The following is a 72,089-nucleotide window of genomic DNA, read 5'->3' on the forward strand; positions in this document are numbered from 1 at the left end:
GAAAATGAAATAGTTACCCATTGTTCATGTGTGAATAGCTTTATCCATTGCCTTGGTTACGAGAGAATTAGCCACTCATCATGTTGGAAACACGCTCAAAAGTTGATTTCATTTATGCTCAAAGGGTTACAAATGATGAATAAGGGAGAATTATAATAAAAATCGGGTTTGCAATGCTTATAACTATTGCAAAAGCCGTTACAAAGAGCCGTTACTGTACTGTTGCATTTTTTAAGTCTGTCTCTGATCTGCGACCCACAGTATGAGTCGCTGACACTGTTTAAAAACGACGGTTGTGGCGAGTCTGTTCTTCGTGTTCTTCAGTGTTCTTCAATGGCAGCAGCAGCAGCAGCAGGTGGTCTCTCTGCAAATTCGATTTTTTTGACTTTGTGGTGCTCTAAACTTCTCCCAGTCTCTCCTTCCCTTCTATGATGTCCCAGCAGCCTATTTATACTCAACAGCCCCCTCGAATCTCGAGTTAAATACCACAAATTCTCTATTATTCGGCAGTAAATAAAAAATATTCTCCGGATATTTTTTTCTTCATCCGAGCATCTGCAGCTGTCCAACCTTCCTTATTTTCCTTCTACACGCCTCTGCAGAGTCCAAACTCCATGCAAACACGAGCAGTACACGTTTCAATTTGTTGTAATCCCATGATGGAGTTTTCCGGCCACGTACTCCCTGTTTTCTTCACCACGGAAATTCCAACCAAATTGGGTTGAAACAAACACCCATACCAGCTTTGTTAGGACATATCACAACTACCCATTAAGTTTCAGCCCTTTAGTATACCCATAACTGCTTCAAATTTCGATCGAAACTTCATCCAGTTTCAGGGCTTCTTTTTCCCGCCAAATTTAATTTTCAAACGAAGAAGATGGTGTCCCCCTAACCAGCTCTGGGGTGAAAATAGCAGCTGTCTGGTTTGGGGGTGACCTGGGGTACCCCTTAGTAATTGAGGTGCCCCTTAACCAAATCTGGGCTCCGTATAGCAAGTGTCCACCGGGGGTGTTCCGAGTGATTTTTCGAGCCGATTTTTCCAACAATATTTATTTTCCAAAAATACCTAAAAATACACAAAACACCATAATAAGGACGAAAACGAGTACCAACAATACGAAACATTGAGGACAAATTAGACACATAAATGCATCTATCAAATATCATGATCAGTTGTATAGCGGGTCTAAGAAAGCAAAAAAAATAAAATAAAAAAATAAAATAAAAATTATAAGTTGATTGTTTGGGTTATGACCAGATGTGTAGCGGGTCCTGGTATGGTATTTCAAATTTTCATTTTATGACCAGCTGTGTAGCGGATCTAACTCTCTCTTATGATATGACCAGCTGTGTAGCGGATCAATTCTCTGTTTTGCTCGAGGACTAGCAAAATATAAATGTGGGGGTGTTGATAAGCACGTAAGTTCTACATTTTATACCCATATTTATATTAGCTAGGACTCGATTTATTGGTTAATAACAATATTTTAGTACTTTTGTAGAAAGTTCAAGTGAATTCCGATAACCTAGAAAATAACTAGCTAAACTAGAAGTTATAATAACATTTGAGACAAAAGGCGTCGACGATACGAGACAAGGGGCTTAATGGACTGTGGGCTGCCTAGTTAACCTTTTAAGCTAGTGCACCGCATTTCACGTCCAGGAGATAGTCCAGGTGGTTATGCATGTGAAGGCACTGAAGGGTTAAAGAACTAAGAGGGCGATGTGGCAAACTCTCCAGCCACATATATTTTTCATACTCTACAAAGCATCAAAACAACATTTCCTCTTCTTTTCAATGAAAATGGGTCTGAGCATTTCGAGTTCCCTAAGTGAACTGACTTGAAGCCGAGATGGAGAATGGATTGGCAGGAACGCAAGATCGGGACTCGGATCAACCTATGAAGAAGCAGATGGCATCACCGGCAACAACAATTCTTACGTGATTAGTTCGATTGATTGGAACTCCTCAACTGAGAAGCAGGAACGACAATGGATTTAGGAGATGGATTCAATGCAGTGGGTTCAAGATGATGTTGCTGCCGCCGATCGGGGAGAACTGGGTGTTGCGGCTACAGAGCTAAAACCACAGAAGGGAAGAAGATTGTTGCGGCCGAAAAACAGAAGGAGGAAGGAGATCGGTTCGATTGTGGTGACGCGTAATTTAATATTGGTTTAATTTCTCCTCCCTTATAATATGTTTATGGTTTTTGAGAAAGTCATGTTTTGCTAAGTTTTGTAACTAGGGTTTTATGGATTGAAGTCACTTGGGGTATTAGGTTGTTTTGATTTGAATAATTGAGCATAGACCGTTATGATTTGAATAGATCTATTCCTGATATTTTTTATTGATTAATTGAAAATGAGTTGTTGCTTCACCGGTTTTGTAAACCTTCGTGCGTAATTGTTAGGATAACAAATATATTTGTCTACTTATTTGATATTTCATGCTTGGGGTTAAATCCTTTGATGGGGTATTCTTAGAATAGCCGGGTATTATTTGTGAACCTATTTTTAGTTTCGTATAATTTTCTCACTAATGCAATTTGATGGTGCATGCTTGGGTTTAGTCTTTTGATGTTCCATGCTTAGGGTGTCCCAGTGATATTTGCGATTCTAATACTGATAATAGGTGATGTCGATAGAACGGACAATAGACAAATATTCAGGAGTTATGTTTCATTTCAGTAATTGAATAGAAATATTGGTGGATACTATAAATCCTGGTTACCAACTCTCCCATTTGATTCGTTTTGTTACTTGAGTTTATTCTTCTCATTGTCTTTATTCTTTTAAAAATCCAAAAACATCTTTATTTGTTAGTCCATTAGAGATATTGATTACGTATTTCCACCGCTCCTTGTGGGAACGACCCGTACTTGCATCTGACTACTAGTTGGACACCGTGCGATTACGGTTTATATAAATAGGTATCTCCTGAAAGCCTATCAATATAAACTATTCCAAATTTACATAAATTTGTGTTTATTTATTTTCCTAAAGTTTAATAATATGTAATTCTTGATCCATTTCGTTTCTTATCTGCTTATCTTCTCTCTTTACCTATTAGCATGAACTATTTTTCAAGCATGCATAATCACATGAAGCCGATGAGAAATGGAAGAAACAGAAATCATGACAAAAAGTGGGATGGGGAGAGATATGAGAAACTAACAATGCATGTTTGTTTTTTCCTCTATCTAGAGGCAAAACACTATCTTCTTCTATCTGGTGACGGGCCCCACTCTTATTGGTGTTTGTTTTTTCCACTACCTCTATTAACATAGAGCCAAATCACTACCAAAATAGAGGAATTTAAATAGCACCAGATTGGTGCTATCTTTGATACCTAACCTCTATCTTGTATTGAAATTTCAAGTTTATCCTCAAACTAATATAAGTTTTCTAAATTTTTTCCACGATCAGAAATGTTTCCCTCCGGCTCTTTAGTTTTCTACTGCAGCGTCTTCCCTAGAAATTTCTTTTGTTGTCCGTTAAGAGTAGCAGAAAGATTTCACTGATCTCTCTTATATATGTAAGTAGACATTTGTTTATTTTCTGTTCCTCACTTCGTTCCGGTAATTTATCTTCATAATTTTAATTTTATGAATTTGTTAAGAATTTGAGTTTAATAATTTGTGTTTGTTTATGTCTTTCAACTTTGGATTTAGGTATGGTTTTGATGTTTTCCGTTTGGTATCTAGTCGTGAATAACGGTACAATACTATGATGTTTAAATTTCAGTATCCAAAATTTCGGAATGGAAAATGTTTGACAAAATGCCCAAGAAATTATTCGTGGAATTTGGGAATGGATGGAATTTGTGTAGTTTGTAAAGGTGAAATGGGAAATAAAAATTATTGATTACACTTAAAATATAAATATAGAGTTATTGGATGGAGGTAAAACAAACATAAATTTAAGAAACACCATATTGTTGCAGTGGATGGGAAAGATAAAGAGGCACAAAGAGAAGGAGATTCTATTCATTAGAGATTATATGTGTTACATGGATACAGTCCTTTATATACAATAGGAATATAGCCATGGATACTATATTGGGCCGCACATCCATGGGCGAAAGCCCTACAACACTCCCCCTTGTGCGGTTCATTAGAACTTCATATTCAGTACTTCACATACATTGCTCCGGATGTAGGTCTTCAAATGTAGTTCTCTTCTTGATGACTATTGTGTCGAAGACAATTGCTCTATCAAAACTTTAACAAGGAAAAACCAAGTGGGACAATACCTTGGTACAACTTTTCACATGTAGTACTTCACATGTTGTCTTGTATTTTTACATGACATGCAATACGATCTTCAAATATCGACGAGTCTAAGTTAATTGGCTCGTTAAAACTTCGTCAGGAAATCCCCTGAGGGACAAAACCTGAACTAAATAAAAAGAGTACAATATTAATTAAACTTAGAACATATTTGGATGCATATACGTTGCCTCACTAAAACCTTAACAAGGAAAACCCAGTGGGATAAAACCTTGACGAAGGGAAAAGAGTACAACGTGGCAGCGGCGCCAAAAACTTGGTGGGTTTTATAAACAACCTACAAATTGACCTGCAAGTGCACAGGGTCAGTTGTAGCTAGTAATGGGAAGAAAGGGTTTGTCCACAGGGACTTGTAGGGAGCTATTGTTGTTTTCTAAGTAAAATCTAACCTAAACAGGGAATTGGGGAAAACTAGGATATTGAATCCACCTAAATCCTCAGCTATATCATGTCCAGTGCAAGTCTTGTTTTTGGCCTTAGTAAACAAGGTGAAGGTTCAGGCCTGCCTTGTGTTCTGGGCTTTCATCTAGGATAAGCTATTCACCTAGTTCACTAATGCATCCCTAGCATTGATGGTCTTCTTACAGCACCATCAATCACAGATGGACTTGATCACTAATTGACTAACTATCCTATATCTAAAGAAAATTGCTCACCTAGTTAATCCTGTTCACCCCTAGCATTGGTGGTCTTCTTACAGCACCACCAATCACAGGTTACTATCATCACTGAGTAATCAATTCTCCATGGTTCTAATTCAAGCTCATCAAGAACAACACTAAATCATTTACTTCACTGTGGCATAGAGGCTTCATCTGCTTCCTAGTGATGAACTAAAACATGGTAAACAGAAAGAGTAATTGAAATTGAAATAGAAATTGAAACTGAAATTAAAATTAAACCTACTCAGACCCAAATTTGGGGTTAACTTGGCTATCCCAAGAAAAAATCATAAGAAAAAAACATAACATAAACATGAACATGAGCTTGATGTAAATTGTAACAATCACACAATCAAATTCAATACATGTTGGAGTTCTGAACAGCTAAAATTAACAATGCATTTGAATTGAGAATCATGGAATTGAAAAGATTGATAACCCTCAAAGCTAACAGTTCATGGAAATAACAAAACTAAACTATTCTACTGATGCTCTGGCTAATCCAGGCATGCCTTCTAACACACACCCATCATCCCTATTTATACAACAATCAAAAACCCCAAAAATTCCCAATTCAATGAAATTAGGGTTTGCATAAAAAAATGAAATTAGATTTTACCTAATCACTGATAGCACTCAATAGCTTCGACCCAATCTTCCTTGTCATCTTCTCTTGCTTCCCATACCTCCAATTTGTGTCTAGCTCGACCCCCAAAAATCCTCAATTCATAAAACTAGGGTTTCGAATAAAGTGAAATTAGGTTTACCTAATCTCTGAAAACGAATGATAACTCTCACCCATGCTTCCAATTCTTCTCCTGATGCTTCCCACGCCTCCAATTGCTCTCCTAACTCACCTAATTTACCAATTTTTCACACGTTAGGGTTTTGAGAAAAACGTGTATAAAAATGGGAAATTAGGTGGCTAGATAGGTTGTAATGATGGTAGTGGAGATGGGTTATGGTGTTTGGTTGATTTGAGAGGAGATGGTGGTGGTTGAGGTGGTGGTTGAGCGGGGCAGTGGAGTTGATGGCGCTGGACATGGAGTTGCAGAAGAGAAGAAGGGGGAAGAAGAAAAAAACACGATGGAGAGAAGGGTTTGTTTGGTTTTGGGTTATAAACCGAGATGCTAGGGTGTTGAGTGTTTCATCAAGTTTTGAATGATTCGCAAAGAGAGATCGTTGGATGATATGAGATGAGTTGGATCTAACGGCGAGATGGATGCAGATCTTGGGCGACCGTTGGATGCGTAATACATCAAAACTAACGGCTCAAGATGGAGTTAGGTGCTATGATGTTTGACAGGAACTTCAGAATTTGATGCACTGTGATGAAGCGACCGTTGGATGCATCTGTGGATCCAATCTTACGGCTACGAGCTTAGGCAGGCTTTGGGCTTGGGCTTGGACTTAGGTTAGAGTTTGGGCTTAGACAATTCTGAGCCCGCTTCTTCTTTAGGAACAAATTCTTCCTTCCAAGCCCACTTCTAGTTGGTACGGCTCTTGCAAACATCATTCTTCGCTGCCTTTCTGCGGGAGTCTTTATCGTTTCTTTGCTCTTTTCACTCCGTGAGTTAACCAGGCTTTATTTAGTACCTAAAAATGCAAAATTAATTAAGAAAAGTATTTATTCTTGAAAACAATAAAATTACAGAATATGGGTTAAAATGGAGAATTAGAACACAAAAGATGAGTTAATTGCCAAGAAAAATATATAGAAATATGCACTTTTTAGCACTCATCAGTGATCTGTTGCAGATGATCATTTTGCTCCATTGAAGTTGACTAGTTGCTTCACAACTCCTAAGGCATAAAATCCTCGTGAGAGAGACAATAGCCTTAGCTGGGATATTGTATTCCCGGTATTTGTTGTTGTCTCATTAAAAACCTTGCCGAGAAACAAAACCTTCGAGAAAAAGTAACCTCGGTGAAGGAAAAGAGTTCAACACACCATTAGATTCTCCCCCTGATGTCAGACAATTTTCATTAGTCTACTGCAGTCAAAAGGAGTTTATCACACATTACTTGGGTGACTCGAATGTTTATAAGACCATGTTGTTGATTCTGGAAGTTACTTTGCTTAACAAACTATCGCCATTCATTTCTTTGATTCAGATATTTTCAATAATATCAACGCGATCTTTATGTCTTCAACGTTCAACATACTTGATGTTTTTTAGTGTTGTCTCACTAAAAACCTTGTCGAGTAACAAAACCCTTCGGGGGAAAACTATTCTCGATCGAAGGGAAAAAGAGTACAACACAACTTCAATTTCGAAGTAAAAACATGTCGACATCATATCCTTGGATCCTCCCCCTGATGTCGACATCTCCCCCTGATTACTTTCAGAGTTGTTCCACACAATTCCTTTAGTCATGTACTTTTCGAAACTGAATATCGGTAATAACTTAGAAAATAGTCTACCATATCTTCCCCTGATTACTTTCTTTGGAGAAGATATTATTGTTCTTTCATAACCAACAACCTTTGGATTGCACTTTCATTAGCATTCCTTTTTATGTCTTTGCAGGGATAAAACAAATTTATGTCAATGGTTACTTTTAAGTACATGATTACATTCACTATACCATTCCAATGACGTTGCGTTGGCACTGAGTTATATCTATCTAACAAGTTCCCTGAGGGTACATTATTATACTAAGTACAACAATGCGTCTATTGTACTTAGAAATGAGAATTTCATCTCCCAACACATATTCGTCATTTTCCTTTAGACGAAATGGTCACACATTTACATTGAACCTCGACTAATCATGGGAGTGCTATCAGGATGCATGTCTTTGTTAAATTGCCTGACAATGAACATATGCAAACTGGTGGAATAATATACCACAAGCTCAGTATTCGATCGAGTTTTTACTAGATTTTTCATCTCAAATTCGGAATTTAAATTGCTTTTAAGGTCTCTTATTACATCAAGAGTACCCATCATGTCTGTATCATCGACATAGATAGATACAATTCCAAATAAAGAACTTTCTTGTGAATACACAAGGAAAAATAACTTACTTGTCTATCCCCTCCAAATCAAATATCCACTTAGACGGGTATATCACTTCCGCCTGATTGCTTCAATCTATAAGTGAGCGTTCTATCTAACTGTAAACGCACTATGTGGTTTAGAGTCATTTGATTTGGGAAACAAAAGTCTATCAAGTACTTTTGTAAATATCTTCTATCTCTTGATTCTTTCAGAGATACGTAACAACCACATGCATATGCTGCATTTCAAGTCCTTTTGAAATTACCAAGCTAACTAAGTAGCGGAACTCTATAACGTTCATTACAAGAGAACAATTCCTGGGCTTTGTGAGAAACCTCGCGCCACAAGGCGAGTCTTTGTAATTTAAGACTACTTTCTTCTCATTATGCTTTATGAAAAATTAATTATGTATGTCCAATAGGCTTTACACTTGGTTGGTTAGCACTACCACACCAAATACCCGTATATTTGCCAAAGAAATAAGTTCTACCTGGATTGTGTAGGCCAAATATGCTATTTATTAAATTAAACAACAAGAAGCATGGTTCGATCTCATCGTGCTCTATTTCCTTGAGCAACAATATATAAAAATAATCATTAACATGCTCGCACGATCTTTCCATTGACTCGTGTGTGTTCTCATAATCCTTTAGGATTTCATTTTTCTCTGGAATCATTAAACTTCGGAGTGTCCTCCAGTATTGATTCATGGACATAGTCAGAGACAATTAAATGAGATGATTTCATTAATGATACAAATTAGGTTGTGCCTTACTCATCTACTTCCTTTATAGGTGAGCATTGATCGAACATGGTGGTATCTCCATCTTCCTTTGTGAAGCCACGGCCTCAACCACACTTCCACTAAGTGTAGTTGTAACACCTCAGCCTATGGTGTATATCCCTTATTGAGGATTTGTAACTTTGCAGGTAGGTTTGCAGCTGGTACGTGTGATCTCATCACCTTAGCGACATCAGTGTACATTCTGAAAATTGATTATTCTTTGTCACTTCACATTTACATTTGTGGAGTACAAGAATCAATATGAGATACAGTGGGAACACACCACGACAATTCCTGTCGTTCCCTTAGAAAATACTTTTTCTTATCTCCTCCTAACGACGGGAAGACTGTCTCATTTAAGTGATAACCCGCAAATATAGCGGTAAGAGATCTCTTGCCAAAAGTTTTAAAATGCGGATAATTGTTGGGAACTCATTTCCAACATAACTACTTAACAGTTTTGAAGATCCATCATAGTACGATGTGGAATCGTAATGGCACATATATAGTGCAACCAAAAATGCGTAAGAACACAAATGTCAGGCTTAAATTCAGTTACCAACTGGTACGCAGAAAAGATTGACTAATATTGGGTTCTAAAACGAATTAAGTAAAGATGCGCGTAATATTGCATATTCCCAAAGGAATAAAAGGTAGGTTGGTATGCATAACCTATTCTTTAGACACCATCTGTAACCTTTTATGGTAGACTCTGCGAGACCATTGGGTATAAGATGTTCTATATTGATCTTATTAAACATGCAATATTCATCAAGTCCTTTTGATGTAAATTCTCTAGCATTAACAAGGGTGGCGAGCCTTTGCACTTTTCTTTGTTTAATATGTGCTAGGAATTTTACAAAAATTAAACGCATCGTTTGTTATGAACGATAACTGATTCAATGCGTCGAATCATCCACCAGAGCCACAAATCACTTTGAATGCTCCGCATTCTGCGTGGTATATGTTCACTAACAACACTTTATTTCTTTGGATAATGAGTTATTTAGCATTTGCATCTAAGTAAAACAGGATGCTCTCAATCATGTTTCACTAAAAAGAGACTTTGTAAGATGAGTGACGTGCTTTCTTATTCTAAAGCATAATGGGGAGAGGCAATGCAAATCTAGTAACTTTAGAAATCACTGATTATGATAGATGCCGTAACTTCGCATTTTATTAATTCATTTTCTTATACACTCAAATGAAGTGATGCTCGTGTTAGTACTTTCATAACGGAACATCGTGTCACAACCAATGTACCTTATGGTTATGTCAAAGTCTTTATGAATTAATCCCAATCATTTCATTGTTGGGGTTAATAAGGATTCAGTAATTCAAGTTTTAGTGATCTACAATTCACTAGATTGATACATTAATTTTCTAAGAATATGCTTCCTTCCACATTCATTAGAAATAATTTATAGGTGCGATCAAATTCATTCTCACTGTAAGGGCAGATATATGATCTAGTTCAATTAAATAGTCAATTGGCCAGGCAAATTTCTTGTTGCCATTAAAGTTGATGTGAAAATCGGTTGCTACTATGATACACATTACATTGTATATATTAACACCTATGACCAGGTGCATTTCCAACTATTTCATTTATGATGGGAGATAGAATTACATCTTAGCTTCATCTCATATTCAACTGATACTGGTACTTTGGTGTCATTACGACTGGGAAAAAATACATTTCCGTCTCATGATATATATGTCCCTTTTCACATGCTTTTATATGAGTCATTACGTCTAACCCTTATTACTTTGAGGTTCTTTCCATTTTCAATTTTGCTACATTTAGCTTAATTTGAGAAATTTCTTTATCTCAATGGGCCAAGAGAATCTCACTACACATGTCAACCACTTACTTTAGGTTGAATATATTATTAAAAATAATTAATTCTCTTGTTGTCATACTTTCACATATACTGGTTCGTTAGTATTATGGATGAAGTAGAGAAATGGAAATTTTCTGCTCACATCATCTTTTGTGAGTTCTTCCACAAAAATTGGAATACGTGTGATTTTATTTGAACGTATGTTTTGAAACAACTGACATATTAATAGTCGAGCAAGTGGATACATTTCAAGGAACATTCAAATTTTGGGAGAAGAATATCAAGTACACAATAATGGTGCTTAAGTCGTTTTAAACCCCAAATGAATACATTAAAATAGAGTTGGTACAACCAATTGAACAAAAGACATCATTTAAGTATAGCCAATATCATTTTCAATAGAACAAAATAACACTAAAAAAAAAACTCTTAATGAACGTGATCAACAATCATAATTTAAGTTGACCGTTTATATTATATGAACTTATTTTAAGGGAAAGAAAAATAGAACTAGGCATGTTCTATAAAACAAATAAATAAGCCCAATAATAATTACATACCTTTTGGTTCCCATTGTCCATGGACAGAACTAAAACACTCTTGGTCGCGCACAGCCCAGGCCCATGTCGGAACAGGGACAGAACTGAACAGGAAACCGGGCTGGAACAGGGACAGAACAGTACGAGAAGTAAAGCCGGAACGGGACCGGACAAGACAGGAACTGGAGCGAAACGGGACCGGACAGGAGAGGACAGGAACTGAAACCGTAACGGGACCGGACATGACAATAACCGAGCTGGAACAGGACAGTGACCGAGCTGGAACAGGACAGTGACCGAGCTGGAACAGGACAAGACAAAGGATTTTCCTTCTCCTCTTTTCCCATAGGATTCCAAGCGACGGGTTTTCTTCCCCAGATTTACATCTAGATCCGCAAGCACCAAGCACAAATCCAAAATTACAAACGATTAAACTAATCAAAGTAATCCATGATTTGACGTTGTAGAATAAGGAGAGAAGAGTCAAGGTGCAGATGTTGACAAAAACGTAGAAGATTAAAAAGTCTCCCATCGAAATCTCCAAAAAAAAAATCCATGATTAGTATCTACGTATGCAGTACTAAAACAATCATAATCAAAGTAACTAATCCTTTATTAGTACCTACGTACGAAAATGAAAATCAACATAATAACCAAAATAATTCCTAATTCCTTAAATCTATTTTCACCGTAGATTTAATAATACTCAAAATTGAAATCCCAATATAGGACAGATTCTAAAAATGAAATCAAAAATAGGAAAAAGAAGAAAAAAAAATATGGGATAAAACCGATCCAACTTATCTGATTTGATTCCAGTGATTTCAACGTTAGCTTGATGTTAATTGCATAACAGCGTTGATCTAAATCATCTATTGCCGCAGGGTAGAACTCGTGCCTGATAACGTGTTGCAATGGATGGGAAAGATAAAGAGGCACAAAGAGAAGGATATTTTATTCATTAGAGATTATATGTGTTACATGGATACAGTCCTTTATATACAATAGGAATAAAGCCGTGGATACTATATTGGGCCGCACATCCATGGGTGAAAGCCCTACAACACATATAATGATTTTTATATAGAGATAGAGATAAACCTCTATGTAGAACCCTCTACCTATATAGAGGAAAATGTTGTAAATCAAATACAGTTGATTCGCGTGTATGGTCAATTTTTTGTATAGGTTCTTCTTTCCTGCTCGGACCCGACAAATCTTAAAACCACAACTATTGATTTGTTTTCTTCCTAGAAACATCTGGCCTTTAATATTTATTTTAATTTAAAAAAAATAAAAAGGAAAAGAAAAATAAATTTAAAAACTAATATAAAAAAATACAAAAAAACAAAAACAAAAAACACCAAAGATAACTAAATAATTTATTTACCTTTGGACACCCTTCTCATCCTACTACCACTACTTCTTCCACCACCATTAACGTCATCACTCCACCATTCTCACCAACACCCACCACAATTATCCCCACTGATCCACCACCCCCACACACCATCACAACCACCATTAATGCCTAATGATTTAATATAAAATAAATTTATTATGTATTGTACTAGAAATAACCCGTGTCGTAACGGCACTGCATGCGAAGGTACAATTTTTTATGATAATAATTTTAATAATTACCAAACATCATCATAAGACTTAAGTCGACTCCTAAGAACTCGTCGCTACCAAAACTTTAAACATTTTTCATCAGAATAATTAAGAAATAAAAACTTCCAACTTTTTTTTTCTTTAAATTTATAGTTTTTAAAAATCACGTAAACTATCTTATTTTGTCATTAGATAAAAAAAAATTTGATCCCCAATGGTTGCATATCTTTGATGAAATCATTATGTTGAATCCTAATCTGATGAGCAATAAAATGTAATTACATCCTCCCAAAAATTCTTCCTCGATCGCAGGGACTATTGTCCTGTGTTCATCTTCCATATGCTCTGGTGATTCCACTATGGTATTATCCTATGCCCTTTCCATTGCATAGTTTCGATGCAACCTCAAATAATCCTCTCATTCTCTTCCCGGATCGACAAGTCGATGCTCCATTTGATCGGCAATTTCCCCCAGCAGTGTTACCTTCAGCTTGTCATCCCTGGTGGGAAAAAAAACACAAATGGATGAATAAGGAGTGGATACATGGAGAAAAAAATGTATCATACTATGTTTTTCAAGAGGGATTGATGTGTGACCGCACCTTAGGTTTTGGAGAGTCAGTTCAAGCATGCGGGATTCTAGGCCATTTGGTTTCTTCAAAGTCTGGATACTAGCTGGTCAAACTTGTTAGTACTCCAACAACATCTGTGAAAAAATAACGAGCCAAAATTAGGTTAAAAGTAAAGAACGAACACAAATTCAACAAACAACAATACGTTTGGTAAGAGTAAGGCTAAAAGGAAAAAACAATGAGTACCCGTAAGGTAGATATTGTTTATTCTAGACTCCAAGTCATCAAATTCAACAAAGGAAAAGGCATGCATGGGAATGCGTTCGGTATCTCCCAACAAACAGTCAACCTCGGTATCCCATTTGAAGAATAACCAATGATCATTCTTCGATGGACGAAACCTGGATTTCTCCGTCGTGGTGTTGAACTTGGCGAGTGTATAGAGCCCTCCCTCGTGGAGCAATGGCCCGAACTTTCATATCAATTTCTTAGGGACGATGTCGTGCATGGTATCCCCCTGTGTAGGATGTAAAGATGGATTAGAATACATGACTAATATTTTATTGTATTAAAAAAAAAAACATTAGTTTCATTCAGATCGCAATAACAATATACTCACGTTTTCATCAATCACGAGCAAATCCAAAGTAGTGACTTCGCTGGTGGACATGAAATCAATCTCTTCCCATTTTCTTGCAACGCGAAACTCGAGCACCGAAGGTTTGTTCTCATCGAAATCATGCATTCTCGAAAAGGAAGCAAATACGTTTTGGGTAACGCTTTTCTTTGGGCTGCATCTAATCATGTTTGACATGTTGATACTCTTAAGCTAAAAATTTCACCAAAAAAATAAGTTGGAAATGTGTGAATGAGTTGATGGGTGTGGTTGAAGAAATACATTCATCTATTTATATACACGTTTTTAATTGTAATGTGGTTTGGACTTTTTTTTTCCGCCTATTATGGGCGAATATAGGAGCAGCCGTTTCGTTGCATGGTATGGAAATTTTTTGCACTATTAATTGGTATTCATGATGGTGGGAGGAAAGTAATTATAGGAATGAAAGAATTACATGCGAAAATTTTTGGTAAGTATTCCTATTCAAAACGGTAAGCTTTAAACCTTAATTTGCCCTGCATGTCCTAAATATTAGCCCATTTATGATGTAAAGTTTTCCGACTTCATAATTAACGTTTGCATTTGGGTTGGGATCACCTGTTCCCTACTTTCCTGTCCCTACCAATTAGGTTATGCCACCTATTTTTCTCTAAAAATGCAAACGTCATAGTTAACGACGTTAAATATGAAACTACATGGTTGTCTTCATCGTTCTCAAGAGACAATGTCACCTGAATTTTTTGTCATATTATTTTAGTTGATCTTCAGTAACGATCCATAAATTATATGATAAATTTCCTAACTACTCAACATAAAATCCCAAGCCAAACAATTATAGTTTCATCTATATCAATCCAACTAAATTGAAAGTAACATTCGATGGATTATCGATTCTACTTTTGAGTTATGATTTTATAACTCTACAATGGAGTTATACACAATTTTGATTGTAGATTTTAGGGACCTAATTTTTTGGGTAGAAATATGTGGATGGTAATTTTAGTCTGGTTATGAAAACCCTAATCTTCTTTTTCAGTTTTGAGTTTTTCTTAATTATTTGAAACCTTTTGTTTTTGGTAATTAATCAAAACGGATTTGAATCTTAATCATATCTCCACTGACTTTTTTCCTCTTCCGCCTTTTTTGGATTCGTAGTTCTCTGAACTTGAACAGATCTTCCATGATCTTAATTTTATTTAGAATCGACCAAACATCATCAAACCCGGGTTTGTGGACCTGAACATGGTTTTTGTTTTGATTTCTCAAAACATTGAAATTGTCGTATAAAAGTCCTTTGTTTGAGATCTTTGAGATATGTTTTTAAACATTATCATTATCACTAAGAAGATGAAGTGCCAAGAGACGAAGAACAAAGACGGAAGATATCAAGATGTGTTAATGATCAACGTAATGACGTTAGGGTTAATGTAGTTTGCACGAATTTTGCCGTGAATTACTAATAAAGAAGTTTATAGAAAAACATGTGGCATAATCTGATTGGTAGGGACAGGAAGACACAGGGAAGTAGGAGACAGGTGATCCCAACCCAAAAAAAACACTGAAAATATAAATGTTACAATAACTTTCAATCATCTCTTAAAAAAAATATATTCAACAAGGTTTTACCTATTTCCTATCCCCTTTTTTCCCAAATCTCATCACAAGTATGTAATTTTTTTTTTTTTAACTTTTTCTAGGTTGGGTCAACAAAACTCACCCTTACTCCTACGGGGTAATATTTCATCTCGGTGACCATCGTCTTCCTTTTCCCTCTCTCTGAAATCCAATCCACCATTACCATTTTTTTTCTAACAACTGGTAACAGATCTACTGCACATATATCAACCAAACTAGCAAGCAAAGGCTGCTACGCATTATCAAAACTCAAATTCATGAGAATAGAAGAGAACATCTACGTATCCACTATCACATCAGATGGAAAAGGACGTAGAAATATTATTCATTAACATGTTGTTAATATAAGAGAGTACTGACAAAAATGTTAAGACCGGGTGAAACCAAGTTTTATTCAAAAACATCAAACTAACATGGGACAAGAAAAATGGTGATTTATTTTTTCTATCTTAATTGGGATTTTATTGGTTAATTCAACAAACTAACATGGACAAAAAAATTGGTGATTGCTTTTTTTTATTTTAATTGGGATTTTATTTCTTGTAATCCCGCGAGAAAGAGATGTTCACTGTTTCAATTAGGTTTTAATTTACTGTATTTGATTATCCCCAGATTTAAAAACTTTACCCTAATGGATCGATGTAGTTTAGATGTTCATGCATTCAATCTTCTCCAATCTGATCAATATCCAAACTCAAACCGGTGGCAGTGAGGGTGGTGGTTAGAGTTTAGGTTAACATGGTGATTAAGAAGGTGAGTGCAATTTACCCACTTTAAAAAGAGTTAATTAAAAATTAAATTTTATAGTTGGGATGGGAAATAGGGAAAGTGGGGATGGGAAATAGGTAAAACTTTCAATAACCTACAAAAAACAAACAAAATGCTACAATAACTTTCAACCATGTCTCCAAAATAAATAAATATTGTCAATCTTCAACAATCTGCAAAACACAAACAATGTATTCTTTTTTAAAATAATAGAAATAATTTTCATTCTACTAAAGAAAAATTCAAAAATACAAAGCATAATTTCCATTGTACTCATTGAACAAATGGAACAATCGAGTACGGCGAGGAAAGTTACGTGGAGTGTAATACCCGGGGAGTTGCAATATGTAAAACCCAAAAAAAATGGAAATCGAATAAGCCAACCTTAATCAACCTGCAAAACCTTAATCAACCTGCAAAACACAAATAATATTAGAGTTTCCATATGTAAAGAGGAAGAATGGATGATCTTCATGTGGCGGGTTATGGACAAACGAGAAACTTTTACATTTTCTGTAACCGATGGAAGATTGTTTTGTTTTGTCAGAATCTTCAAAAAAAAATTTCAAAAACTCTTACATTTTTTGAAACCACTTTCTCATGCTGATGAAACCACTTTCTCATGCTGATGGACGAAGATGGGTTTGTTAGAATAATAAGAATATGAGAGACTAAAAGCTTACGTTATTAAAAAGAGGAAGTTATTTCTCTTTTTGATAACGATGCATGATAAATAGAGCTAATATTTAGGACATGCACAACTAAATAAGGCCGCATATCCTCTGTACCCGAATATTACCCGTCCCACTGTCCCAACGTATCAAGGGATGCCATGTGTCCATTACTTTAACAACGTTTGATTTTCCATCCATTACTTAGTAATCCAAACAAGTTTTTTTTCGAAAATAAAGAGAAAAAAATTCATTAGTGATGATTGATCAAATCCAGTTTAGAGATGATGAACAAAGTATATCAGTCCCAATACATATCTATGCAAACACCACATGAGATCATGGAAGAAAAGATTCAATGTAATTTTAATTAAAAGCACAACCTAATTATACGGAAGAACCATAGTTCATCAACTGAATCACTCCAAAGAATAAACATGACGAACTTTTTTTTACTTTCAAGTAGTGTGTTTGATCTCAACACTATATTAGCTTTAGGGTCCGTTTTCTCCAAATTCTACTGTATCTCTAATATGATTAGGATATGGAGGGTAACGATTAAATACAAAAATAGAGTCACTTTCTTGATCTTCTAGTAATCTACTTAATACAATTCTTTCTGTAATCATTAACTATCAACAACGATCAAATTTAATTTGGTCGTTTGTTTATCTCTCGCCTGATTTTCTTAAATTGCATGATTTCATGTTTGTTCATTATCTATGTATAACTAATTCCATCCATATTTAGGTCTTATAAAAATCTACAATACGTTTGTAAAGTTAAACCCTAAATCTTACGATTGGGAATAAAAGATAGAAAAGGAAGAAATATATCGATTTCTTTTCTGTTCTTTTTTATGAATAAAATGTTAATTAAATATTGAGGGAATAAACTCCGTCAACAATCAGTTAAGAGAAATAACATGTGGCATCCTTTGACACGTTGGGACAGAGAGACAGGCAATAATCGGGTGCATAGGATCTGCTCCCTTTTTTTTTGTAATGATACCATTTAAGTGTTGTAACTTTTTAATTGAAGAGGAATTAATTAAGATGGATAGAGGGGGTTACAAACACCACAATCCCTAGATGTCTTTTTCTAGGATGAGATTGGGGTGGTCGGATCACATGTTTGTCTCTCAAAATGTTATCCGTCCGTCCAAGGCTCAAAAACCTATGCTGTTTTGTATTATAGATTAATGAAAATTTATTTATTTGATTAATTAAAGAAATATTTATTATGAAATATTAATAGAACATTTATTATTGAAAGTTAATTAACCTGATCATTTTACAACCGTAGATTTAGTTTTTCCAAGCATGAATCATGTGCGTCCTTTATCTTGCCTAAGTTGTCCAAACTATGATGCGTAGGTTTTATAAGATGTCATTTATTTGTGCTTTATTTTTTTTTAATTTTAATTAAAATAAAACCATTTATTCCATTATATTTTTTACTCATAACCACTAATTTTTTTATCGTGATGACCAACTACATCTTTCACGATACAACGTTGCCTGTGTTGTAAATATACAGAACTAATAATGTCCACGAATATTCACCAACATCACCACCATAAAACCACCCATCAACATTATTTTTTCCACCACCACTGATATTATAGCCTCCACCGCCACCACTTCTACCAGCCACCACTTCTTCTACTACTAACCACTAATTTCTATTGATTTTTATTAAAATGCTTATAAATGCAAAAATACATATTTATTAGATTAATTAGGAGGACATTTGATGAAAATTTAATAAATTATTCATTATGAGAGATTAATGAGACACTAATTAATAAAACACTCATAGTGATTAATTTTAATTAGAGCAAACTACAACCATGGATTTAGCTTTTCCCAGAATGCATCCTGACCGCTCTTTATCAAGTAAATAACCCGTGTAACGGTACGAGAAAGGATATGTATTTCAAATATATCCATCGGTTCATATATATCATAACTGTTTGCGAAAAATTGATCCAGTCGATTTAAGTCTAATCGTTTTTGAGGTGTTGGCTAATAACATATCCTTAGCCTCAAATCTTTTAATATTAGGTCTGTAAGTCATATAATTCTTAGAAAAAACATAGTTAATCATTAACCAACTCCTCAAAATCTTGTGGGCCTATGGGTAGTAGAACACTACTTCATTTACTTCTTCAAAACAAAATAGTGTCCCTACTTCGAAAAAAATAAATCATGAAAGGTCGTTCACCAAATTTGTAACAAAACTGAAAACACAAAATTACTTCTAAATCAATCAGGTTAATCTTACAAAATTTGTTATAGTTTCAGGATTTTCTTTTCTCCCTTTCGTGATATAAACTATTCCAAATTTATATAAATTTGTGTTTATTCATTTTCCTAAAGTTTAATAATCTGTAATTCTTGGTCCATTTCGTTTCTTACCTGCTTATCTTTTCTCTTTACCTATTACCATGAACTATTTCTCAAGCATGCATAATCATATGAAGCCGAGGAGAAATGGAAGAAACATAAATCATGACAAAAAAGTGGGAATAGAGAGAGATTTGAGAAATTAACAACATGTTTGTCTTTTTTCCTCTATCTAGAGGAAAAACACTACCTTCCTCTATCTGGTGAAGGACTCCACTTTTATTGGTGTTTGTTTTTTACACTACCAAAATAGAGGATTTTAAATAGAGCCAAATCACTACCAAAATGGAGGATTTTAAATAGCACCCGGTTGATGCTATTTTTGGTACCTAACCTCTATCTTGTATTGAAATGTCAAGTTTATCCTCGAACTAATATAAGTTTTTAAATTTTGTTTCCCTCCGGCTCTTTCGTTTTCTATCGTAGCGTCTTCCCTAGAAATTTCTTTCGGTGTGCGTTAAGAGTAGCAGAAAGATTTCATTGATCTCTCATATATATGTAAGATATTTATTTATTTTCTATTCTTCACTTCGTTCCGGTAATTTATCTTCATAATTTTAATTTTATGAATTTGGGTTCAATAATTTGTGTTTGTTTATGTCTTTCAACTTTGGATTTAGGTCTGGTTTTGATGCTTTTCCTTTTGCTATCTAGTCATGAATAACGGTACAATACTACGATGTTTAAATTTCAGTATCCAAAATTCAGAATGGAAAATGTTTGACAAAATTCCCAAGAGATTATTCGTGGAATCTGGGAATGGATGGAATTTGTGTATTTTATAAAGGTGAAATGGGAAATAAAAATTATTGAATATAGAGTTATTGGATGGAGGTAAAACAAACATAAATTTAAGAAACATTATATAATGATTTTTACATAGAGATAGAGATAAACCTCTATGTAGAACCCTCTACCTATATAAAGGAAAAAACAAACATTCTACAAATCAATTACAATTGATTCGCGTGTATGGTCAATTTTTTTTATAGGTTTTTCTTTCCTGCCTGGACCCGACAAATCTTAAAGCCACAACTATTCATTTGTTTTCTTCCTTGAAAAATCTGGCCTTTAATAAAAAAAAAATAAATTTAAAAACTAATATCAAATAAAAAAAACCAAAAAAAATAATTAAGGGTAACTAAATAATTTATCTACCTTAGGACGCCTTTCTCATCCTACTACCACTACTTCTTCCACCACCACCACCATTAACGTCATCACTTCACCATTCTCACCAACACCTACCACCATTATCTCCACCGCCGATCCACCATCCCACCCACCATCACAACCACCATTAATGGCTACTGATTTAATATAAAATAAATTTATTTGATTAATCAAAAAAAATATTATGAAATATTAATAGAACATTTATTATTGAAAGTTTTACAGCGATAGATTTAGCTTTCCCAAAGTTGAATCATGTGCGTCATTTATTTTGCTTAAGTTGTCCAAACTAGGATGCGTAGGTTTTATAAGATGTCATTTATGCGTAGGTTTTATAAGATGTCAAAACCATTTATTCCATTATATTTTTTACTCATAACCACTAATTTTTTTATCGTGATGACCAACTACATCTTTCACGATACAATGTTGCCTGCGTTGTAAATATACAGAACTAATAATGTCCACGAATATTCACCAACATCTCCACCATAAAACCACCCATCATCATTATTTTTTCCACCACCACTGATATTATTGCCTCCACTACCACCGTTTCTACCAGCCACCACTTCTTCCACTACTAACTACTAATTTCTATTGATATAATTTTTAATAAAATGTTTATTAATGCAAAAGTACATATTTATTAGATTAATTAGGAGGACATTTAATGATGAAAATTAAATAAATTATTCATTATGAGATATTAATGAGACACCAAGTAATAAAACACTCATAATGATTAATTTTAATTAGAACAAACCACAACCATGGATTTAGCTTTCCCCATAATGCATCATGACCGCTCTTTATCTAGGCTAAGTTGTGCATGCTTTGTTTTATATTCTTGACTAGGTCTCAACCCGTGTCGTAAAGGCATGAGCAAGGATATGTGTTTCAAATGTATCCATCGATTCATACATGTCGTAAATGTCCGAGAAGAATCGAACTGATCGATCCAGGTCTAAATATTTTGAGGAGTTGGTTAATAAACATGTCCTTATCCTCGAATCTTTTAATATTGTGTATGTAAGTCATACAAACCTTTGTGACAAACATAGTTAATCGTTAGAGCAAATCCTATGGGCAGTAGAACATTACTTCGTTCACTACTTCAGAAAAATATCATCAAAGGTCATTCACCAAACTTGTAACAAAACTAAAAACACCTAAAATTACATTAAAATCAATTTGATTAATCTTGCAAAATCTGTTAGCATCAGAATTTAATTTTTCTCTTTGATATAAATTGTTGGGTTCCCAATTTACATAGATTTGTGTTTATTCATTTTCCTAAAATTTATAATAATATTTAATTTTTGATCCATTTCTTTTCTTGTCTCTTTACCTATTATCATGAACTATTTCTCAAGCATGCATAATTACACGAAGTTGGGGAGAAATGACAAAAACAGAAATCATGACAAAAAAGAGGAATGAAGAGAGATGCGAGAAACTGAACCGATCACAGTTAATTCACGCATAGCCTTGCATAATCCCATGAAGTAGGGGAGAAATAATGACAGAAACAGAATCCATGACAAAAAAAAGGGGAAACTGAACCGATTACAATTAATTCGCGTGTACCCTTGCATTTGGTCAAATTTTTTTATAGGTTTCATTTTTCTTCCTGCACCCTACCCCGCAAATCTTAAAATCACAATATCTTATTTTTTGGAAAAATCTGGCCTTTAAAAATTGTTTTAATTTTTAAAAAATAGAAAAAATAGTAATTTGAAAACTAAAATCAAATTAAAACAAAACAAAGAAAAATTAACCAAGGGTGACTAAATAATTTACCTATCTTAGGAAACCTTTTCTCACCCTACTACCACTATTTCTTCCACCACCACATTATCGTCACCACTCTACCAGTCTTACCAATACCCACCACCATTATCCCCACCGTCGATCCACCACCACCACCCACCATCACAACCACCATTAGTGATTAATTTACCTATCTTAGGACCCCTTTTCTCACCCTACTACCACTACTTCTTCCACCACAACATTATCTTCACCACTCCACCAGTCTCACCAATACCCACCATCATTATCCCCACCACTGCCCACCATCATAACCACCATTAATGCTTACTGATATGGTTAATATCAAATAAATTTATTATGTATCAACAAAAATATACTCATTTGATTAATTAAAGAAACATTTATTATGAAATATCAATTGAATATTTATTATTAAATTTAATTAAACGTGATCATTTATAGTGGTAGATTTATGTACTGCAAGTATAAATTTGATCGTTCTTTAACTAGCCTAACTTGTCCAAACTTTGTTTTGTATTCTGGAAGTGTAATCAATTTTATTTTAATACCAAAAACCGTGATTTATTCGGTCGGTACTATAAATAGCTAGGATCCCATTTGGGTGATCCAGCGGTCATGATCATATTGTCTTATATGATTTAGTATCCTCCTCAAAATATTTGTGTTTTGTCCTTACCAGTTGTGCCAAAGCAACCAACTACATATATCACAATAAAATGTTGCCCATTTTGTAAAGACACAAAGCTATTATTGTCCACTATTATTCACTAACATCCACCACCGTACGTAAAAGCCAGCCACACCCATTATTTTTTCCACCACCGGTAATGTTACCACCTCCACCACTCACAAGTACCCGCCACTTTTGCACCACCCAAGCACCAACTGCTCTTTTACTACCACCATTAAAAATTATTAATATAATTTTTAACCGGGCTCATTGTAGTACAATGGTAATGTCATTGGGTGATGATACAAGTTATCTGAGATTGAAACTCGCCAGCACCAAATTCTTCACCGATCAATATATATATAGTTTTTAATAAACTTATTTATTAATAAAAATATGTATTTATTAGATTCATTAAATGAACATTCATCATGAAAATTAATTAATCATTCATCATGAGCAATTAATATGATACTAATTAATAAAGTATTTATAACGATTAGTTGAAAAAACCACGGCCGTACATTTATCCCTCCTAAACAAATCTCGACCGTACCGGCACAGACATAGTTTTATTTGATTATGCATTTTTTACGCGTAGATACTAGGAAATGACCCGGACCGCCAATTAGTTGTCCAGAAAATGATTCATGAGGTTTTTTTTCCTTATAAACCGTGATCCCCATATTAAGCTATTTAAAACATTTGGATAATTTTTGTTGGCATCAGGCACGGAGCTACACCCAATCTAGTGGGGACAGCAGTTCCTCCTAAGATTTCCTAATTACATACTTAGGCTTTACATAATTATTATTTTAGGCTTGAAAATTTTAAGTATTTATAGATTTGTCCCCCTTATTTTTGTATATTACATAGAGAGCCTTGAATCCTCTATTATATACACTTTAAAAACTATTGATATTAGGTACTTATCGTGTAAAACTTGGGTGAAACATCCAAATTACGTAGGAAAAAGATGAAAAATATCAAAATATTAAATCCAACCATCAATCTAAACATCTTACAACTAATTGGATATTTTAGTGACATCATTTGAAGAGAAATACCAAAGCCTAAAAAAAATTGTGGCCTTCGACCACCTGCTTTTACGGCGAAACTACTATACTCATATATTTGTCCTCGCAAATAATAAATCCTAGCTTCGTCCCTAGTTGGCATGCCAAATTTGAGTTAGAGTTTACACCCCTGATTGAAGTTTAGAATTTTACCAAAAAGAGGACAAACCACTTTTTGCGCTCACTGTGGATAATTAAAATACATATTGATTTCAGATGGTGGAAAATACGTAGCGGAGACAGTGGGTTCACTGGTCCATAGGTTTTTTTAGTAAGAAAAAATCACGCGCAATTTTCATCCCAACTATTTTGTAACCTAAATTGGATTCTTACTCCAATTTTTCATTCTTTTATCTTCAGTTACTTCATTTTTGTATTGTTTTTTACCGATCGATAAAATTGGGTTTATTATGATGGTGGTTTACTACCTTTTTTTTTTTTCAATTACGTTTTTAGTTATTATGATCTTCAGGAAGAAACTGTGCCCCCATTAAAATTCTGTTCTGGATCCACCACTGATTTCACATATACTTATAACTAATATTTAGTTAGCAGCCGTTTGTCGTCCTGCATTACTCTACGTAACTCTACACTAATTCTGGTTCCTTTTCACAGGCCATCCCTCAGTGTAGTATTAGAACACTCGGTTTGTAAAACTTGAATATGAAACCTAAACACATCACGGTTGTGCCCGATGGTACATCCTTTCTCTATAACAAAATAGGCAAACTATCATAATAAAAGAGGGATATGGACTTTGAATATTTGTTTTACTTATCCACATTGGGTAACTAATCACATTCCATTTCAAATATTTCACTGTGGTGCTTCCCGGTTAACCAACAATGTCTTTAACTTAGATGTCCTTCATTAATTAGGTGACCGAAGTTAACCAAAGCTTAACTATGAGAAAATAAAGTGGCTATAAGTAATTGCACATGCTTAGCAAAGTTGCAACCTCCTGAATCCTTGATAAAGAGAACTTCATTTACTAAATATACAGGGTATTTGATTCCCCTAAAATGGTTGCGTCACAAAACTACTAATGGAGAGTGGTAAAATGACTCGCGTCATTAGCTCTAAATGGTAGCTTCTCATCGTATTTGTTTGTACGCTTGTCCTATTCGGTGTATAATTTATTTTTGATACTGGCTACTGCGCGTATTGGATGGGACACTCCCGACATATATGTTTTCAGGTATCATTTTACAAAATGGAAAGATGGTTCTATACATTTAAATGGTATAGAAAGCATGGAAAATCATCTTACAGGAATCATTCTACGGTAATTTTAACGGATTACACTGGAGAACTCTTAAATTCTTTTTCCGTACTGAACTCCTATATCCAAATCCAAAGGTTTAGGTCACCATTCTCATCCACAGGGGAGTATCCACATTCATTCTCTTTTTTCTCTGCTTTCTTTAATATCCACAACCATATGTTTATCTTCATCACACAATGGCTTTGTCGTTTTCGAAGATGCGTATGTAGAAGGAGAGCAGAATAAGGGAACTTCATAAACACATAACCGGTCCTTTATCTCTCTTGGAAATGTGGTGTCAACAATGATATTAGAAGGAGATAAAGCATTCCATGGGTTACCATGGTTTAGCCGTGTGTATGAGGGGATTCAAACCCTCTTCATTGAAGCAACATGCACGCAGTTTCTGATAGGGAACTTAAGAAACCTTGCACTTAAAGTAATTCAATCTCATATTCTCCCCCAAAAAAAAAATCCTACCAAAATGAGAAAACCTCAGAACATATATATGTTCACAACTGCGTCATTTCCAGGGTCTCCAACTGGATGAGATAAAGTAATTAAAAGTAGCAAAAAAGAAGATAAAGTGCACTCAAAGTAAGAAAGGGAACTATTGGAACTCTTATAATCTGGGATGCACGCATCTAAACTTACAACCCAGTCTACATTCTCTGCATCATTACGATGTTTAAGCCTGCTGACTGATATTAATTACTTGCAGGATATCATCCTACAGGAAAAAAAATTCTTCACCTTAGCTGAAAGCTTAAAACTAAAGTTTCATTGTTAAAACTATTATCCGGAGAAGACTTATATTTAGCATGCAAAGTAAGTTTCCCAACTTAACATGCAGCAAGGGAAGGTGATAAACACAACTAAATCACTTCAAGGAAGTACACACTATTATACTTGGGATATTAGTCCTGTAGATTATTTCCCAGGATTTGATTTTTTAGCATGCCGAGTTTGACACCATGTATCAACATTGTGTCCGATCTCTGCATATTGTATTGCCATAAGTATAAAATTTAGCGTTAATTGGAATTTGGAAAGCAATCAAAACAGCAGATATGGGATACCATAGAAACAAATAAAGAAAGAAAAAAAAGCACCATGGATGAGAAATGAGAACGAACATCCATTCAAGATTCATCACAGGTCACCAATAGCATACACATCATTTCACGACTCAAGATCAAATAAAAGGGAAACAATAAAATCAAAGATTCAAGATTTAAAAATATACTATTAATCACCCTTTTGGAGTGCCTGCTCATAGAAGGAACCTCAAAAGGAATCTTATATCACCATGACCAAACGACCACCCCACACAATAACTTCTTAATTAAGGAATTAATAAACACTTCTGTGCACATCCAAAGCAGGTGTCAAGTTCAGTCCTTCATACTGTAGACCACATATTTATTCACTACAATGCAGTTCGAAAAATTTGAGATTACTTCTTCAACTGTGCTAATAGTTCTGCCCGGTACAGTTCAAGAAGTATTAAGTAGTTGGAAAAACAAACATTTCATGGATACAGGTAAACAGCTTTGGCGAAGACTTCCTGCTTTCTAGCAAACTTTTCGGGGAGCAAGAAGTTACCAGAGATATCAAAATAGATTAAGTTCTGTTTTCAAGGATTGGACACTTTTTCTATATTCTCAAACTCATGGCAGCAATTTTTTCTAGATACTCACTGATGTTCTTTGTTTTTGGGTTCTTTTGAGCTCTTTATTTTTGTTTGAGCTATTTATGTCCATTATGTAACCTTGTTCTAGCTTGGTCGTCCACCTCGGGGAGTTTTTTGGATTGTTTGTATTCTTTTTTCTCCTTTCTATAAAATTCTTTCTTTACCGAGCAAAAAGAAAAAAGAAAAAAGAAAAAATCTATGTATAAAACTTGTATATCTCATACCTGCTTCTCTTTCTAAAGAAGCTAAAGATGTCATCCTATAACGCTCCATCAGTTTGTCCACCCGATCTCACCCAACCCCTAGCCCTTGCAGTTGAGGAACAATTGTGCAATTTGAGATTTCCAAATAACATTTAGCAGTGTTCACGCCTAAGCTCCGCAATCAAATGACAAATCAACAAAAGTAGCTGATACACACAATTAAAAAAGGCAAAGTTTTTCAAAGTACATTGTGCACTGGCTAAAAAAAAGAGATTAACGAAGTGCGCTTCTACAATGATCTATGAATTTATACCTCTTTGCTAGCAATATAAAACTATATCAAACACAGCAGTACACAAACAGTCACTTGATAATAATATTATGCTACATCTCTATAAGCAAAAACCCAAATTCACTCACCAAATGAACCCAAAACTAACGAAAACAAACGAATGAGGGTCAGAGAAACAAAAACATCTGCACTAACACAGACAATTAAACAAATACGCTGAGGGTTAACATGACAACCATGATTAAATCAGAATTGAAGGTTAACAACGACTCATACAATGGTGAAAATGTACAAAAGAAAGTACATGAGTCAGAGACTCAGAGGAACCCCATACATACCTGCAAAAGAAAGAAGAAGACATCAATACTTCTTTCTGTGGAGATGGATCGATGTTGTACTTGCGAGAGGGAATGGGGAATAATGAGTGGTTTATATACTCAAACATTTGAATGAGCGTTTCAAAAACCATAAGAATTGGTTCCTAATGAATGAGGAATAATGAGTGGTTAATGGCTTTGAATTCTGGTTCGTAACGGAAAATAAATTTATGTTTGAATTACTAAAAGCAGTCAGATTAGGGCTAAAAAGAGGGCATGATTCTCGGCCACGATTTATGTTTTCAATTCTAAGAAGAATAAGAGCCGTTGATGGCCCTAACAGGCACTTTTATACCCGTCGGATGGTTACAAAACCATTTGTTTTGTAAGATAGATTAAATATAAAGGTGAAGGAAAAACTGATAAATATTTCTATTTTTCAGTTCCTAAATCTTTTGTTATATATGTACTCATATATGACTCATTTCTAGTATTTTCGGCCTTGACGTTCTCCCAAACTATGCCCCTCCTTTCCCGAGTTGTATCCTCAATCCAATTATATCATTATTAATTTTCAAAATACTTCCCCACCCCCACCCAAAAAAAAAACCATTATTTGATATGTTTTTTAGTTTACAAAAATATCTTACCAATCATTTGAAATGATATTGCCCTTATGTATATCCCTTATTAAGCTATGTAGGTTGTAACAAAATAACAACACCTGAACTCATACTTCTCGAGAATAATTATGCAGGTATTAACAGTATCCGGATCCTTGTCGATTTTGTCCCCTTTAAGAATAGTCTGAAAAGAATAAAACTCAGAATTGACTCAGGATACATATCGCATTGTATGTTCTTACTATTCAATAACATAAAGAAAAGCTACTGCATTCACTTAAGCTATATTTTAATTTTAAGCCATTTCCGATGGAAACCATTCTACTCATATAGGATGTAGTTCTAGTTCTTCAAAATACCTAGATAGTCCATGCACATAATCCAATTCGGCGGGTATGGTTCACCGAACAAAATATAGGTAATGGTTTTTCATTTCCTAACATTGAGGCGTTTTGAGCATAGTCGGATCCAGAGTTGGAAAAAAGCTCTATATCATGCATTCTCGGACGAGAGTAACCCATGGATGGGCTACTTCCCCGGAAACTGTTGATGGATGGCCGCATCAGTGTCAGTTGAAAACCCCACACCGACAGATAACCGTAGTGGCTAAGTGGGGACAGTATTGGCGGAGGATCAGGTCATCACAAATGGTATCAGAGCCGACCATGGGTTACCTGTCGAGGGTGAAAGAGTATGTTGGACGGGTACGTTGTGTCAGGTAAGGGTCTTATGAGTGACAAAGAACGCCAGAGTCTAGGATTGAACATATCCCGGAGACGAGGACGGCTCCAATTAAGGTGGTGGTATGATAATACTCCGACTCGGCAGGTAGGATTCGTCGAATAGAATATAGGTAATAGTTTTTTCTTTCCTAACACCGAAACCGTTTCATCATAATTGGCTTAAGAGTTGGCAAAAAGTTTTATAGTTAAGCATGCTCGGGAGAGAGTAATCCTTGGGATAGGTGACCTCCTGGGAAGCTGCCTCTGGATGACTGCAACGATGACCATGGAAACCCCACACTGTCAGATAACCACAATGGCCCAATGACAAAGGGCCAGGCCATTGCATTCTACGACATTAAGCTTCCAAATGTGAGGTTATTCGTTGGATAAAAATAATGGAACCATGATATTAGTTAGTAAGTCAAATGGTTAACTACTTAACCTAATAACAATGTATCCTAATAATAATAAACAATGTTATTCATCATCATTGAATAAAAATAACGTTAAATCATTCATTAAGAAATTTGTGAGACGATGCGAAATTACTCACTGGGTACGAATACTTGCCACCATCTCTACGGTCCACTAATATTATTGTTAGTCAGTCTGACTGAGTTTGGTACTGTTTTTTTCTTTCAAGAAAAGTACTTTGAAAACATATTTATAACAATATTTTTTCATCCGAGTGTTTGGTAAAAATATTGTAAAGTGTTTTTTATACAAAACACTTCTAAACTCTATCAACTTTTAAAAGTTGGGCAGAAGGAGCTTGCAAAAGATATAGTCCAACCCTAATTTCAAAGTTGTTTTTCTTTTCTATCCGAATTCTTTTTGTAACTAACAAAAATTGTTATCCCTAAATCTATATATTACCAATTTTTATTTCGTTATATTTTATTCTGTAAAGAGATAATTATTTTTCATTTTCAAAGTACATTTTATATTATACAATTTCAGTGAAAGATTCTTTAATTTATCAACAATAAATATTAAATAACTATTGATTTTTAAAAAGTGGTTAAGAAAAATAATACCTTCAAATAATAATACTGATTAGTAAATTTAATATTGCATATATGTCCAATAGTAAAAAATTTATTTATTTTTAAACACGGTAAAGTAGAAAAAAATAATTTCAGAGATATGTCTGTTTTTGTCATTTGCTACAACGATAGACGAACCTGATATTTTCTCAAATACAATTTGATGGCTTTTTAATCGGTTTTAACTTTAGTTTATATTTTGCAAACGTTCAAATTACTTTTTACATAGCTCAACACAGTAACGCACATCGAAAAAGCACTTTCGTAAAACTCACGGTAATACCAAACTGATCCTACGTATTAGTTAAGAAAAATATATTTATTACCATCATTAATAGAATAATTTATTTATTATAATTGTTAATTTGACATTTATCATGGAAAATTAATAAATATTTATTATGAAGAGCTAATGGAACATTAGTGACATGGTAAATTTTATCCATTAAATGTATTTCTAATTCCAATCACAGCCATCAGTTATGACAAACAATTATATTTATAGATTTATCTTTTGTGAGGACAAATCCTAGCCACTCTTTACATAGGCTAAGTTATCCAAACTGTGTTTTGTATTCTTGATATATATACATATATATATTCATAATGGAAATTCGAAATTTCACATAGGTCCCAAACCAAAAACAAGCTAATAGTACCTTAATATGTATAACTAATTGTTTATTCAAGATGACTTCTTAAAGAGCGAGTCAATTGTGACTTGTTTCTTTTTGAATTGATGTCATTTTGAAGTTCACTGTGAACTTCTCGTTGTATGATAAAAGTTTTTTTTACGTTGTTTTTCCATGGCACACTTGCACTTTAAACTTTTCTAAGAACCACTGCTTAGATTAACTTTGAGTGATACTTAAAGTTTTTTGCGTTGTAATCCCAAAATGATTTACGTATTCATTCATCATTGTATTTTCTTTACAATTTAGAGATGAGAAACTATATTGCGCATACATTTGTGTGTTATTATGACATTTGTTTACATAAGTAGAACTTTGTGTATTTAATGTTCATTGAATAGTAATACATCGCAGTGAACAAACAATAATACTGTACATTGAACAAGTTAATATATTTACCCGTGTATATGCAATAATTGAAAGCTAACGCACATTGAACAACAATAAATGAACTATGTATTTTTTTTAGAAAATAACTCATACTTTCATAAATTAATTATTTGTTGATTAATCGACTAATTAATAATTCTGATCGGTGCAAACGCTATTATTAGACAAAGTTTTTACTATACAAATACTTCACTTTTTCAAATCGACCAAAAATTTACTGTAGCTCTGGATCAAATATTTAACAGCACGTTCTCTTTGATACATACAAAATCAACATATTCGATATTATTTATAACTGATTCTAAATTATCTTTTTCTATTAGAGTTTTGTTGGATGACATGAATTTAGAATTTTCTTTGAAATTTGTTGAATTAAGATCTCACATGGACGCCAATTTAAATTGGAATCCTAAGAGCAAAAATTTGTGGTAGTTGCAAATCATTTTCATACTTATGTAACTACTTCTATACTAAAATTGGGTGATACTAAAAATAAATAAATATATACTACTAAAATTGGCTATATTATTTTGTAGACATTTTTCTTTTGGGACTTAACATGCAGCTGTTGCTAATATAATTTTCCCTTGTAACACATTTACCCTTATAAGGAGCCTAGTTTTGGATACTATAAATGAAGGTCTACAAAAGTTAATTAAAGCTAATTAAGGCTAAATTAGGGTTTTAATAGGAACAAGCTAATCAAGTACAGAAGTCAGGTAATTCATCCACTAATCACATGCCATGTTTGTTACTGTTAATCCCAAACTTATTTATACAAGAAAAAGTGAACGTGGCATTATCACGTGCCTTTTGTAGTTTATCGCCTTTACACCCTAAATAAAATGTCGATTTACTGAAAAATTCCGGACCTCTTTTGTACTTTTTCCACAAAGCCTCGCATCGGCGGATTTGAATCCAATTTAGGTCATTACTAATCAGCAGCACCACAAGAAGAAGAACAAGGTGGAGTTAATATCTTTAGAGTTTTTGATCTTCGCAGGTGTTCAAATATAGGGTTTCTTGGTTTCTGTTTATTCATTTTAATGGGATTTATATCCATGTCTAAGTTACATCTTGATTTGTTTGAAGCTGATTTTTGTCTGTTTTAGTTGTTGCTTACAGATCTTCAAAACTGATACCTGAAGCTTGTAAATTTGATAAAATTACATCTCTCAAGATGTTTTGGCGCATGCCTGCTCTCTCTGCTTCTTCTCCTGTAAGAACAATTCAGCTTAAGTGTTAGTTTTTCTTAATTTTATTTGATTATTGTGTGATCTTCTATTGTTTCTGTTGTTAGGAGTACTTAGTAGCTAATGTCCTTGAACTAATTTGTTGTTGGTGGAGGTATTGCTTTTAGTCAGGGTTCTTGATTTAAGTGGCAATTAGGTTTTCTGCAATATCTTGCTAAGAATAGCCTGTATAGTAAAATTATCAAATGAATGCACATATATTTATTGTGCAACTAATTCTAGGTCAATATGAAGTTCTTGACCCGAGCTGTGAAATTCCTAATGTCAATTGGAAGGAGGTTTCTGTTTTGGACTTTCTTATTTCTTTGAATAATTTATCTATGTGCATCCGAATGTTGTTGGTTAGAGTTCTCTTTCCCTTGGTTAATATTGCGATTGATTTTCTCCTTTACGCCACCATTCTTTTTGCTTATGTAGTTAATATTGGGATGATCTAAAGTTGTGGTTACACGCCTCTTGGTGGGGGATATCTTATGTTATGAGTTTGTTATTAATTTAGTCTAATTCATAATCCTACACAGTAATCTGCTTATAAGCAGCCTTCTTACTGTGAATTTCATATGTTGTAGGTGGAATCAGTTTTAGATAAGGAAAATTTCACTTTAGAAGAGCTTTTGGATGAAGAAGAGATTATCCAAGAATGCAAGGCTTTAAATAGTCGCCTCATTAACTTGTAAGTCGTTGTATTATTTGTGTAACTTCTCATAGCGCCACTATCAACTCTGTTTGTAGATTGCTGGGTGACTAAACTTAGGAAAGCTCTGTTTGATGTTGGGTTTGACTACAAATGGAAGTGTTATGTGTTATCATCTGTTACGGTATCCTTGAGTTGGTAAACTTTGGATATTTTTGGCTGGAAAGTAAAAGAATCATGCATCCTTGTAAGTGATGTATTATGCTGAATTGAAGTATGTATGGATATACTGAGTTGGAGAAATACACTTGCCTCTGTACCAGTAGAAGCTCATGAATAATTTCAGATTTACAATGGCTAGTTTTTTATTTCTTCATTTTTTTTTCTAAAGATGTTTAAAAGTTGATATTGATAAAATAAAACTATGTTATATTTTCCAGTCTACGTGATAGAGTTCAGGTTGAGCAGTTGCTGAGATACATCGTTGAAGACCCTCCAGAGGATGCAGAAAGCAAACGAGTCTTCAAGTATAAATATCTTACTTCATGGTTTTTTACATTTCATTGTTTAATGTATCAATTCTAAAAGAGGATTCGTAGTTTTCCTTAATTCTTAAAATGAACTCATTGATTGATTCGTTCATTTTAGGTGTCCTTTCATCGCCTGCGAGATATTTACTTGTGAAATCGATGTTATCTTAAAGACATTAGTGGATGATGACGAGGTATGCACACCAACTCTGTAATGCAAGCTGTTTAGATAATTGCTACTAATATTTTGGAATGGTTTTCTTATGGTTCCAGCTGATGGGCTTGCTTTTCTCTTTTCTGGAACCAAACCATCCTCATAGCCCTCTGCTAACTGGGTACTTTAGTAAGGTATACATCTATTTTTAAATAATTGTCTCACCTGGTCTTCTTTGTCTCATTTTTGGAATTCTTGTTTATTTGTTTTCCCGTTAAGCAAATTACTGAAGGTGTATCTTGTTTTTGATCATAGGTTGTAGTATGCCTGATGCTGAGGAAGACAGTCCCACTTATGAACTATGTTCAAGTAAGGAGAAATACTTTGTCTAATTCATTCTATAGACTTTTAGGTTTTGACACATTCAGTTTTATCCGGTTTCTAATATTGCATGTACTTACTAACAAGTTGGTCTCTACCAGGGCCATGGAGATGTATTTCGCCAGCTAGTTGATTTGATAGGAATAACATCCATCATGGAGGTTAGTGGCCAAAACATGTTTTTTTCCTATCTGTAGGCGGAAATTCAGTACCTTGTCAAACTAAATTTCTTATGCCACTCATTTTGAACAGGTTTTGATTCGGCTTGTCGGGGCCGATGACCATTTCTATTCCAATTTTACGGATGTGATGCAGTGGTTAGCTGATAGCAATTTGCTTGAAATGATCGTGGATAAGTTGAATCCATCTGTGAGTCTCATCTATATCCGGTGGTATTAGCTTAAAAATTGCAGTCTATCCTTCTCTGTATAGTATACAATGGAAACTTGTTTTTAACTTACAAGGTATGCTTATATATATATCAGGAGAATATCTTTTAGGTTTTTTCCCCTTATCTCTGACACATGCCCATGAAGATGTTTTTTGAACCTGTAGGAAATATTTGGGGACTTTCAGTGTGTTTTTATTTTTTTGTTCTTCTCAACTATCTGTGGCTGGCAGATTTGTAAAAATCAAGTAGGGAGCTATCTTGTAATCTCATACTTTTTTTGATGGATCAGTGTCCATCAGAAGTTCAGGCTAATGCAGCGGAAACACTGTGTGCCATCACTAGAAATTCTCCTTCAGCTTTAGCTGCTAAACTCTCTAGCCCAAGGTTTGTGGTTGTTGTTTGTAATGTAACATCCCCTGTTTGCTATTCTGATGGACTAAACTTTTTTGCCCTTCTACTGTCTGCAGTTTTATTGAAAGGATATTTTGTCACGCTCTGGAAGAATCTCAATCAAAATCTGGCCTTGTGCACTCTCTGTCTATCTGTATTTCTTTGTTAGATTCCAAGAGATCGGCGTCCTCTTTTTATTCAATGAGAAGTCAACACTTATACGAACAACCTATACCTGTTAATCCTGTGACTATTACTGCCATGATTCCGAAACTTGGTAAGTTTTCTGTTGAGCTCTTGATTTATCTAGTGGGGGTTGTAAGATAGAGTATCCGCTGTCATTAGGACCATTATTACATGTGGCAGATTTTTGCTTGTTGTCCCAAAAAGTGTATCTTTATCAGACAGCAAGGGTTTGTCTGTTCCAGACGCAGAAAACAGTTTGAATCTGACTGCTTTCATTCTAGATATTTGTTTGATATTCATCATGCATCCACACATTCCACCTCTCAATTAACATGAGAACCATAGGGAGAAAATTTAGAAATGAGAATCCTTTTAGAAACGGGTATATATTTATGTTACAGGTGAGGTGGTTACCTAATTCTTTTAAAATCATTATTGCCTTCACACTTTCTACATATTTGTATCTGTCAAAGGTTATTGCTCCGTTTTGGTTGGGCATTGTCATTATTTTTAACAGCAAATAAAAGAAAGACTTTCTATTGCTATTACTATAAGGAAAATGACCTTGCTGTTGTCCTTTCCTGGAACAGGTGACTTGCTTACCCTTCTGAATACAACCTCGGATGAGACTATTTTGCCCACAACATATGGAAGTCTAAGGCCTCCTCTTGGAAAGCATCGGTTAAAGGTATAAGTTTCTCTGCCGTACAAAGGGTTGTTACACAATATTTACTCCCTACTATTTTAGGATTGTTACAGGATTCATAAAACTCTCTTGGCTGCACCCTTTTACTTACAATAGCTGACCGTCGAAACATACTCAGTTGTTAAGATTCTTATGTGTTCTGATGTTATTTAAGAGCATCTCCAACAGAGGGTGAAAGTTTTATTTTCTTATGACACATAGGATTTTAGACCCCCATTTAAATTAAATTCATCTCCAACAATGGGTGCTATAAAGTAGGGTGTCAAAATAAATACGAAGGTCTTAAAGAAAGTCTTATCTAGACCTTCGGAATACCTTTTTTTAATAGTTTTTTAATTATTATTTTTACATAAATTTTTCTAAACCAATAGAAAAAAAGGAATTAGTTTTATCTTTATACAAAAACACAAATCCTACTATTGGAGATAGTTCATGAGCAAAACATTATAATTTTTGCTACATATATATGATCCCACAAATAAGGACCTAAATAAAAACTCCACATAGGATTATTAGCACCCACTGTTGGAGATGCTCTAAGTGTAGCTCCTAGGCCAAACTTTTGGTCAGAATTCCAAGCCCTAGGACTTGTAGACACTAGAGACCCATGATCATTGATGGTGTAACATACATCATAGTTTTTTGTGTTGATGTTGTAATTTTGGATCAATTGTCACAGGGGCAAGTTGTTCTGTTTAACTACTCCCAGTAAAAGTGCAAATCAGACACTTCTGATCTTATGTATATCTCCAAGTTCTTTCTAAATTATATTTGTTCTTATCTTGGTTATAGATTTTGGAGTTTATTGCTGTTCTATTGAGGATTGGCAATGACCTTGCGGAGAAGGAGCTCGTTATCTTGGGAGCTATCCAAAGAATTCTCGATCTGTTTTTTGCGTAAGACTTTTGTACTTAAAATTTTAGATTAAACTGTTCTTAGATAGTGTAGCTTTATGTATGTCGTTTTAATGGATGTAGGTACCCGTTCAATAATGCTCTACATCATCATGTAGAGAGCATTGTGATATCATGTTTGGAGAGTAAGAATAACACTGTTGTTGATCATCTCTTTCAAGACTGTAATTTAGTTGGAAAAATTCTTAAAGCAGATGGGAACTCCGATCTCTTTGGAGACGAAAATCAGGTAACTTCTTTATAGTCTTGGAGACAATTTTTTGCACGTACTTGATGAATACTAAATTCTTGTTTGAGTTTGCAGCCAACACTAATCGCTGTTGGAAGACAACCACCCCGGTCTGGGAACCATGGTCACATTACACGAATTTCTAACAAGCTTGTGGAACTGGGAAATGGAAACAGTCAAATTCAGACATATCTAAAGGTTAGATATACATTATTGCAAGCCCTTTAATTTTTCAGGTCCAATGCTTCTCAATAGGTGTATATATATATATATATATATCTTGATATATTTACTTATTCTGCTTTCTGCTTTTGAATGGAATCGTCCTTATGCTCAAGCTGAGGCTGTTTAGCAATTGCCTGAACACAGTAAATTTCTACTGTCAGTACTAACATGACATGTCAAAGTATAGTTAAATTTGACCTTTGAATTGAGCTAAGTGTTCGGTTTCAGCAGAGCATTTTTCTCCAATGTGTATGTTCAGTAATTTAAGACAAAACTCTTTATCTTTAACCTTCTTCCACATTCTCTAGGGCCCCAGTTTGTTTTTCGTTGTCAATAGTATAAGTTGAATTTTCCACATGTCTGTGAAATGAGTGCTAACTTTTTTTCTTTTTTTTTTTCCCCGTACAAACTTGTTTAATCATCTTGCTCCTTTTGTTCTCTGAGTTGTAAGCCTAACAGTAACACCTCAAGATTGATATCAGTATTATATAACTATAGTTCTTTTTCAGTGATACACGTGTACTTTACGTGCAATAGCTACTGAATATTTTCCCACTATCTTTTCAAAGTGTAGTTTTATTTGACCCATCAAGACATGCCACCACGGTATATAGTTTATAGTTAAATTGCTAATAAGCAACTTCTTTTTTCAAATTCCGGAACATTGATTTTTGATGTTCGTAGCTTCTGGAATTTTTTCCACGTACCTTATATCTAAAGTATGGTTCTGCCAAACACTTTTAACATCAGTCATGCGTCTTTACTTTGCAGCATAATACCTAAAACCAAGATTGACCTGCTTATTTCAATTTGGTTAAGGTAATTTTGGCCAAAAGAGCAAAGTGTCATGTAAAGGAATTCATGGGTCACATTTTTGTCTGTAGCATTTGGTTTTGGTAACATCCTTTTTTTTTTTTTTGGGTACTCTTCTGTCAGGAAAATGGCGATTGGGTTAATTGGCAAACCACTGTTCTGCAAGAGCGTAACACGGTGGAGAATGTTTACCGATGGGCTTGTGGGTATGCTTCTTACCAGTTATTATATTATATATATACGAAGGCCTGGCAAGAGTGTTAAAATTTACTTCTGTGCAATTGTATTCCAGTCAGCTTAGTAACTGTCTGGATAGGATTATATGCAACTATAAATCTGTGGGTCTAGTCTCAGTCTGTTTTCAATATAAAGGAAATGTGTGGACAACTGATTATGATGGATGTGCTCAATCCAACTAAATCTATTAACCTGTTTTTTCTTCTTAATGCAATTGCACCTATTTGGTCTTTATGTGGAGTAAAATGTTAACTAGCCTTACTGCTAGCATTTAATCTTCCCCTTTTCTTATATCGTTCTATGCAGTCGTCCAACAGCGCTGCATGATAGGACAAGAGATAGTGATGACGACGATAGAGATTATGATGTTACAGCACTAGCAAATAATCTAAGCCAGGCTTTTAGATACAGTATTTATGAGAACGATGACACTGAAGAGGTATGCCAAATACACGTCTTTTCATTATTTGGCTTGGATGTGCAATTTTGCTTGAGTGGTTATGTGATTTCTTGACTTCGTCGTGGTTCTAGGTTCAAGGTTCTCTTGAGCGAGAGGATGAGGTAAGATTTCTCATTTGCTGCGCCCAAGGCTTTACTATATATCATGTTTGTTTAGGCGAAATACACAACAAGACAGATACTCAGCTTACTCAGCTTGTAAAGGCTAAAAAGCCTGGGGGGAAAAACCCAGAAGATGTACTATGGTCTTAAAGTGGTCGATTATTGAAGAGTTATGTTACTGATGCAGGATGCTTACTTTGATGATGAGTCAGCTGAAGTTGTAATCTCATCACTGAGGCTTGGTGACGACCAGGAGAGGTAACTTTTTCCTAGCCATTTTTCATACATAAATCCATCGCATGATTCGCATCCCACTAAATGAAGCAACTGTTAAGTTGCTCCCCCTTGAGTAGGTGTTTTGCATGAACCAAGGAGCAGTGTTTTTCCTGATCTTATAAATGGTTGCACTTTGCTGAGAGTTTTAAAACAACTATTACCTTGTCTGGTCTTCTTTTTTTTCTATTTTTTTGAAGCATTGGCTGGTCTTCTGAGCTTTAAGTTGAAACTCGAAATGTTTTAGCAAATGCAGGTTTTTGCTTTCACGTGATTTTACACTGCAAATTAATATTTGGCAGGAGAAAGGTTAAGCTCGTAGCTTATGGTTTACGTAAATCCTATGTTTCTTATTGCAGCAATTTGTTCACAAATTCCAACTGGTTTGCTTTCCAAGATGACATGATTGGCAAAGAGGGTCTGAGTACTTCGACCTCTGAGAAGATGGATGATGTTAACTTGAATGGAGCAGCAAGTGGTGGTAACAGCAGTAGTGATGATGAAGTGGTGGTTGGTGAGGATTTGTTGGTAGGTAACACGGCTTCCGGTAATACGGCATCCGGGTCCAGCTCGAGTTCACCTGATGCAGAAGACGTGAATCTTCACAAAGAGAATGCAGGTGCTTCCAGTGATGTGGGTTCCTTCCAGTATGAAATGGCGGACAAAAACACTCCATCTGGAGATAGATCGTTACCCGGTTGCAAGGGAGGGCAGGATTCTTCTGATGCGCAGGTTAGTGGGTCAGACTGGAATCCTTTTAATGATGGTGGTAAGGCTCAAGTTGATCTTATAATGGAGTCAGTTGATGCTGCTCCTGATCCTCTATGCAATGGAGAGGTCGTAGTTCCACCAAGTACTGCAAGCCCAATGGATTCAAGCGATTGCACCGTGGGAAGCAGCACAAGCAACGGACCTACTGTGGCACCATCGTTATTCGAAGAAGATGTCGAATTTGTTGGAGTAGAGATGGAGGGCACGGAGAAAGCAATGGAACAAGCACTAAAAGAAGGAATAGTTGGAGAAGCAGGGCCGTTAAAGAGGAACCTTTTGCCGAAGGTGGTACCAGAAAAGAAATTTGAGGAAGATGATGGTGGCGAAGGATTGTTAGAGTTCAATGATATGAACTACTGGAAGGTCGATCAAGATGTTGCTGTGGTTCAGGAGTGAAATGACAAAATGCTTCAGGTTAATCTGTCCCTCGAAGCAGGATGATCTAAGAAAGATCTAGACACACATGATGCCGTGTTTGTTGGTGGGCAAGACGGGCCGATGCATTTTGGCGGGTGCATGTGTAAAGTGATTTCCAGGTGGGAGAAACTCAATGTGGTATGGGGGTTATAAAGGTCATGTTGTATTGTTGTGATCTACTATTGTTTTTCGTTTTGATGATGATACTGTAATTGTTATTGCTGTTATTCTAAGTAATGTCTATCTATTCTTAGGGTTAATCCCATTATCTGCCAGTTTTGATTCAGTTCAAGTGTTAACAGTTCACATCTTCAAAGTTTAGGACAGTCGAATAAAATTTCTAGTGTTCTCTTCTTTCTTTTTATTTCTTTGAGTGGACTTTTGTTCATGTCCTTTTTTCTTTTGGGGCATTGGGAAAATTGTTTTTGATACATTAGTCTAACAGTTGGACATTGAGACGATCTTCATAAGACGAGCCACAGCAAAAAAGTGGAGATTTTTCAACTCCAAATTTAATCTTCTCCACAATTTTTCTTTCACTAAAAATCTTTTTAATTCTTATTCATCTTCTCAATATTTTTTTCAATAGATGTCTCAATCTCAAGATATTTGGAGAAAAGAAATAGAAAACCATCTAGATGTAAACCCAGTCAACCTATATCGACGACACAATCAAGTTCGGATGAAGATAACGATCTCAATAAACTTTTCAGTTAAGATTAGCCAGAGCTCAAGGTCATTCGTCTACAAAAATGAAACGAGATACCGCCGAGGATACGAAAATTGCCAAAATATTTACGTTATAGTTACTTGGTTCATGTTTCCCCCTAAGTCAAGCACTGGTGCTCAAGTAGGGTGGTTAGAGGCGTCGCAAGATGTGGAGGTTGTTGCCACTTATGGTTGGGAGCTTGCTATCTTAGCCGAGTTGTGCATTCATCTCAATATCGCATCATTGGGTTCCTCAAGCATCATGGGTTTATGGGTATTGTTGAGGTAAATATGACAATATATACCCTCTGGCTTTATATTCAGCAAGTAACTAATTGTATGATGTTTACTTTCAGCTTTGGTGGTATACATATTTTAGTGTTTATTTTCCAATTATAGTAAGGTATGAAGGTAATAATTGGGATAAAAAGCAAAACACTGCAGAGGTTAATAATATGCGTTTGTGGAGATACCAACACACTATTAGGAACAAATATAATGTTACTTGGATGATGTGTGAGAATTTTGAGGAGATAAGTAGTGAGGTTTCCCAAAGGATCAAAGGCTTTTCACTCCAGCGCATTATGTTGTACAGTCCTGTCAAGAACCTTGGCGTTTATCATTTTGGGAAAAGATGTGCTAGACAGTTAGTTGGTACAGTTGGAAAGCCAAAAAAGCCTCGATCTCTAGCCACCGTCTTTGGATCAGAATACACAAGATTGAAGAGAAGAGGCTGGAAAAGGTATGAGATACTATTCACCTTTTATGACGAAGTCCAATACGAAAAAGGTTCAATTCAGAGCCGATAATTGGTCGAGAAGTTTTACACATATGTGGGATGGATTTTTCCAAAAATGGGTATTGTATTACTAAAATTGTCTTGTCCAACACATCCACCACTTATCATTCAGTAGGAGCTTCTTCTTCATTGGTGCCTTCAAGAGAACCTCTTAAACCTTCTTCTTCATCAACTGAGTATGATTTGCCATAATTGAGGTGGGAGCTAGAATCTTTTACTCTCGCTAGAGAGTGTCAGATACTTCTAATCATCTCACAAGGTCTCGACCGTCTTACATCATATAGAAACATCGACCAGTCATGAAAAATTGGTAAAACGATTGAATCAAATGGAGTTAAGAGATTTGAAAACTAGGTGTATCTACCAATAGAAGATACACAGATGGGAGAGACCATGAGCTTCTGTCCTAATTTTTCAATCCATGCTGGAATTCCACCATCCCAAGATATAGGAACATGCTTACAACCCAACACTATGCAGAGAGAAAAATATCGTCCAATGTAATAGTTATCTCCATATCGTCAAGCCACTCAACAAAAATCCTCAAGTTTATTAAGATTTGTAGAAGATCATTAGACTTCGAAGGCTCTCAAGCTCAAGGGTCACATCAATGGTTTGGAAATCAAGGTGAAGAATCTCGAACTGCATGATTATATCAAGGGTTTGCAAATATGGTGCACAGGGACACTATTGTTGGGGATAATTAGTTATAATTGTGCTTATGTAAACTTAATTAAGTTTAATTTAATAATTGTAATTGAACTTGAGATTAACTATACTTCCGTAAACCGTTATATTTATTTATATCTCATCTATTTATAAAGGAATATAATACCAAATTTAGATTTATACTCAATTAAATTTTATAACAATTTGCTCGAGTAGTATCACTAGTATGTGTAATTTTTAACATCCCATATGGATTATCAAAACTCCTTAAGGATTAATGATATTTGTAATCAATATTTTTCTTTTCCATCTTCGTCGTTCTTCTCAAGCTTGCAATACAACTTCGACATTGGTTTCACCCCTAAGTCGATACCCGAACTAAACCTATAAATTTTTTAAATTGTTTTCTTATAGTTCTAAATTGACAGAAAACCCAACTACATTATGATTATTCGGGTTACCGGAGTTAGTGCTGAAGTTTCATAAATCCCCCTCCACCCTCCCCCAATAGCTCACATTCACTAAACCATTTTGCCATTGTTCCACATTTCTAGCCAGATAACCTACAAAGTATGTACATAGAGATAAATTTTCATCTACGGTAAACTCCACAGGATTAATATACAATTGAGCCGTTGCTAGAAAATTATGGGTGTAAAAGGTGAAAAGGTCTGACTTTAGAAGTGAAAATAGTTGAACGAACTATACATTATCGGCTCAATCTGAGACGATGGTCGTCTCAACCATAGCCGAGCTCGACCTTTCCTTGTCAGATCGGTCGAAGTTGAATCGATCGACTCAACTTGATACTGTATGGGAAAACTTTCAGATTTTAGCTTTAATTTTCCCATCCAGTTTTACTATTTGTATGCTCTACTCTGCAATGGTAATGGGAAAATTAGCTCGTTTGCACACCCCTCTAGAATTCCTCTAATAGTGCTACTAATACAGGTGTTATTGCTTTAAGATTAAGATGTGGTAATGGCTGTGTTAGAGCACTGCTCGGTCGAACTCGCAAGCGTTGTTATCTCAAGATTGTTTGTCAAGTTTAGTTGCCAAAACTGTAAGTCTTGATTTCTAGTCTACTTATAGCTAAGTCTCGGATTAGGATAATAAGTTTAGTTGATCTTTAGACTCCACAACGTTCATCGAATGAAGACGAAGAACTACTCAAGGGAACTTGTGGAACTTCATCAACAAAACGTATGTGGAGACTTGAACTTATCTATCACTCAAAAGTCTATCTATTTTATCTCCTATTTGAGACAAAAGTCGTATTCCTATATAGACTTCAATTATACACATTTGCTATTTCGAACCGAGTTTAACTCACTTATCTATTTCTTGAAATATGTGTTGGTAAGCTTTCGCTTTAACCAAGTTCATCTTTACTCTTGACGAAAGTCATATTGATTATTTCAATAACTTGAAAATCGCTTTGATGCTAATAGTTTGTGGGTAACAACTATTGTCATCCTATAAGAAAGATTCAATGATTGAAATGAGAGTTTAGAACAAGTAACCATGTTTGGATATAAACACAGAGTGTATTCACATTTGCGTAAAATCCAAAACCGGGAACCTAAGTACGCGTACCCGTATGCGTACTGGTTGGTTGTTGGAAGTCCGGAACTTTGGTATGCGTACCCGTACGCGTACTGGCGGAAGTTTGGGTTCCGTGAATTTGTGCTGGAGTTTGGAAGTGTGAATTGGTTTGCGTACCCGTACGCGTACTGGCTTAAACAAACTCGGTCTGGATACTTAGGTATGAGTACCCGTTTGCATACTTAAGTAGGTTACTTTCTAAAATTGGTTTGTTCATGAACTAAAACATTTATATAATAAGGAATGCAATCTTTTGCAAACAGTGGCTATGATGTTCATGAATTGATTCGAGTGAATCAAAATCGATTTTGCTTCAATTGTGTCTTGTATACTTCTATGAGATCTAAGCAATTGAACAACTCTCTAACTAGTTTCATTTGAGTCATTTGAACTAGTTATGGTAAAGATGAATAAGGTTGATATGAAAGTGCTCATATGGCTAACCATTGGTTAACTATTGTTGAACCGACTAAGTGTACACGTTTAGGTACGTTTACTCAAACCTAAATAAAGGTACATTTCATTTGTGTATAACAAGCTAAGTTCGATCTAACGGTTGAAAGATATTAGATTGAATATAATCAGGTTTTCATCTAACGACGAATATTGAATGATTTGTTACCAAGGTAACTCAGATTGCAAACCCTGATTTGAAATCTATATAAAGGAGAACTCTAGCAACTGGGAAACCAAATCCCCACACCTCCTGTGTGATACTAGTTGCATAAGCTAGAGTCGATTCTCCTTTAACCCTAGGTTTTCACGAAACCCTGTAGGTTAACGACTTAAAGACTTCATTGGGATTGTGAATCCATACCCAACTATTTTCTCTGTAGTTGCGTGTTCTGATCTTGTTTTTTTCTATTGTGATTGAGTACTATCTTCTTTAAGATGCTCGAGATTTTATCTCCAATAGGCAAGATTAAAAAATAGTCACAAACACCTTCGTCTCATCGTTTGTGATTCCACAATATCTTGTTTCATTAATCGATTAAGATTATTGTGAGGTGATTGATATTACTAGGATGTTCTTCGGGAATATAAGTCCATCTTATCAATTGGTTCCTGTTCACCTTGATTTATCAAAAGACGGAACAAAACTCGTAGGTATTTTTGTGGGAGACAGATCTATTTATTCAATAGACTTTTCTGTGTGATACAGATTTTTTTATCAAGTCTTCGACTTTGGGTCGTAGCAACTCTTAGTTGTGGGTGAGATCAGATAAGGGAATCAAGTGCGCAGAATCTGACGTGGTTCTTGAGGCGTAAGGAGCGCAACTGTACCTTGATCAGTGTGAAATTGATTAGGGCTCAACTACATTCCAGTCGGAAGTTAACTTGGAGTAGGCTAGTGTCTGTAGCGACTTAATACAGTGTGGTGTTCAAATCTGGACCAGGTCCCTGGGTTTTTCTCCATTTGCGATTTCCTCGTTAACAAAACTTCTGGTGTCTGTGTTATTTCTTTTCCGCATTATATTTTGTTATATAATTGAAATATCACAGGTTGTGCGTTGAATCAATCAATTAGTAAATCCAACCTTTGGTTGTTGATTGAAATTGATTGATCCTTGAACATTTGTCTTTGGTACAGTGCAAGTTATTTCTCTTGTATTCAATCAGGATCGCAAATTCCTATTTGTTTGATTGCGAATTTAGAAATTGAGATATAACTCTTTGATATACTTTTTCTTAAGATTGAGTCTGAGTTTCTAGTTGATTCTCTTGAAAGTATATTGGAGTTAGTCCATACAGATTGCTAAGCGAAATATTAGGTGAGGTTGTTAGACCCCCTCTTTTTCAGGCTGGTATAAGAAGGTAGAAGTAATGGCGTGCATGGATCACAATCTGGACGAGATGGAGGCCTAACCTACTTTGAAAGCTTTTAATTGTACCAATACTCTTTGTCACAACAAAATGAAGATTGAAGGAGCTTGCATCAGGATATATAAATCTATCATAAGAGATTACACCACTTTGGACTGGGAAGCTTTATCTAGAATATAAGCTATTGATAAAACCACTAATGTTATGCACCTTGCAAACAAGAAAATTTCTATTATGTTATGTAATAAAAAGGCTAATCAAGCGACTTACATTTTAGCTTCAAAAAAAATTATGTTAGAGCATTTCTCCGTTGAACCAACCAAGCATTGGTACGTCAAGTTTGGTTGCCATATTTTAGTTCCAAAACTCGAAGCTGCTTGACTTGAATACTAGAGTCAACATCGTTAGTTTAGACTAGGAACATAGGAATATTGAGGCTCACTCTTGTTACTTATGAGGAACATAAAGGAGTATTGACATCAACGAACAAATCATCCTTCAGTTCTAGGTTAGTAACAATATATTTGACTTATTTCATTTCTATCGATGTTCTTTTTAAGTCAGTATTTATTGAAAACATAACATATGAAGTAAAGTTTGTTTACTTGTCTCTAGTATCAGTTGTTAGAGCACTGTTCGGTCGAACTCGCATGCGTTGCTATCTCAAGCATGTTTGTCAATGTTAGTGATCAAAACTATAAGTCTTGATTTCTACTCTACTTATAGCTAAGTCTCGTACTAAGATAGAAAGTGTAGTTGAGCTCTAGACTCCATGGTGATCATCATACAAAGACGAAGAATTACTCAAGGAACTGGTGGAACTTCATCGATTAAAAGGTATATGGAGACTTGAACTTATCTATCACTCAAAAGTCTATCTACTTTATCTCCTATCTTGAGACAAAAGTCGTATTGCTATATAGACTATTATTAAACACATTTGTTATTTCGAGCCTAGTTTATCTCGCTTATCTATTTCTCGAAATATATGTTGGTAAGCTTTCGCTTTGGCCAAGTTTATCTTTACTAGTGACGAAAGTCATATTAAGTTTCAATTACTTGAAAATTGCTTTGACGAAAAATGGTTTGTGAACAACAACTATATAACGTCCTCTAAGAATGTTTCAATGATTAAAATGATAATTTAGAATATATAACCATTGTTGGATATAAACATTGTGTGATAAATCATACATGTGTAAGTCCTTATTCCTTGAACCAAAGTATGCGTACTTTGCTGATCAGGAAAACTGGAACTAAAGTCCGCGTACCAGCACGCACACCTTCGGAAATTCACGTCCCGTGAAAATCTGCTGGAGTTTGTGAACTGAAAACAAACTTATTCCAGGTACTTAAGTCCGCGTACTTAGGTTGGTTATTTTCTAAAAATGATTATTCGTGAACTTAAACTTATATAAACTAAGGAATGCATAATTGCAAACCGTGGCTATAAAGTTCATGAATCGATTCGAGTGAATCAAATCGTTTTTGATTCGATTGTGTCTTGTATACTTCTATAAGATCTAAGCAATTGAACAACTCTCTAACTAGTTCATTTGAGTCATTTGAACTAGTTATGGTAAAGAAGAATATGGTTGATATGAAAGTGCTCATATGGCTAACCATTTGGTTAACTATTATTGAACCAACTAAATGTACTTGTTTGGGTACGGTTACACAAACCTAAAAATGTTCATTTCATTTATGTGTAACTAGCTAAATTCCGATCTTACGGTTGAAAGATATTATCTTGAATCTAATCAGGTTTTCATCTAACGGTGAATATTGAATGCTTTGTTACCAAGGTAACTTAGATTGCAAACCCTGATTTGGAAGGCTATATAAAGGAGAACTCTAGCAACTGGGAAACCTAATCCTCACACCTCCTGTGTGATACTAGTTGTATAAGCTAGAGTCGATTCTCCTTTAACCTTAGGTTTCTACCGAGACCCTGTAGGTTAACGACTTGAAGACTTCATTGGGATTGTGAAGCCATACCCAACTATTTTCTTTGTAGTTGCGTGATCTGATCTTGCTGTTTCTATCGTACTAATTACAATCGTAAGATTGGCTTGAGATTGATTTCTCCGATAGGCAAGATATAAAAGAAGTCACAAACATCTTCGTCTCATCGTTTGTGATTCCGCAATATCTTCTTTCGCTAGTTGATTAAGATTGTTGTGAGGTGATTGATAATTCTAGGGTGTTTTTCGGGAATATAAGTCCGGGTTATCAATTGGTTCATGTTCACCTTGATTTATCAAAAGACGGAACAAAAACTCGTAGGTATTTCTGTGGGAGAAAAATTTATATATTACCGAAGACTTTTCTGTGTGATACAGATTTGTTTATTAAAGTCTTCGACTTTGGGTCATAGAAACTCTTAGTTGTGGGTGAGGTCAGCTAAGGGAATCAAGTGCGTAGTATCCTGCTGGGATCAGAGACGTAAGGAGCGCAACTGTACCTTGGATCAGTGTGAGATTGATTGGGGTTCAACTATAGTCAAGACCGAAGTTAATTTGTAGTAGGCTATTGTCTGTAGCGGCTTAATACAGTGTGTGTTCAATCTGGACTAGGTCCCGGGGTTTTTCTGCATTTGCGGTTTCCTCGTTAACAAAACTTCTTGTATCTGTGTTATTTCTTTTCCGCATTATATTTTGTTATATAATTGAAATATCACAGGTTGTGCGTTGAATCGATCAATTGGGAAATCCAACCTTTGGTTGTTGATTGAAATTGATTGATCCTTGAACATTGGTATTTGGTACCATTCAAGTGTTTTCTCTTGTATTCAATTAGACTCGCAGATTTCTATTTGCTTGAGTAAGTATTGAATCGAGAAAGTGACATATAACTCTGTGATATACTTTTATTAAGATTGAGTTTGACTGTCTATTGGAGTTAGACCATACAGATTGCTAAGCGAAATATTGGGTGTGGTTGTTGTACCCACGCTTTTTCAATTGGTATCAGAGCAGGCAAACACGTTTAAAGACCTTACAAGTCTGTATTTGTAGCGATCCGACTCTATGGACAATGATGTTATCTCAATAAATGCACCACCAGATCCAGGAATTCCAGAATTGTCTTCCATGACTGATCTAATAAAATCTGTAGAAGAAATTCTATCAAAACCTCCATCGGGTTTAAAATCCCTTGAAGTTTTTTTCAGGAATTGAAAAGAAACTTGAAAGCTTATCTTCTGATGTTGAGTCATATCTCCAGAAAGAACAATATTCTCTTGACAAGCTAAATCAAGTTATGATGAATAACATTTATGTTGAGGTCAACATTGATTTACTAATCAGTGAGAGCATTGCTCCTCCTCTAAGTAATCTAATTAGTTGTAACAAACTAAATGATTTACAAGAAGAGTTTAGATCCCAGTCATCTGAGTATATCATCTTAAAACATGAATTGATTCAGTGCTCAACTCCTGACATTTCCTATCAAGATAGTTGTAATGTCTTCATGGATGAAGAGGTTAGAACGTCCTGTTTGTACCCAGAAATATTTCCAGGCACTAAACACGATGATTTTGGTGATGATAAGGAAAACGAGGTTAAAATCATAAATCAAACATAAGAAGAGAGACACCAATTTTACGTGGTTCGGAAAGTTTTGCCTACATCCACGGACGAATCCCCTTAGGGAGTGATGTTTTTATTCATATCAGAATTACAATAGATTTTTCCTCTCCTCCCTAAGGGTTATAATTCCCCTTATTTATACAGTTGCAAATTAGGTTCTTACTCTAATTTCCGGGTACACATAAATTGTATTAAGTTTCCCTGCATGCCTCCTGCATTAATCTGCCATGCATAACTCCTGGCATTAGTCTGCCATGCATAACTCATGTTATTAACCTGTCATGCATAACTCCTGGCATTAACCCGCCATGCATAACTCCTGGTATTAACCTTCCCGGGATTGATTTGCGGGCCTCCCGTGTATACGGTACAAACATCTCCCCCTCTTAACCTCCAACTTGTTGGGGGTTAAGAATTTTGTTTTTCCTTCGCGTCTATCGTTGATGACGTAACTCGGCATTCGCCCCCAAGCGTGAGTAGAGACATTACAAAGACGCCCCCAACTGTGATAGCCTGCAATAAAATTTGCTCACGTGCTAGGCGAGACTTTTTGCGACGTGGTGGACTTGTGATGCTGATAGCTAGTCGAGTCTTGAGTAGAATGTAGTGTGTGCTTGCGGCTGGGTCAAGGCTTTTTGCTCGCAACGTAACAAGGCTAGCGCTTGATGCTCGGGCAGGATGGCTGTTGCTTGTATTGAGTACGAGTCTTTGGAACAATATCGGGCATTGGGCTCGTGGTTCGACGAGACTTTGGACCAACATCGGGCATTGGGCTCATGGTTGAGACGAGACTTTATGCTTGCCAAGGTGCAAGTCTTTCATACTCGCGTGCAAGACGAGATTTTATGCTTGCGATGAAAGCAAGACTTATGTGCTCACGTGCAAGGTGAGGCTTTAGGTGCTTGCGAAGTGATGCAAGGCTAAATATTGAAGGGTCTATGCAATCCTCATCTCGAACTCGATCATGTCGCTATCCACGAACCACGAACTCAATCATTTTGCTTCCCCAAGTGCATATAAAAGTTTCTCGAACACAGAAATTTTTGCTTCCATGCTGTAGGGAATTGAAAAACGATTCTAACGAGCCAAAAATCACTCAATTCGGACTTCAAACGAAAAAATTATTGACGAAACAAGATTTGGACGAAGCGCGTGCGTTTGCTGGCGTGGCGTGATGACAGTGCAGAAGTGATGACGTGTCACTGCTAACTAGGACGGTATTACTGACGTGGCACCCGGACTGTGCTGACGTGGCACTACCAGGTATTAAACTAGCTGACGAGTCGCTAACATGGCAGCTGACTCGACGCTGATGTGGCAACTTGCTGGTTGCTGACGTGGCATATGACTTGTTGCTGACATGGCAGACACAATACCGTTGACTGGATCCGATCTGCTGAGGTGGCATGCCAGTTTAATGATGTGGCGCTGCTAACTGTTTTGACCACGCTTTCTTCAACTGTTTCGCAACATTTTCTTCAACCTTCGTAACGGTTTCTTCAACCTCGCAACGGTTTCTTCAACTTCGCAACGGTTTCTTCAACCCTTTTTTTTGCTGAACTTTGCATGGAATTTCGTGCAGATTTCTTCCGCACTTCTGTCAATGATAAAACACGATTCTTTCACTCGAATCCCCTTAGTCGGCGCCAATGTTTGTACCCAGAAATATTTCCAGGCGCTAAACACGATGATTTTGGTGATGATGAGGAAAACGAGGTTAAAATCATAAATCAAACATAAGAAGAGAGACACAAATTTTACGTGGTTCGGCAAGTTTTTCCTACATCCACGGACGAATCCCCTTGGAGAGTGATGTTTTGATTCATATCAGAATTACAATGGATTTTTCCTCTCCTCCCTAAGGGTTATAATTCCCCTTATTTATACAGTTGCAAATTAGGTTCTTACTCTAATTTTATGGTAGGCATAAATTGTATTAAGTTTCCCTGCATGCCTCCTGAATTAATCTGCCATGCATAACTCCTGTCATTAACCTGCCATGCATTACTCCTGTCATTAACCTGCCATGCATAACTCCTGGCATTAACCCGCCATGAATAACTCCTGGTATTAACCTTCCCGGGCTTGATTTGCGGGCTTCCTGTGTACACGGTACAAACACATCCTTTTTTAAAAAGGGTTCCCATCGTAGTTCTAAAAACTATCTGCAAAAACTGTTCTTTATAATATGGAAAACGAGAAATCAGAAACACAAATTCTTTTGGGTTCTCTTGAAGTTCTGTGGTAATCTTATAAAGACAAGTCCTTGGGTATATCTCGCTGCTAGAAAATGTGAGAGTTGTTGGAAAGAAACCCTCTATTAGTACCATGGTATGCACGTTGTGATAAATCAAAGGGTATTGTGTCAGTGACCGTTGCTTCAACTTTATTGTGCCCTTTACTGTTTGCACTAAAACAAACATACCCTTATGACACACGTGCAGTTCAAATACCTTGAGGCCGTGGGAATGGATCTTGTTCCAGTTCAAACACGTCATGTTCGTGTACCACCGCGTGTCTCTTAAAAGAGAATTTTTTCTTTTCTCCTTGTTCATTTCACCATTCTTCTTCAGTTCGAGAATTCAATAGAAAAACCAACTATTCACGGACTAATCCCTTCTTCTCTTCCTATTTCTTAATCTTTTTGCGAGGTGTTTGCACCATTAGAATCATAGGAAGGTTATGCACGTCGGGTTAGAAACGATTTTTGTTCTCACTCTTTTTTTTGTTCACCACCATTAGCAACAGTTCTCGAACCAGGTAAGTGTCTCGTCTCTTCCTTGAAAAATTTTCAGACTAAGAATGGGACATAGAAGAACTAGTTTTGTTAGTAGTCCAAGTGGTCATGCTAGGGATGATTCTTTCTATGATCCTAGTATACGTGTTAGGTTTGTCAACCCTGCTGCTCGTGTGCTTTATTTGGAGTATATGAACAAACGGACCATCTTTGAAAGATACTATGATGAATCAGAGATTGTGGTAAAAGGTTTAACTGATTTCTTCAAAAAACATTTGTGGGGACTCATTCACAAACCTTTAGGAACTTCTCGTGTTGAAATGGTTGCACAGTTTTATGCGAATATGCATGAAATGGATCCTGCAAATCGTATGTTCAAAACTATGGTAGGAGGTATTACATTTGTTGTGGATCGTCATATTATTGCTTATCTGATGAATGTACCTGTTGGGGGTGATCGATTTTCTCCTCCTGAGAATGAAAGATTAACTCCTCAAGTGATGTCTAATCGCCTCTTTGATAGAGATGTTTCTCGGGGAGATGGAAAGATCAATGTTCGTGGTGCTGAATTGTTTCTGAAATTTGCAGCAGAACTTATTGTAGCCAACATGATGCCAAGCACCATCGACAACAACTTATGGACCAGATCTCTTGCGGAATTGGTCTGCTATATTGTTGAAGGGAGAAACATTGATTTCTATGGACTTATTATCAATCAGATGATAAGTATGAAACAGACCCCAAAGAAAACTCCAGGTTTCCCCTGCCTCATCTCAAGGATTTGTGGTAATTTTAATATCACTCCTTTCGGATCCGAGAGTGGTGGTCCAAAGATTCTGAGTATGGAAAGTATCAATGCAATGAAGCAATCCTCATCAAGTGCACCAGCAAGTTCTTCTACAGCTACTAATGCTGAACTGGTTCGTCTTCAAAATGAAGTTGATTGCATGAAAGAGCAGTTGAAGTATGCTGAAACAGAAAATCCAAATCTAATCGAGAAGTTTTATGAAATTTCTAGAGATTATTATGGGAGATGTGAGTGATCTCTGCTCTAGTTAATCTCTTACTGACTTTTCTTGGGTTGTTAAACTGGTTATGTTATTTGTTTAAACTTCTTGAACTTAATGTTATGGTGATGTCATAACTTTAATGGCACCTTAGCTTTGAATGATTATTGCTTCTTTCAATTAAATCGCTAAATTGTGCTAAGTTCATAAGAAGTACAAACATACTTTGTCAAAAGTTAAGTCGTTCATATGTCAATATGCATGTATTGATAAAAGAATGAATGAACTTTTGACATTACAAAAGTTAAAGCCTTTTATGTCATATTTTGATGGAAGAAAGGATAAAACTTTTGTTTACAAGGATTATGTATATTGTATGTCATTGTGCAAATAGTGATGAAAAATAGAATGAATCCTTGTCTATTCCGGCAGTATTGATCTTCCCTGATCCATATTCTTATGTATATACTGTGCGGCTCCGTAAGTTCTCTTATGTTGAGCATTTCCGATTAAATTAATCATGGGTCTTCTTGTGGTTAATTTGATTGAGTGTTTTTGGATTCAAATTCATATTCGTATGTAATTTTTTATGTCCAAAGAAATCCTTTTTTTCTTGTGAAAGTAAGGTAGCTCTTGTTGTTCTTTCGAGAATAACATTTTATGGGGGAGAGTTCTTAATTGAACATGTGCTTAATTGCCAAATCTTTATGGGGAGTGCGGTTGTGGAATATTATAGGAGTTATCTTGTATCTTTATAAACTCCTTGATGAAAGCATTTAGCTTCGGCTATATGATTGCATCTAAAAAGTTGATATGTGCTTGCTTTTTGTCATGAAATGTCTCTATGGAAATTTCATTAGGATTCCACTAGTTTTCGTCCCTTTGCCAATCTTATTGACAAAAGGGGGAGAGTTAATGTGTAGTTCACACTACAAATACATATGATTTTCGGATCATTATGTAAGGGGGAGTGGTTTCCATGTGAGATGGAGTATTGACTACGGGGGGGTGATACATATCACCATAGTATTGTTGTCGAAGTTGTGATACAATTGAACTTTGATGTTGTGTAATAATACTATGACACTGTGTAACAATGATTGAGAACTCTTGTTTTCTCATTGTTATGGCTACAGATTTTCAACAACGATGATGCTAAACTTACAACCTTTGGGATCATTGGAGTACTTGGAAGTGACGAAGATTTCGAGTAATGTTGAAGAACCAAGAAGATCATGCATGTGGAAAATGTTCCGAATAAATCCAACGAGTAACTAATAATCCTGTTATACAAAAAAAGGTAGCTATCATGCCCTTTTCTGACGAATCATGTAATCCTATGGTTTCGTGGACTAATAGGGTCATCAAATAAATCGTAATTACAATTGAAACAATTGAAAAAGAGATGTGAGTTAATATATGTTCTAAAGTCGAAAATATCATAAAAAATCCTAAAATAAAAAGGGAGTCCTTTAACACTGGAATGGAAATGCGTAATCCATTTCATTTTCATTATAGGATTTATTGTATCTCTTTTAGAAGATGCCACCACTCGGACTCGAACCGAGATGCTCTAGCACTGCTTCCTAAGAGCAGCGTGTCTACCGATTTCACCATAGCGGCTTGCTCGAAAGCATAATAGCCCATCCGCACTCAAACGTCGAGATTGTAAGGAGTCAATTCAATGTAATATTTTTTAGGAAAAATGCAAATCAAATTAAAGTCCCCCTCTCATTTCTATTTGAACGTTCAATAATCTCTTATAGGATGATTTTCGTCTTAACGATTGACTTTTCGAGAGGTTTCCGTTCTCCCAAAACGGATTAGTCGGAACTAGAGAGTTCTGCTCTCAATTCAGGTATAGAAATAAAAAACCCCTTTCTTTATTGATTCTTTTTTGATGATTTCATGGGTCCGAACAAAACGAAAAAATCTATTGTATCCATAGTCATTAAAAAAACCTCAAAATAAAAGTGAAACTTTCTATCAAGTACTATGTTTTTTCGTTTGACCAAAAAAACATAGTACCTTTTTATTTAGGAAATGAAAGGCTTCCTATCCTAAATACGACAATCGAAAGTGCCACCTCATATTGATCAGTTAAAAATAAAAGTTAATGGGAATCGTTCATCTTATCAATTTAATTAGCAAATTCATCGAGGCATATCGATTTAGATTATTCCAATACTTGTTTATTTGTTTGTTGCACAAAAAAACTTTTTGACTTCCCGGTAGAAAGAGATTTTGTTAAGGAAAAAGCTTTTAGCGCAGCCAAATATCCTTTTCTTTTCCAAATGTTTTTACGAATACGCTTTTTTGATATAGAAGTACGTTTCTTTGGAACGGCCATTTTAAAATAAAGAGGTTACTCATTGTTATAGTTGGATGTGAAAGACATCTATTGTTCAAAACGGGTCATTTTTTTCTTTAGCTATATATTTATCCCTAGATCATACTTTCTTGATAATATACAATATGGATGTGTGAGTCCCGTATAGGATTTCCGGAGAAAAGTTGGATATCTTAATTTCTTCTTTATTTTCGGAATACTTTAATTTACATTTTTATTACATACAATATCCAAATAAAGAAGAATTTTTATATACTAATCTTCGTTCGAATCTATATCTATGTCACCGTCATAAAAAAGGGGGCTACGACTCATCGTATTCTATTTTATTTAAGAAAATAAAGAGAAAAATTGGAAAACGCTTACCTTAATTTAAGAGAAGAATACTGTAACTGTAACCTTTTTTCTAGAAATTCATCAATTCAATAGAGTACAGTACCCTTAATTAAATGAAAATTTCAAAATAGGAAAAAAGGAATGAGACTGGTTGGAATCTGTTAATATAATAAACACTTGAGAAAAAGCCTTTTAACTAAGTCCGTTTTTCAATTCTACACGAAGTCGTGGGTATCAAAGTGCCGAATATCGTAGAGTTTTCTAAAAGTATCCGTTGTTTTGGGGGAATAGAATCTAGAATCCACCCGAGAAGAATTAGTAAAGTCTTACAAATATACTAACTCAAATCACAAGGTCTTTTTTGGGGGTCAAGTTTTTGATAGATCCTATGTTCAATAAAGTTATTGATGGATCTTACATACCAGAATAAAGTACTTTTTTACTATAATTAAATTACTTAATTTTTTTTCCTTGATCAATGAATATGGATTATAACAATAATAAAGAAATTGAAATTGCATATTCTGATTCTGTATCTTCATAAATATCCTAGTTAATCACTAAACAGTACCTTTTTAAAAATGATTTGATTTTTTGACCTATTATAACTTCTGAGTTTTTCTTTTTTGGAGGGAAAGAATTAGAAAGGTTTAAGAATTCAAAATTCTATTTTAGTTCTGTCTTTTCTTTATTTTATTGCTCCTTCCGAAAGATATAAGAGCTGGTGAATTGAAAAAAAAAGTTTTATTTTCTTATGGAACATACATATCAATATGCATGGATCATACCTTTCGTTCCACTTCCAGTTCCTATAGCAATAGGGGTGGGGCTTCTCCTTGTTCCAACGACAACAAAAAACCTCTGCCGTTTCTGGGCTTTTCTTAGTGTTTTATTACTAAGTATAGTTATGCTTTTTTAAATCGATCTGTCTATTCAACAAATGAATGGTAGTTCCATCTATCAATATTTATGGTCTTGGACTATAAATAATGATTTTTCTTTAGAGTTTGGCGACTTGATCGATCCACTTACTTCTATTATGTTAATATTAATCACTATTGTTGGAATTATGGTTCTTATTTATAGTGATAATTATATGTCTCATGATGAAGGATATTTGAGATTTTTTGCTTATATGAGTTTTTCCAATACTTCCATGTTAGGATTAGTTACTAGTTCAAATTTAATACAAATTAATATTTTTTGGGAGTTAGTTGGAATGTGCTCGTATCTATTAATAGGTTTTTGGTTCACACGACCAATTGCAGCAAATGCTTGTCAAAAAGCGTTTGTAACTAATCGTGTAGGGGATTTTGGTTTATTATTAGGAATCTTAGGTCTTTATTGGATAACGGGTAGTTTTGAATTTCGAGATTTGTTTAAAATAGTCACTAACTTGATTGAGAATAATGGTTTAAATTCTTTATTTCTTACTCTGTGTGACGCCCTATTATTCCTTGGTGCAGTTGCAAAATCTGCACAATTCCCCCTTCATGTATGGTTACCTGATGCCATGGAGGGGCCTACCCCTATTTCAGCTCTTATACACGCTGCTACTATGGTAGCAGCGGGAATTTTTCTTGTAGCTCGACTTTACCCTCTTTTCACAGTTATACCTTATATAATGAACCTTATTTTTTTGATAGGTATTATAACCGTACTTTTAGGAGCCACTTTGGCTCTTGCCCAAAGAGACATTAAGAGAAGTTTAGCTTATTCGACAATGTCGCAGTTGGGTTATATTATGTTAGCTTTAGGTATGGGATCATATCGAGCTGCTTTATTTCATTTGATCACCCATGCCTATTCAAAAGCATTATTATTTTTAGGCTCCGGATCCATTATTCATTGTATGGAAAGTATTGTTGGATATTCTCCAAATCAAAGTCAAAATATGGCTCTTATGGGCGGGTTAACAAAATATATGCCGATTACGAAAACAACTTTTTTGATAGGTACACTTTCTGTTTGTGGTATTCCACCTCTTGCTTGCTTTTGGTCAAAAGATGAAATTCTTAGTGATAGTTGGGTATATTCACCTATTTTTGCGATAATAGCTTATTTCACAGCCGGATTAACTGCATTTTATATGTTTCGGATGTATTTACTTACTTTTGCGGGACATTTAAACGTCTATTCTCAAAATTTCAGCGCTAAAAAAAACAGCTCGTTTTATTCAATATCCATCTGGGGTAAAGAAAGACAGAACGTAATCAACAAGAAGTTCTTTTTATCAACAGCAAAAAAAAAACAAAAGAGTTACTTTTTTTTCGAAGAAAGCATATTCAATTGATAGAAATGTAAGAAAAGGAACGCAACCGCTTATTACATTTACTCATTTTAAAAATAAAGAAAATAATCTATATCCTTATGAATCGGAAAATACTATGCTTTTTCCCCTTCTTATATTAGGATTCGTTACTTTGTGTGTTGGGTTTATCGGAATTCCTTTTGATTATAGAGGAATGGATTTGAATATATTATCAAATTTGTTAACTCCATATATAAACCTTTTACATTCAAATTCGAGCAATTCCGTTGATTGGTATGAATTTCTTACAAATGCAATTTTGTCAGTCAGTATAGCTTATTTAGGAATCTTTTTTGCGTTCTTTTTATATAGGCCTGTTTATTCATTTTTACAGAATTTGGACTTAATTAATTAATTTGTTAAAATGGGGCCTAAAAGAGGTCTTTGGGACAAAATAGTAAACGTGATATATAATTGGTCGTATAATCGTGGTTACATAGATAGTTTTTATGCAGCAACCTTAAATACCGGTATAAGAAGACTGGTTGGATTCACTCAGTTTTTTGATAGACGAGTAATTGATGGAATTACAAATGGAGTCGGTATTACAAGTTTATTTGTAGGAGAGGGGATCAAAAATGTAGGGGGCGGAAGAATATCTTCTTATCTATTCTTCTATTCATTTTTTTATTAATTTTTTTATTAATATTAATTTACAACAATTTATGATAGAGGAGGTCTTTATCTTCTTTAAGTTTAAGTATTTCTAACTTCGAATTTTCTTCCGAACAAAGGGAAGGGGAAGGGTCTTCTTCGATGGATCCTTCTTCCTGTTTAGTCCCCTTTGTTTCGGAAATTGTTTCGATTTCTACATCTGTTTCTCCCTCACTTTCCCCCCTTTCTTCCGTTTCGGCAGTTTCTTCTTTTAGTTTCTTAGTAACAATAGGCGACGACATTCTGCCTAAATAGTAGACACATGTGATAAATAAGAGAATACTAAAGATTCGAGCCATAGAATTTCTCAATTCTGACACAAGGTACTTATTCGATCTAATAGAATTATTTTTCCGTATCCAGAATAATACCAATCCAACCCATTTCATGAATAAAATGTGACCAATTAACCAACCAACAAAACTACTTGTTACAAATAACATCTTGTTGTTGCATCGAAACATATAAATGTTGACTAATCTGGCTAATGTTGAACTCGGTAAAATGAAATGGTTGAATAATTGAAAAATGAGATTATTCAGGAATACACATTGAATGCTGAGATTACGCATTGAGTTTTTGGTAGTATATCCATAATCAAAAACGTTTTTGTGGTTGTTCCAGAAGAAATGAAACAAAAGATACGGTAGAACTAGGACAGTTATTGTATGAGGTCTACCCAATGCTAGATGGAGAGGCGCATAATAGATCGATATGAACATCATGAGCTGTCCCGTAATAAAACCCGTTGTTGCTGATACCTCCTTCTCGGTTCCTTCTTCCATAACCCGAGCTCGGAGAAGGAAGAGATAAGAGGGCCCTATGGAGAATGTGGTCAGAAATCCATAATAGAGTCCGACCACAACGACCGAATTTATTATCTTCATGCATAAGGATAATAGATTACCTAGTAGAAAAGATTTCAAAATCATCACAAACCCCCCTTTTTTCTTTTCTATTGCAATTTCTCGATTATTATATGATGATTTCTTAACTTTCCATATATAGAAATAGAAACAGATAGACTAGAAACGACATCTCTTATGTCAATGACATCAAAGGGATATTAAATGAATGGAATTGAGATATGGATGGAATTGGGATATGGATGAAATATAATGAAATAGAGACACTTTGAGGTTCCCTATGAAATGAGGCATGGAACGAAGACACTACGAAGAAGTTCCGGGAGTTACGAAGGAAGCTTCGGGCTCATATTGGTCATGGGTTGAGAATGGGAATTGAACTCTATGAGCTCGAATTTCCCGTTGTTCCTCAGTAGCTCAGTGGTAGAGCGGTCGGCTGTTAACTGATTGGTCGTAGGTTCGAATCCTACTTGGGGAGATTTTATTCATTCTGAATGAAAGAATTCAGAATGAAATGAAAGGGCTCGCGTTGACCGTTAGGAGTAGGTAACCCGTTCCCTGTCTTTCTTTCTATTGCATTCTATCCCATCGTATCACATTCTGTTCTGCGATATTTGAGAATCGCCGTCAATACCTCGGTGTAGATCCAACGAGTAACTAATAATCCTGTTATACAAAAAAAGGTAGCTATCATGCCCTTTTCTGATGAATAAATCCAACGAGTAACTAATAATCCTGTTATACAAAAAAAGGTAGCTATCATGCCCTTTTCTGACGAATCATGTAGTCCTATGGTTTCATGGACTAATAGGGTCATCAAATAAATCGTTGACGCCCTTTTCGAGAAGCTACAAAAGTTTATATTTATTTTTGTATTCCATATGTATTGATAGTTTTGTCATTAAAATTGACAAAGGGGGAGATTGTTAGAGCACTGCTCGGTCGAACTCGCATGCATTGCCATCTCAAGCATGTTTGCCAATGTTAATGATCAAAACTATAAGTCTTGATTTCTATTCTACTTATAGCAAAGTCTCGGACTAGGATATAAAGTGTAGTTGAGCTCTAGACTCCATGGCGATCATCATACAAAGACGGAGAACTACTCAAGGAACCGGTGGAACTTCATTGACTAAAAGGTATGTGGAGACTTGAACTTATCTATCACTCAAAAGTCTATCTACTCTATCTCCTATCTTGAGACAAAAGTCTTATTTCTATATAGACTATGATTATACACTTTGCTATTTCGAGCCGAGTTTATCTCGCTTATCTATTTCTCGAAATATGTGTTGGTAAGTGATACGTATGATCTCTATACCTTGGTAACTATTACTATAAAGGTGGAATTCAAAATAATAATAGACGAGAAACTTAGAAGATCACAGAACACAAGTAGTAATTCGAAGAAAATATCTTCTCTAGATTATGAATAAGAAAACGATTACAATTCTCTCTTTGTTACGCTCACAATATTCTCTAAACAGTGGATCAACCTTAAATTTTTTGCTAGGTTTTCTGTGCCTAGAATCTGTGTGTTTAGATATTAGCCAAAGCCATCTATTTATAGCCCTCATCGTACTCAGCCGACCAAGGACTTCTATTAGGAATCTATTTCCTAAACTAAGAGTATTGCCTAAAACAGAACTCTTCCCTAACTAGGAATTCTGCCTAAACAAGGATTCCTGCCTAGAATAGGATTCTTCCCTCAACTTAGCTTGAGGTTAACTAAGTTTTCTAAAGGAGTACGGATACACCTGTATCATGGGTCCCCCTTTTAAGAACTTGAACTCATGTGAGAGTTAAAAATGAAGGTTAGGGAACTGGAGAGCCCCTTTTTCCTTATTAAACCACTTGGCCTTGCTAGGAACTTGACCTTGGAATCCAATTAGAAAAGCTTTTTTCTCTCCTTGTCGTGTTGTGGTCACTCTTCGCCCCAATATGCAGTCTTCCTTGAGTGGTTTCTCTCTACCAAACCATAAGTCTTCTACTCGTGGTAAGATCATAGTGTCGTCGCCGTCATCATCAAGTAATGGAGCTTCAAACAACTTCAAGTATTCGACATTTATTACCGAGTACATTCCTAGATAAGGTGGAAGATCTGGACGAAAGGCATTGTCACCAATCTGATCGAGAATATGAAATGGTCCATATCTCAATGGCTTCAACTTCTTACCTTCCCCCTTCAGTCGTTCCTTACCTAATTTTAACCATACCAAGTCACCAACACCGAAATTACAAGGCACAAGATGCTTGTCATGTTTTGCTTTGTATTTGTCTTGTGACTTCTTTAATTGTGCTTCAACAATTGCATGAATCTGAGATATCTTCTCCAAGAACTTTTGTGAATTTTGTCATTCACTTCCTTCCTTCCCCCCATTGAGGTGTCACTAGAAAATACTAGATCAAAAGGACTAGGTGGTAAGTAACCATAGCACGTCTCGAAATGAGACTTTCCCGTAGAACTGTGAAATGCTCTATTGAAAGCAAATTGTAGATATGGTAAACTCTCATCCCAAGTTTTAGGATGCTTAGAATTATATCCCCTTAACATGTGAACTATAGTCCTGTTGACCACTTCTGTTTTCCCGTCTGTTTGTGGATGAAAAGTTGTACTCTTCTTCAACCTAGTGTCCATCATTTTCCATAAAGAATCCCAAAAATGACTAAAGAACCGAATATCCCTATCATAAATAATCGAAGTAGGTAAACCAAAATGCTTCCACACATGCTCAAAGAAGAGCTTTGCTGCACCGGATCCCGTTACCGTCTTTGTACATGGAATTAATGCAATCATCTTGCTGAATCGTCCGACCACAACGAACAAGTAATCATAACCAGACTTAGTCTTTGGTAAAACACCAAGAAAATCCATAGAAATACTCTCCCAAGGCCTTGATGGTACTGGTAATGGTAGATATAACCCACGTTTTATGTTGGAAGGTTTAGATGTGCTACACAACTTACACCCTCTAACTAACTTAGCCACATCATCTTGCATCCTTGGTCAAAAGACATAACGACAAAGGTTAAGAAAAGTTTTATTCATCCCAAAGTGTCCAGCAACTCGAGATGTGTGTGCCTCTCTCAACCATTGTAAACGATCTCCATCTTCTGGAATGCAAAGTAACTGACCCTTGTATAACAATCCATCTCGAAGTTCAAAGTCGTCTTTCAAACTACTCTGCAAACCTTCTAACACCTTCTTGAAGTCTTTGCTGGATGCGTATGACTCCGCATACTCTTGAGGAACAATTGGCTGAATTCTCACGACCACCATTAATGCTCAAACTGGAGGTCGAGATAACATATCTGCCAACTTGTTTGTTACTCCCTTCTTGTACCGAATGAGAATATTGAAATCCATCAAGTAAGACATCCAATTCATGTGCCGGGCTTGTTGTAGTTTCATCTGTGCATGTAGATACTCCAATGGTTTGTGATCTGAATGTACCACTACTTCTTTACCTAAGAGATACACTCACCAATGCTTAATACATTGATATAAAGCATAAAATTCTTCGTCATAAGGTGCATAGTTCTTAATAGCACCTGAGAACAATTCTGAATGGTACTCCACTGGTTTACCATCTTGTAACAACACTCCTCCCAATGCATAGTTAGAAGCGTGGGTCTCAACTTCAAAAGTACGCTGTAAGTTAGGCAATGCCAACACTGGTGCTTCTGAAATCTTCTTCTTTAGTAACTGAAAAGCGTCTTCATGGGTTTGTTGCCATTCAAACTTTGCCTTAGCTCCCATCAAACCATGTAACGGTCCTGTAATATTCGAGAAATGCCGTCCTGTAATATTCGAGAAATGCCGGATAAATTTACGCAAGTAGGTGCAAGCCCCTAAGAAACTCCTGATTTTAGTTACAGTACTAGGTCTAGGCCACTTAGTAATCACTTCAACCTTCTTTGGATCAATCTTTCTTTCTCCACCACCAACAATGAATCCAAGGGACACCAACTCCTCCTTTCCAAACTCACACTTCTTTACGTTCAACTTCAGCTGGCCTTCATGTAACACTTTAAACACCTTCTCAACTTGAACGATATGCTCTTCCCAAGTTATGATGTATATTAGGATATCATCCAAATAAACAATCACAAAATCTTCTATAAAAGGTCGTAACAAATCATTTATCAAACGCATAAACGTCGTTGGAGCGTTACAAAAACCAAAAGGCATCACCAACCATTCGAACAAGCCTTGTTTGGTTTTGAAAGGAGTCTTCCATGTATCATATTCTCGAACTCTCATATGGTGGTATCCGAATTTAAAATCCAACTTTGTAAAGACTCGAGCTTTTTCCAACTGATCCATCATGTCGTCTATCCTAGGTAGATGGTAACGATTCTTGATTGTGATCTTGTTCAATGATCTATAATCGATGCACATACGCCAGCCTCCATCTTTCTTTGGAACCAACAACACCGCTGATCCACAAGGTGAAGCACTTGGCACTATCATCCCTAATTCTAGAAGTTCTTGGACTTGTTTCTTGATCTTATTAGATTCCTCTACAGTCGTGCGATAAAGACCGATATTAGGTAGAGAACTCTCCCCGGTCAACATGATTTCATGCTCCACACTCCTCTTTGGAGGTAATCCTGTGACATCAGAAAATAAATCCTTATACTTAAACTTCAACCTTTATAGGTCATCTTCTTGTTGTGCAGACAAGGCTGCCAAACAAACTCTACTCGGCTTCTCCTCAAGAGAACGGATCACAAGGAGAATGAATCGTGCTAGCATTCACCAACCGCTTATCCTGAGTGGTTGTGATTAAGCTTGCTCCCTCAAGAGGAGAGTCTATAGCCCGAATCACAAAACTTTCTCCATCTTTGGTAAAGGTGTACTTTTGTTCCCTCTTATGTAGAGTTGCATCTCTATCCCATAGGTAAGGACTACCTAGTACCACCTGACAAACATCCAAAGGAACTACGTCATATGTAACTTCATCAATATGTGACTCGTCTAGAGCAAATTTGAATGTGCACTGCTGTGAAACTTGTAAGCCCCCTTCCTTTTGAAGCTATCCTAGAGGGTATGGTTTTGGATGTTTGGAAGTCTTTAATCCTAACTTCTGCACCAAAGAATTTGAAAGTAAATTCTTCTGACTTCCCAGGTCAATAACAGCATCAACTAACGTTGTTTTGACTTGCATCTTTACTGTGAAGAGTTGCTCCCCAAGATCATCTTTAGAAGGTCTTTCTTTTGCCCCCTGTCATAAGTGAACGCTTGGAATCGGGTTTCGTTAGTCCGTGGACTTCCTTTGGAGTTTGAGCGGCTAGTGTTGCCTTCTTGGCTTCTTTCCTCTGCAACCCTCTGGGATTTAGATGGGGGTTCTTAACCCAACACTTGTCGACAATGTGACCTGTTTGCTTGCAATGGGTGCAAGACAAACCTTCATTATCACTAGACTTCCCTTCTTCTTTGCTCATTTCACCTCCTTTGACAGTGGTACCTCCAGATTTCACCTTAGTATTTCCCTTTGAATCAGATTTCTTAAGCCTGCCTTCAATGTCATTAACTTTAATACTTGCTTCAGAGATAGTATCTACCGAAAACATCTTCAACTCCTTCCGTATATACTCATGGAACCCGGAAATATACTTCATATAGATAGCATGATCTTCCAAGTCTAAATCCAAAACCATAGCTTGATTCTGAAATTCCGTAGTATATTCCTGCACGGTTTGGTTGTAAGTCTGCTTCAAGTTGTACCACTTGAACCATCTCTCCTCAAGGTAGCCAACCGGATAAAAATGTTTCCTTACAACTGCCTTGAATCTTTTCCACGACAATACTCTCTTACCTAGGTTTTGTCTTTGATAAGCTTTCCATCAGGTTAGAGCATGCTTTTGTAACTACAATGCCGCGAAATCTATCTTTTCCTTTGAACCATATTCAAAGAAAGAGAAATATGTCTCTAGACGTTCAATCCAATCATCCAATTTTTCTACATCGAGACTCCCATCGTAAAGTGGAATGTCAACACGAAAATCAATTTTCAGATTCTTACCATGAGGTTTAGTTGTTGTAGGACCTTTAGGAAGCTCGCTTTCCTCCTTTTCATCCTCATCTTCTTCCTCTTCTTCTTCTTCCGACTCGTCTTCTTCCGAATCATCTTTTTCCGAAGCTGCAGGTGAAGGTGTAACCTTTTTCTTCGTCTCCTTCTCAGGTGTATGAGAACGAATACATTCACTCAATTATTGAAGGGTAACTTGAATAGACTTCATGTCTGTTTGCAGCGTAGCCAATTTTTCTTCCATAGTTTGTGGTTCTCCTTTCTTAGGGTCATCATCTGACTTTGTCATCCTTGATCCCCTTGTTGTCTTAACGTCTACTAGCTTCTCAAGTACCTCACCAAGCTTTATGTAGAGAGATCTAGTGAAAACCATAAACCACAGGGATTTACACTAGAAACTAACCTTGCTCGTTATGCCAACTTGATACGTATGATCTCTATACCTTGGTAACTATTACTATAAAGGCGGAATTCAAAACAATAATAGACTAGAAACTTAGAAGATCACAGAACACAAGTAGTAATTCGAAGAAAATATCTTCTCTAGATTATGAACAAGAAAATGATTACAATTCTCTCTTTGTTACGCTCACAATCTTCTCTAAACAGTGGATCAACCTTAAACTGTTTTCTAGGTTTTATGTGCCTAGAATCTGTGTGTTTAGCTATTAGCCAAAGCCATATATTTATAGCCCTCATCGTACTCAGCCGACCAAGGACTTCTATTAGGAATCTATTTCCTAAACTAAGAGTATTTCCTAAAACAAAACTCTTCCCTAACTAGGAATTATGCCTAAACAAGGATTCTTGCCTAGAATAGGATTCTTCCCTCAACTTAGCTTGAGGTTAACTAAGTTTCCTAAAGGAGTACGGATATACCTGTATCAGTAAGCTTTCGCTTTGGCCAAGTTCATCTTTACTAGTGACGAAAGTCATATTAAGTTTCAGTTACTTGAAAATTGCTTTGACGAAAAATGGTTTATGAACAACAACTATGTAACGTCCTCTAAGAATGTTTCAATGATTGAAATGAGAGTTTAGAATATACAACTATTGTTGGATATAAACATTGTGTGATAACTCATACGTGTGTAAGTCCTTATTCCTTGAACCAAAGTACACGTACTTTGCTGATCATGAAAACCGGAACTAAAGTCCGCGTACCAGTCCGCGCACCATCGGAAGTTCACGTCCCGTGAAAATCTGTTGGAGTTTGTAAACTGGAAACAAACTTATTCTGGGTACTTAAGTCCGTGTACCAGTCCGCGTACTTAGTTTGGTTATTTTCTAAAAATGATTATTCGTGAACTTAAACTCATATAAACTAAGGAATGCATAATTGCAAACCGTGGCTATAAAGTTCATGAATCGATTCAAGTGAATCAAATCGTTTTTGCTAGTTCATTTGAGTCATTTGAGTCATTTGAGTCATTTAGCTAGTTCATTTGAGTCATTTGAGTCATTTGAGTCATTTAACTAGTTCATTTGAGTCATTTGAGTCATTTGATTCAACTCTTTAACTAGTTCATTTGAGTCATTTCAACTAGTTATGATAAAGAAGAATATGGTTGATATGAAAGTGCTCATATGGCTAACCATTTGGTTAACTATTGTTGAACCAACTAAATGTACATGTTTGGGTATGGTAACACAAACCTAAAAACGTGCATTTCATTTGTGTGTAACAAGCTAAGTTTCGATTTAACGGTTGAAAGATATTAGCTTGAATCTAATCAGGTTTTCTTCTAACGGTGAATATTAAATGCTTTGTTACCAAGGTAACTTAGATTGCAAACCCTGATTTGAAAGGTTATATAAAGGAGAACTCTAGCAACAGGGAAACCTAATCCCCACACCTCTTGTGTGATACTAGTTGTATAAGCTAGAGTCGATTCTCCTTTAACCTTAGGTTTCTACCGAGACCTTGTAGGTTAACGACTTTAATACTTCATTGGGATTGTGAAGCCAGACCCAACTATTTTCTTTGTAGTTGTGTGATCTGATCTTACTGTTTCTATCGTACTAAGTACAATCGTAAGATTGGCTTGAGATTGATTTCTCCGATAGGCAAGATATAAAAGAAGTCACAAACATCTTCGTCTCATCGTTTGTGATTCCGCAATATCTTCTTTCGCTAGTCGATTAAAATTATTGTGAGGTGATTTATAATTCTAGGCTGTTCTTCGGGAATATAAGTCCGGGTTATCAATTGGTTCCTGTTCACCTTGATTTATCAAAAGACGGAACAAAAACTCGTAGGTATTACTCTGGGAGACAGATTTATCTATTACTGTAGACTTTTCTGTGTGATACAGATTTGTTTATTAAAGTCTTCGACTTTGGGTCTTATCAACTCTTAATTGTGGGTGGGATCAGCTAAGGGAATCAAGTGCTTAGTATCCTACTGGGATCAGAGACGTAAGGAGCGCAACTGTACCTTGGATCAGTTTGAGATTGATTGGGGTTCAACTGCAGTCCAGACCGAAGTTAGTTTGTAGTAGGCTAGTGTCTGTAGAGGCTTAATACAGTGTGTGTTCAATCTGGACTAGGTCCCGGGTTTTTTCTGCATTTACGGTTTCCTCGTTAACAAAACTTTTGGTGTCTGTGTTATTTCTTTCCCGCATTATATTTTGTTATATAATTGAAATATCACAGGTTGTGCGTTGAATCGATCAATTGAGAAATCCAACCTTTGGTTGTTGATTGAAATTGATTGATCCTTGAACATTGGTCTTTGGTACCGTTCAAGTGTTTTCTCTTGTATTCAATTAGACTCGCAGATTTCTATTTGCTTGAGTAAGTATTGAATCGATAAAGTTAGATATAACTCTTTGATATATTTTTATTAAGATTGAGTCTGACTGTCTAGTTTATTCTCTTAAAAGTACATTGGAGTTAGTCCATACAGATTGCTAAGCGAAATATTGGGTGTGGTTGTTGTACCTCCGCTTTTTCATCAGTGACTTGGTCATGATACTATGATTAAAGTATCAAGGAAAGATATATTAGTTTTTTTATACAACTTTGTTATATGGAGTTACGAAGTATAGTTTATTTATGGACTTCGTGAATAAACATAACAATAATTGATAACTTGTTACTATTTAGTATGTTTGAACTTCCGGAATGAATTCAACCCTTGGGATCATATATGAAGGAATATCATAAAAGTAATCTAATGAAGTTCACTTGCGAAATTCCGTTTCATAATTGAAAGAGAGCTCAAATCCGATCCTAACTATAGTAAGTATCCCAAAAGATGTATACAGATCGAAGTTTAATCCGGGTTTGTACAAACATAAAGATGTATACGGATCGAACTTGGAAAATTCACATGTGTTTGTGGGTGAAAACCGTTTCTGTTGGTTTTGGTAATTTTGGGTGTGTGGATGAGAAACAAATCTAAACTCTAAACAATGCACTGCACGGGAGTACTTTTGATTCGAGAGATCAATCTGTACAATCCTGGCCTAAACCAAGAAATGGTCGTTCCAGGCTTGCTTCGGTCACAATGTGAAGGAGAAGGGTTGGTCTTAGGTAGGGAAGCAAAGAAAGTGTTGAGACCAGAATGGTTGATTCTGAAGGGGTGGATGTTTTATGACTTGTATCAGAAAGTGGAACTGGCTTGCAGAATGAAAAGCTATCAGTTCTTTGGTGATTTCTGGATACTGTGTTGTTCTCTGACCAAAGATTGTTCTTTTGTGGAAATAGGTGAAACCTATTTATACAAGTCGTAATAAAACGTACCCTGTCTCGTAGGAAGTGGAAACGATTGAGTGGTGGAAGAGTGGAGTAACGTATAACCGTCAAAAATTATGCTTCCATGATGAAGGAAGTGGATCTGTTCACACCATTATTTTTTTGCCATCACTAACTGTCCCGCTTCATGACACTTTCCTGTAACGGGCGTATTGCACGCCGCACGCTGTAAACCGCCAGAGCAATACCCTGACGAGTATCCCCCAGTTTGTGACATGTTTGATGTCTCGAGTGTTTTCGTGGAAAACATGTAGCACTTTTCTACGTGTGGAAAGTCAAAATAAAGAGACTTGCCGCAAGAAAATAACATGTGATGCTATTAGGCTCGTCTTGGCTGGTCGCCTAAAACTTGCCACAAGTCCGTCAGTTCGGTGGCGAACTTGGATGGCTGAGATTGCATCTCATGAGGAAGGGTAGCCTTGATTATGGCTACCTTCTGTTGGAGCCTGGTAACGGCACAATGGCGTTTTTGGTGTATGCCAGTGGTACTGCGGCATAACTGGCATAACTCGTGCATGCCAGTGGCACCTGGCGTAGCCATGGCCACTAGATTTAGGCGTCTGGTCGCTTAAAACTTTCCACAAGTCTGTCAGTTCGGTGGCGAACTTGGATGGCTGAGATTGCATCTCATGAGGAAGGGTAGTCGTTGATTATGGATACCTTCTGTTGGCGCCTGATAATGGTACAGTGGCTCCTTTAGCGCATATGCCAGTGGTAATGCGACATGGCTGGCATAGTTCGTGCATGCCAGTGGCACGATGGAATGGCTCGCATAGTTTGTGCATGCCAGCGGCACGATGATAAAAGGCGCGGTTGGCTTAGCCATGGCCACTAAATTTTGGCACATTGGTGTTAGACTCAAATGTGGTATGGCAACATTAGTTTCAGTGGCCACATCAATCCCAATGCTTTGTGGAACATTGTTTTGGCTCGGTTGGCGTAGCAACTGATAAGTGCATATTTTACATATATTTAGTGTTAATTCCATGCTAGTAATTGTTTATATTCTTGCAAATTATTGTACATTACGCTTGTTTTCTCTTATTTGTGTTTTATTAGGTAAATCATCTGAAAGAAGTGAATTGACACTTAATTGTGCAATAAAAGAAGCTAGCTACAAGTGAAGAAGGGCCAAATACTAGTGTAACTCGTTCAAATGGAGGATTTCTAGCCATCATTTTGTAGAGGACAGGAAGATGAAGTCAACGACGAAAGAAAGAAGTCTTTCTGAGTTCGTATGAAGAAGTTACGAACAAAACAAGAACTTGGAAGATTATAAGGGTAATATGGTCATTTTAAAGGGCAATGTTATTAACATCCCATTGTACGTTAAGGGGCAGTCATCCTGTTAAGGGGTGACTGTTTCAAAGGAACTGCTAAAGGAAGTCATGTCATTTACTGAGGGGAAGTTAGAATTCAAATAGTGTTAAGGACACCAGGCCATTCAGTTCAGGGCTGCCACCATCATCTTCTTTCCCTCAACAGAACACGATGAGTGAAGATTAACAGGGAAGTGGTGATCGATGGATTTGATCAGAGACTAAAGGAAATGGGTTCGGAGTTCGAGAAGATCATTGGGTTTCTGTTAGATGAGATGGGTCGATGACTGATTCTCGAGTTGCCTGTGATGATAAAATTGAGGTTGTTGTTGCTGCCAACCACGACACTTGAGCTCGAAACAGAACGCTGTCTTGATGTAGAAGCTCATGGTGATTGAGATGAAACAGAAAGGATGGGGCTTGTGCCGGTGCTGGCCTTTGTTCGTGATGATTTCGATGCTGCTGGGAATGAGTTGATGGTGCTGTGAAGAGATGAAAGAGTAGTTGCTGCCATTGGCAGTGGTAAGAAGGAGCTGTTGATGGAGTTTGAGCATCACCGGCGATTGAAGAACAGAGAAGCAGTGATGCTCGGGCTTTGCTGTGACGGATAAGAGATGAGCATAAGATGATAACTCATTGGCAGTGATCATCATAATGGTGACGAGAAGGCGATGCTGCTCCCATTCACGATGAAATAAGGTCAAGATGGAGCAGAACTCGAGCTGGGATTGAAATCAGTTATGACTCGGGTTTTGCTGCTGCCATTGGCAATAAAGAAATGAATAAGCGGGACATCGGTGCTGTTGTTCATGATAAGTTGATCAGAAAGAATTGGTTGCTCGAGCTTGGCAGATTTGGACCTCGAGCTGGACAAGGAACAGATAAGCACGGACCTGAGGAGTTTGATATGCTGTTAGCAAGATATTCGACCAAGAATACAGGATGGAATTGATGTTGCTGCCGTGATTATTGTGGACTTTGTAGGATATTTCCGCGTCCAAGATAAACAAGGAATCATCGATACGCGTTTGTGGAGGTTGGATAATCTTTGGAAGTCAAGACTTGAGCGACAATTCAGTCA

At 35.9% G+C, this 72,089-nt stretch overlaps 1 protein-coding gene and 1 non-coding gene across 5 annotated transcripts; both read left to right on the plus strand.

Annotated features, from left to right (window-relative positions):
* The first annotated feature begins 32,201 nt into the window (after positions 1–32,201).
* LOC113309300 (serine/threonine-protein phosphatase 6 regulatory subunit 3-like) lies at positions 32,202–40,793 on the plus strand. Of its 4 annotated transcripts, none has more exons than XM_026557723.1 (20): positions 32,202–32,340; positions 32,500–32,593; positions 33,197–33,300; positions 33,702–33,788; positions 33,910–33,985; positions 34,065–34,139; positions 34,261–34,314; positions 34,428–34,487; positions 34,579–34,695; positions 35,007–35,101; positions 35,185–35,384; positions 35,884–35,981; positions 36,792–36,895; positions 36,977–37,142; positions 37,218–37,340; positions 38,304–38,386; positions 38,724–38,856; positions 38,949–38,978; positions 39,166–39,236; positions 39,611–40,793. In XM_026557723.1, the coding sequence occupies exons 2-20, from the start codon at positions 32,555–32,557 to the stop codon at positions 40,416–40,418; spliced, it is 2,523 nt and encodes an 840-aa protein (XP_026413508.1). In that variant the 5' UTR covers positions 32,202–32,340; positions 32,500–32,554; the 3' UTR covers positions 40,419–40,793. The 4 variants fall into 4 exon arrangements, with proteins under 4 accessions (XP_026413508.1, XP_026413510.1, XP_026413509.1 ...); XM_026557725.1 differs by having other exon boundaries at positions 32,245–32,377; XM_026557724.1 differs by having other exon boundaries at positions 32,252–32,340; positions 32,487–32,593.
* A 19,508-nt stretch (positions 40,794–60,301) lies between these two features.
* On the plus strand, positions 60,302–60,373 carry TRNAN-GUU. Its single transcript has one exon. It is a non-coding gene; the product is annotated as a tRNA-Asn (tRNA).
* Positions 60,374–72,089: the final 11,716 nt, after the last annotated feature.

The sequence above is a fragment of the Papaver somniferum genome, chromosome 9 (genome assembly GCF_003573695.1).
Source record: "Papaver somniferum cultivar HN1 chromosome 9, ASM357369v1, whole genome shotgun sequence".
In the NCBI taxonomy this organism is placed as follows: Eukaryota; Viridiplantae; Streptophyta; class Magnoliopsida; order Ranunculales; family Papaveraceae; genus Papaver; species Papaver somniferum.

Bases quoted from the DNA above. Each gene is read 5' to 3' on its own strand.
- LOC113309300 (XM_026557723.1), top strand. From the start codon at position 32,555: ATGTTTTGGCGCATGCCTGCTCTCTCTGCTTCTTCTCCT. The intron at 33,789-33,909 runs GTATAAATATCT...CGTTCATTTTAG, and splicing joins GAAAGCAAACGAGTCTTCAA to GTGTCCTTTCATCGCCTGCG. The intron at 39,237-39,610 runs GTAACTTTTTCC...TTCTTATTGCAG, and splicing joins CTTGGTGACGACCAGGAGAG to CAATTTGTTCACAAATTCCA.